The 72,089-nt window shown below is 37.7% G+C and overlaps 1 protein-coding gene across 3 annotated transcripts; it reads right to left on the reverse strand.

Moving 5' to 3' along the window:
• Positions 1 to 5,982: 5,982 nt before the first annotated feature.
• XPO1 (exportin 1) lies at positions 5,983 to 50,604 on the reverse strand. Of its 3 annotated transcripts, none has more exons than XM_034659195.1 (25): positions 50,433 to 50,604; positions 47,073 to 47,204; positions 41,725 to 41,826; positions 38,193 to 38,265; positions 22,337 to 22,398; positions 22,083 to 22,127; positions 20,703 to 20,884; positions 19,456 to 19,504; positions 19,259 to 19,378; positions 18,103 to 18,231; positions 17,299 to 17,457; positions 15,954 to 16,151; positions 14,882 to 15,020; positions 14,519 to 14,700; positions 14,277 to 14,433; positions 14,017 to 14,180; positions 13,138 to 13,272; positions 12,674 to 12,857; positions 12,258 to 12,364; positions 10,406 to 10,600; positions 8,967 to 9,135; positions 8,170 to 8,304; positions 7,928 to 8,087; positions 7,752 to 7,848; positions 5,983 to 7,052 (listed from the first exon to the last, which is right to left on the reverse strand). In XM_034659195.1, exons 2-25 carry the CDS (start codon positions 47,196 to 47,198, stop codon positions 6,906 to 6,908), a joined length of 3,216 nt encoding a protein of 1,071 aa, XP_034515086.1. In that variant the 5' UTR covers positions 47,199 to 47,204; positions 50,433 to 50,604; the 3' UTR covers positions 5,983 to 6,905. The 3 variants fall into 3 exon arrangements, with proteins under 3 accessions (XP_034515086.1, XP_002928451.1, XP_034515087.1); XM_002928405.4 differs by lacking the exon at positions 50,433 to 50,604 and adding an exon at positions 49,614 to 49,990; XM_034659196.1 differs by lacking the exons at positions 47,073 to 47,204; positions 50,433 to 50,604 and adding an exon at positions 40,549 to 40,612.
• Positions 50,605 to 72,089: the final 21,485 nt, after the last annotated feature.

A 72,089-nucleotide genomic window follows, 5' to 3' on the forward strand; every position in this document is an offset into this window, starting at 1 on the left:
TTGGAATCTTAGATACCCATTTTTCCAAAAGGCCTTTTTATTTTTTTGCAATGGAAATGAAAGATTTCCCGTCTAAACTTTCCCAACTCTTAGGCACGACTCTTTCCCCTCAATTTCTGTAATTCCTCCTCTCCTTTAGGATGCTTTAAAGTTTTCATTTGCAACAACAGGATATAAGTTTTAGTAGTCTCCTTGTACTTATCTTGAAAATTGGACACAGCAATTAGTAACAAAGACAAGTAAAGGGTCTTGTCTGCCACCCTATATAGACAGATTTTTTTTTTTTTTTCCAAATTGTGGTCAGTGAATGACAAAGGCAGTTGTCACGGCCACAGGAGCTATTTCATTGGCATTATCAGTACTTGAGTGCTGGGAAGATTTTGATTTTCCCACGAAGTCAACTGCCTTTTGTCCTTTATTTTCACTTAAGACTTTTTAAGCTTGTGGTAGAGGCTGTTAGTTCAGTTTATTCTCCCCCTTATTCTTAAATAGGCCAATTTTATTCACCACACCAATGCACCCAGTGTCAAGATTGTGTATCTGAGCTTCTCCTACTGGGTGGGGTATGGAGACATACTTGAAAGTGTTCTATGAATTTCTGAGACTTTCAATTCTTACAAGGGAAAGCTTTCTTCCTCCCTGCTATCTAGAATGCAGATACAGTACTTCAAATTCCTGCAGCTGTATTTGAAGTTGGGGTTAATCCAGGTGCCAGGGATACAAAAAAAATTCCTAAATTGTCAGAAGCCTAGTGATACCATAAAGCCGAGCTTCACAAGATGGTTAATTCTGGACTTCACTGATGCAAGTGCAAAATAAACACTGTCATTCTTACTACCTTTTTTGTTACATGGAGCAAAACAAAAAACATGTTAAAATGTTTATAACATAGGGATGCCTGGGTGGCTCAGTCGGTTAAGCATCTGCCTTCGGCTCAGGTCATGATCTCAGGGTCTTGTAATGGAACTGGGCTCCCTGCTTAGCAGAGAGCCTGCTTCTCTCTCTGCTCCTCCCCCCCGCCCCGCTCCCCCACCACTCTTGCTAGCTAATAAATACAATCTTTAAAAAAAGGTTTAGGGGCACGTGGATGGCACAGTTTAGCGTCTGCCTTTGGCTCAGGTCATAGTCCCAGGGTCCTAAGATGGAGCCCCCACATCGGTCTCCTTGCTCAGCAGGGAGCCTGCTTCTCCCTCTCCCTCTACCGCTCTGCCTACTTGTGCTCTCGGTCAACTAAATAAATTAAATCTTTCAAAAAATGTTTATAACAATGTTCTCTTAAATACACAGTAGTACCATCATATCTGTGGGGGAATATGTTCCAAGACTCCCAGGGGATGCCTGAAACTGCAGACAGTACTGAATCTATATATACTGTTTTCTCCCCTACCCACATACCTATGATAGAGTTCAATTTCTAAGTTAGGCACAGGAAGCGATTAACAATAATAAAGTGGAACAATTATAAACTTATACTATAATAAAATAAATGTGGTCTCTCTCAAATTTTCTTATACAGTACTCACCCTTCCTGTGATATTGTGATGTCAAAATGCTTATGTGATGAGATGACAGGAAGAAAACGACACAGGCATTGTGACGTAGCACTAGGCTACTACTGACCTTCCGACGACTGGTCAGAAGGATCACCTGCGTCTGGACTGCAGTTGACCTCCGATAACTGAAACCACAGAAAGTGAAACCCAGATAAAGGAAGACTACTGTAAAACCACTTTGCAAGCTAGTGTTTTTTCCTTAGGGCCAACAGAATTAAATTTTAAAGGTTACCAGTGGGGAGGTAGGGCAGGGGGGCTTTTTGTCAATCCAAGTAATGGACGCTATAAAATACAAAATATGCTATTAATACGTGTGAAAAATGAGAAGACACTATTTTAAAAAATAGATTGAAGAAATAACCAAATATAAATTTTAATTAAGAAATTATCACAAATTAAAAACTCAGTAACAATACAATGCAAAAGGCATGAACCTAAATTGGACTCCTATTTGGAAAAACACAAGCCATGACAGACATTTTCAGAACTTTTGGGGAAACCAGAACATGGACTAGATATTATGGAATTATTTTCCAAATTTACTCAGAACGTCTCACAGAGATGGAAAGCACAAAAAATGGTAAGGGAAACTTTGTAACAGTACTTATCAAAAGTACTACTTATAGGGGAGCCTGGCTGACTCAGCTGGTGGAGCCTGTGACTCCTCATGTCAGGGCTATAAGTTCAAGCCCCATGTTGAGTGTAGAGATTACTTAAAAAATCTTTAAAAAGTACTATTTATAATTAGTAATCTAATTAGTAATTATATACACTTCATTTGCTTTTACTTTTTCAAAAAAAGATCTTATTTTAGAGAGATGACAAGTGAAGGGGCGAAGGAGCAGAGGGGGAGGGAGAGGGAGGGGAAAGAATCTTAAGTAAGCAGACTCAGACTGGAGCCCAACTGGGGTTCCATCTCACAACCCTGAGCCACAAGCAAGAGTCCCAGTGCTTAACTGACTGGGCCACCCAGGCATCCCTATTCTTACTTTTTTAAAAAAGTAAGCCTTATGCCCAACGTGGGTCTTAAACTCAGGACCCTGAAGTCAAGAGTTGTGGCTCAACCGACTGAAGTCAGCCAGGAGTACCGTGACTGTTAGATGAATCTCTTTTCCATGAAGATTTACCTTCGCACTGTTACAGAATTAATTATGCTGGTAACTTTCTCAGAGGAATCCCAACACGTACACTACCAAATCAGACCAATTATGTCCTCTATGTATTCTAGTTTTTATTTTTCAAAGTCCATCCTTGCCAATCTCTGTTGGGATCAAACATGAGAGGTCTGTACCGTAGGAAAGCCTAACAAATTAACTGGAATCCAAGCGGGGTAAGGAAAAACCTGTTAAGATTGAATTCATACTTGGGTTACTGCTTTATTTCAAATCTAAGAGGACATCTATTTCAAGATGTACCAAGAACAACAAAACACTGCCAATTCTGACAATGTACTTGACAATCCTGCAAAATGCATGAATTGGTTATAGCAGTTTTTTTGAAATTTCATCAATCTGTTCACACTTCCCATGAATGAAACTGCATTGCTTGTAATTTGGTAGACAATTCCTTGCATTATAGCCTCTGGGCAGCTCCCCTGCGTAGGTCCCAAGACCCAACTTAGTTGCCACTTTGCAAATACGGAATTGTGGTTATCCTTCCAACAAGTAAGATTTCCTTAAGATAAAGTTTATGTCCTGCTGCTTCTGTGTGCCTCTTTTTGTACACAGAAGTAACATTTTGATGAACTATCCTTTCAAAAAGACACTTAGCAATTAGACTAATGCACACCAACAGCTATGATCAAGTTCACATGTGGACAGGCAAAGACATGTCAGTTGCATTGCAGGGCCACCAGAAACTATAAGATGCCATGGATTGTTAAGATACACTCCCAATTTCAGAAGAGCTAAAATGTGAAGGAAAAAAAAAGCACCCTGGAGTTAGGTATGGTGTCAGGCATATTGTCGTATTTATACCTAAATCCTCACAACCATCAGGGGGACTTAGCTTTGCGATCCCATTTTTCAAATAAGATCAAATGACTTAACCAAGATTCCCCATTGAATGAGTGCTTACAACAGGATTCAGACCCACTTAACTATGCAAGATAATTCCAGTTCTCCTCCCAACTTGTTAACCACTTAGAGACTGACTTATTACCAAGAGTTAAAAAGCACTATGCCCAACATCTGAAATGGTCACAGTGTGCTCTGCTGTGAAATACCTTGAGGGTGACCCAAATATGATCAATGTACACTTAAGCAAGAAATGCCCACCCTAAATTTAATTTGCTATCACTATTGTTTTTTCTGGTTTTCGTCCCATCTCCTCTTTGCTCAAGTCCCACAAGCTTCACACAAGGGATTGAACTGTGGGATAAAACGTACCTCTGATGAGAACTTTGTGTAAAGAAAACCTGAGTTTGAGGCTTCTAATTCAGTTGATTTATATATTTTCCTTGAATTAAGTGTTTAGCTTAAACACTTAATTCTTAAGCTATAGCTGTGATTATTCAAGGTGTGTATTTATGAAGTTCAAAACTTGTACAATTGTATAATAATATAACAAATTGTATAATTCATTAAAGTACAAGACAGTAACAAAAGTGAGAAGAGGAAATGGGAGGTAAGGTGTTCTAATCCATTATCTTTCATTTCACTAAGATCTCTAGCTCTTACCATCATATCCGCGTCCCTTTCCTTTAAAGGTGTTTTTCAGAAGTTTATAATCACTTCTGCTTTCATTCCAGTCACAAGACTTCAACCTGGTTGCAAGGGAGGTTGGGAAATGTGTCAGCTAGGAGGCTTAAGTACTCAGTTAAAAAACAGGAATTCAGGGGCGCCTGGGTAGTGCAGTCGTTAAGCGTCTGCCTTCCGCTCAGGGCGTGATCCCGGCGTTCAGGATCGAATCCCACATCGGGCTCCTCCGCTGGGAGCCTGCTTCTTCCTCTCCCACTCCCCTGCTGTGTACCCTCTCTCGCTGGCTGTCTCTATGTCACATAAATAAAATAAAATCTAAAAAAACAAAACCAAAAAACCACAGGAATTCAATTACTAAACCAAATGAATAATACATATTGAGGGACAATTATCAGTTTTTGTGACATTGTCTTGAGGCCTGTACACAACGTAAAAAGGGAAAAAAAGGTAAGTTTATACTTGTTAGTGGCTGAATCCTAGTTGCCAATCATTTCTAAATTCAAAGCGGACTATCCTGGTTTCCAAGCCAAGACTTGTTTTCTTGCAACATCTAGAACATTCCAAGAAAGCAAGGCGTAGAGAGAGTGGATGTGCTCTAAGGTAAGAAAACTGTGTGCATCATTGACAGAAATGGTGACAGATAACTCAAAACTAACAACATGCATTTCATAGCTAAGTCAAAACAGACCAATCAATCTGAACCTAAACTTTTGGCTATCTAAGAAAACCTCTTAAAGGGGGTTTTTAGGCCAAAACCAGTAATCAGTAACACCAAATCAAAGATTTTAACAAAGCTGAAATTTAAAGTTCTCCAATGTTCTTTTAATACATTCAAACTCTTACCATTTACTGTTCTAGAAAAAAGTTTTATGCAGGCTTATATTCTACTGAAATAATAGTTTTTGCCAAAGCCTATAAAGTTAGAAAAGTACAGCAATTACACAAAATTGCTGACTCTGCATGAACACGAAGCACTTCAAATGCTTAGGTTTTAGTCTTGGTTTATAGAAGGTTAGATTCAATCCTCTGGAAACGGGTTGACCCAAGCTAGTTTCCTTTTTCTATTCCCTTAGTTCTACTGCCTTTCATGTTTTATAGGACATCTATACATTTTCCCCCTTCCTCCTACCTTTCCTAAAGGGATAAGGCAACTTTCTAAGGGTCGTACCTGACAAAAATACAATTAATCAAGAATATCTGCAGTAGGGGCGCCTGGGTGGCACAGCGGTTAAGCGTCTGCCTTCGGCTCAGGGCGTGATCCCGGCATTATGGGATCGACCCACATCAGGCTCCTCTGCTGTGAGCCTGCTTCTTCCTCTCCCACTCCCCCTGCTTGTGTTCCCTCTCTCGCTGGCTGTCTCTATCTCTGTCGAATAAATAAATAAAATCTTAAAAAAAAAAAAAAAAGAATATCTGCAGTAGTTTCTTATACCTGGGTTCTCATTCTGTTTAATCTGTTACACGTAACTCCTAACGAGGAACCAAAAGATGTTGTTTAATTGCAAATAAAGATAAAAGCATGTTAAGCTGTCACGTAAGGGATTTGTTTCTTGGGGACAAAAGGTAATGTCTGGAGCATGTCTGATTAACCCAACTGTGCCTTTACTTTCAATAACCCCACAGATCATAAATCAACAGTGTCCAACTTCACTTAAAAATGTTACCTAATACTTAAAACACATATAATCACTTTCATTAATGTAGGAATAATTTTGAGCCAAAAAAGGAAAATAAATGTAAACCAAGTTTATTTTGCTTTTTAAGTAGTGTTCTTAAAGCACTACAGCTTGGTAAACAATGTAAATTAGTATAAGTCATCTCAAAAGCCAGAGTTTTGTTTTGTTTGTTTTTTAATGAGTTGTTAAAAAGATGCAGCCTATTCTAACAGGATAAATATTTTTAACCATTTCACTTCGAGTTAATGAAGGCTCACAAATGAGCAACACTCCTCATTGAGGAAAACAAAAAGCTGTTGTCGACAAGCGACAGCACACACACACAAAAACAAAAAGAACTGTGTAAAAATAACTAACTGTGTTCCCATATTTTTTGAAGTCGCTTTACAATGGGATGATATGCACATGATCTTGCTGCAAACCTGCCATACAGACTCGTAATACATGTAGTCTAGACAAACGATTCAGTCCAAGAGGTGCTAACTTCAGACAATGCAGCACTAGAATCCTCTTAACAACGCAATTTGTTTTACTCATTATCTTTTCTTCTAGACTGAAATACAGGCTAGAAAGAAAATGCTCCCTAATTAAAAATTGGTATTGTTTACAGGAAAGTTGTGTAATTTTGCATTAGAATTTACAAGTATATGTTCAAATTGAATTTGCCTCCTCCCCCCATCCCAGCCACAAAATGGGCATGAAGTAAAATTTTTAAAAATGCCTTAATTTTTAACTTCATGCAAACTAAATAAAGATGACCAAAACAAAAGCTTAAACAATGGAAGGATATTTCACAGAAAATTTCTTATACAAAAAACACATAAGAAAAAGGGCCACTAGGTGACATTTTAATTTACAAATTGGCATCATTTTGGTCGACAAATATCCAGATGCTGTTTTCTTCTGCTAACAAGAGTTGCAGAGGGGGGGGGGAACCCAACAACAACAACAAAAAAAAATCAGCATGACTTCCGATTTTAATCACACATTTCTTCTGGAATTTCATGTGGATTAAGGATGCCAGGGACAGACATTTGAAGTTTATGTTTCTCTTCCTGAGCCTGTCGAAGGGCTGTTTCTCTTTCTTCCAAAAACAGATCAGATGTATCTTCACCTGCAAACTCCTGTGAAAACAAGATAGATGAAGTGTTAACATAATAAATTTCAATTTTGGAAAAGGACGTTTTTGGGGAGATGCCTTTTTTTTTAAAGAGGCTTTTCTTTATAAAAGATTTTATTTATTTATTTGAAAGAGAGAGAGAGAGAGAGAACACAAGCAGAGGGAGGTGGAAAGAAGACTCCCCACTGAGCAGGAAGCCCGATGTGAGACTTGATCCCAGGGCCCTGAGATCATGACCTGAGCCAAACACAGATGCTTAACCAACTGAGTCACCCAGGCGACCTCTTCCCATAAATTCAAATGAAGCATTGTGTAACAGCAGTAACAGTTTGATTATCTGCTAATTTGTCTTAATTCCCTAAAATGGATTCCTCACTAACAAAATGGGTATGAAATCCCCAAAGTGTCTACCAGTGTTTCTTTCCCCATATTTCACAATTTATAAATCAGCTGCAGGATGTAATTAAACATTCCAAGACAATTATATCATCTAAAATGAATTATATTAATAACAAGTTTCCAAAAACATTTCAAACCCATCCTGTTCTCAACTGTGATTTATAGTTTTTCACTCTGAATCAGTCTAGGACTAGTAAGGCTAAGTATCATTCATTTTGCTTTACCAAGAATGTGGTTAATCACACAATGCAACAACTAAATCATATTTATTCTTAGTATTTCTCCAAGCAAACAAAACACATACCTTTATTTGTACTAGGAAATCCCTAAGGTGTTCCTTGAAAGCAGGAATATCCTGATTTAAGCTGAAAAGCCCTGTCACAAAGAGCTTTACTTGGGCACTGCAAATCAAAATACGACAATTAAATAATCACTATTTTTTTAACCGAAAAATGTATGTGTACTAAAAAGCATATTTACTCTTGAAGATGAGGGAATGCTGATTTAAGGAGATTTGCCACATATTCCTGAATGAACATTTGGTTGTTAACTGGATTTCCAGGATTTAACGGTGTACTTATTTTTCCTTCTTCAACCAAATTAAACATATATGCAAGTATCGACGCATGCATTGTCAAACCTGTTGATATAAAGAACATTATTAACTCCAGCAGGTAATAACAACTGGAACACTTATCATTTTCACAGTTATAAATTCTTACCAGCAGTATGTGAGGTGTCTGTCACAACAGAAAAGATATGCTGGAGAATATCGCAAAAATAAGTCTGATAGAAACTCTGAGCTGCAGCTTCTTCTTGTGCAACATTTTGTAAGAGTGTAAAAAGTATCTGTAAGCCTAAAATGTACAGAACCCCGACAACGTTATTACAGACTAGTAACACTCACATAGAATTTCCGGATTCTGATTCAGGGCCATCCTTAAACCCCCTTTTCGCTAACGACTAGCAATTATTTGCTTAAGTTATCTTGAATAATGGGAGTTCAATTAGCATCAATGCCTGCTTAATTACAGACTACAAGTAATAACTATTAGTAACTCTCCACTATTTCTGAAGGTTTAGTCGATTCTCTCCAAATCAACTCTAAAAACAGCATTACCAAGTACACACCGATTACACAAACCAATTTCTATTTAAAAATAACAAATTAAATAAAAACCTCTCCTGCTAAAGATACTGTGTTTTATTCTTATTTCGCCCCTTAGTGGCACCAAGGAAAAGCAGACGGGGAAAAGGACACACTGGTGAGGATGTGGAGAAGTGATGTTGCTCTACTTTGAATTTTATGTCTATCTCTCTATAACTCAATCCTGCCTCTGCACTCAACTATGGAAGAGAGGATTCACCTGCTTTTAGGATTTACTTAGACCTACATATGCAAGTGATGCACTCCAACAAAACCTTGATAACAAGTGTCATCTACCCAACCATACCTACAGATCTATTTCTAAGAGCCTGTGGACTGATAGGGCAAGTGAATAAAAGGATGTGTATTTACCTGTATCTGCAACGTTCCTCATAGTATGTTTGAAAGCCCAAATAATGGAATCCAAAACAAGTTTAAATTGTGCAGGTGGTATAGCCAGGAATGCTGGGAAACAATGAGAATTGACAGCCTGAAGTAGTAAGAAAAAGTTTGTTCTGTGTTCAGGATATTCTTCAAAGTCCTAAAAACAAATGGCGAGAGCAAAATAACGTTTCAATGCCTTAATTATGTTAAATAAGAGAAAAAAAGTAAACCCTAATTTAGTATAAATGTTTGGACTTTTTAGTGGGCCCCATAAGGCATATGGCCTCCTGACTGGAAACCTGAAGACATTATAATTTGCCTCCCATGGAAGATGAAATCACCATGTATTACACTAATGAATTACTAAAATGAAGGAACACAAGGTCACATTATAAAAATTACTCAAAACCCAAAGAACATCACATTTTCTAGTTACTCTCAGACTACCTACTACCATGTTATGAAAGTGACCTCAAGATCATGAATACAGATCTAAAAATTATTTCTGAAAATTGTTTTAGCTACTGTGTAGATTTGTAACTCTTATCTACATTTTCCCTTCTCGAGTAATGTATTTTCCTAGTGTATATATATGTGTGTGTATATATACTTTAAAGTAATCTCTACACCCAACGTTGGGCTCCACCTTACAACCCTGAGACCAAGAGTCACATGCTACACCAACTGAGCCAGCCATGCACCCCCTGTAATAGACTTTTATAACTGAAAATGCACACCTGCCTTTTCATTTAAAGAATTAGTATAATTTTTTTAAAAGATTCTTTATGTATTTGACACGGAGAGAAGCACAAGCAGTGGGAACGGCAGAGGGAGAAGGCGGCTCCCTGTGAATGCTGTTATCTGAATGTTACAATCTACCAAATTTACTTTGTTAAGATATTTTTATTTTTTTAAAAGATTTATTTAGTCCAGGGGGGAGTGCGCATTAACGGGGGGGGGCGCCAGAGGGAGAGAATCTTCAAGCAGACTCCCCACTGAGCGCAGAGCTGGGGCTTTATCTCATAACCCGGAGATCAAGACCCAAGCCACCGAGTCAGAAGCTCAATTGACTGAACCACCCAGGTACCCCAAGATCTTTTAAACTGTAAAATTTTTAAAAAGCCTGGTTGGCTCAGTCAGTTTAGTGTCTGCCTTTGGCTCAGGTCATGATCCCCACTTTTGGCTCCCTGCTCAGCGGGGAGTCTGTTTCTCCCTCTCCCCCTCACCCAACTCATGCCTGTGCGCTCTCTCTGAAATAAATAAATAAAATCTTATAAGAAAGGTAAATATTTCTCTGGTCTAGAAGTTCAAATACTTAAACTCCAGAGCTTAAAACTTATACTAATCTCATGGCTACAACTTATGCTTTTAAGACTTAAAGGATATATATGGCAGAATTTCCCATAACTGAAATGTAAACCACATACCTTATTTATCATATTCAATGTGCATTCAAAAACAGCATCAAATATTTGAGGTATTTCAGCTGTTATATGTCCTCCTAACTTGTTGACAATAATAGCCATAGTACTAAGCACTTCTGGTTCTCTAGCAGCTGGGACATTTCTCTGATAATCAATGAGAACTGCATCCAAGAGAGGAGGAACAAAATTTTCAGCTACCTATTAAAAAAAAAAAAAAACTTTCAAGTTTTATTCTATGCACCTGCTAAACCATTATAAACAGCTAGATTGGTGTTGTATTGAGATTTAAGTTGAGTATCTGGAAAATATTGTTTTTTAATTCAGTTTTGACAGTAAAACTTTTTACCAAAGAAACTAAGAAATCCTAATAATTGGCTGGGAAGAGCCACAGACATATTCAGAGTTCAAATCTGTATTATTAAGGTAACAGGCCCAAAATCAAGTGACTGGATCCAAGTTACTATGGCAGGGCCAGGATTCTAGGGTTACTGTACGTGGGATAACTTACCTAAAGGAATGAAACCAATACTATATCAATTTTGTCAATGAATAATATCTATAAAAACCAACCAGCTCATATCTAACATAAAGTACATACCCATTCAATTATTTTTTTTAACTTTGTGAATGCTACCTGTAAACACTTAATAAACACAAATAAAAACCACTTACTCTTGTAAAAGGAATTGGAACTGTACCAGAGTTTCCATGAGTCTCAATAAACAAGGTCATATTAAAGTGTGACTTACATGCTTTTAATAGGTTCTTCATTAAGACATGGACAATTACAAATGTTTCTTGCAACTGAAGGTTACCAGTGTTAGTAGTGTCCTACTATACAAAATAGGCCTAGTAAAAATTTTAAGGATAAGCACATTATTTTTCAGATAACCCAACTGTTCTGTTAGACCAGAACTGGTTCTCATTTTACTTGTAACACTGCAGTAATTCTTACCCCACAAACTGGATCATAAGTGTGTTTTTGAGTTATTTTTTTAAATTCACTGTCCCAACCCACAATACAAATCTTGATTGTAAAATGATACCCGCTCCTTATTATCACTGATACTCCTAAAATTTGCCCAAGCTATTGTAAATTTTGAACTTCACAATTCCTTTAATTCATTTTATCTTCTCCTTTCCAATTTTCAATACAGTTCTGATCTCATAATACACATGTTCAAAACCTTTCAATATTTGGTACGTTGATAATTCCATCATCTGTAGGAACAATACTGAAATTTCAAAATTATGAAAGTAAACAGCACACTTGTCAACCACTATTTGCATACAGCAAAAATTAACACGACAGGATTCTTTGTAATATTCCAAGGATCAAGAGAAAGAAATGGTAGAATAAATTAAAAATACACACTTAAAAAAAAATACTAATACACATTTTCCCAAGTTGAGGCATATTATGGAGCCTGGTTTAGTTTCTGAAAATCATTTTCCTTTATGGAAAATGATTTAAAACTAAAAGAAGAGTGAAAGAGACTTTTAAAACTTCCACTGAGAAAGCCATTACTTTCACTGCAGAGGCAAACTAATGACGGCTTTGTAAATTGCTCCAAAGAATCATGAAGAAACACAAAAAATTTCATCGGAACATCTATTTATAAGGGGATAGAAGTGACTCAAGCTACCTTGTTACGTATCATCACTGTCCCCACTAACAGCAATTTCTTAGGAAGATGGTATATATAATATTTTTAAGTATTCAAGGACTCTAAAAAAAAAAATCAGACACTGTAAAATAATCCCAAACATACCCATTGAAATTACCTTTAAATGAGCTATATGCATATTATCAGAGAATACAGCATCAACTTAAAAGCATTAACATTTCACATACCATCTGTGGATCATTGGACCGGCTCACCCAACCAGATATTAACTTTAAAGTTTCCCTTTTTACTGTTCGCATACTTCTAATCAACGGTTGCTTTGTAACCATCTCACCTAAAAAATACAATGCAATGAAATCCAACTTCACAACTAAAATCTACATTGGTAGTTAAATGTACTTCAGATCTAATAGCTCTCATTTACCACTCAAAAACATAAAGACAACGGCACATAGATGAATGTACAAACTAAGACTAACTTTACAAGGAAAAGGTGTATGCAACTCATAAAAAATGATTGTCTAGGGTCATTTGGGACACTGGGAGGGTTAACTCAAATCTGAGAAATGAATGCTTACAGTAACACTGTGAACGTGGAACTGATTTACTATTCACCATTCCACAAAAATTCAGAATCACTTACCATTAGCTTGGATAGCTGCTGAAATATTTTCACTGAGGCACTTGTATACATTAAGCATATCTAAATAAATTCTCCCAAGCTGAATTACAAAGGGATGTCCGACAGCTTTGCAGGCTCTAACATTTGTTTTCAATATGCTACCAAGCTGCTTAACTGTTTCAGGATCTTTAAGTATATCCACATTCTGTGAAAGACAAATAACAGATTTATCACATGAAAATTATCTTTGTAATTACTAAAGTGAGAAACACTACCCACACCTTACTCCAAACCACCATCACATTTATAATCCAAAACAGTAAAACAAAGAAACTTTATTACCTACAGGTACAACTAAGAATAGAGTAACAGTCCCAGTATACAAGCAAACGGAGCAAAATTACAGTGTAATTTTCACTACTTTTGTAAACAACACTGTCTTCTTGAATTCCATTAGAACTTTGAGAAAAAGTAGTAAAACTTACTTTGGTTGCCTGCTGGATTATGCTATCCCAAACCTGATTAGGGAGTAGCATATATTTTTCTATCAAATGTTCTTGTACAGTTTGATCTGTTTGTGCACCAATCATGTACCCCACAGCTTCATAAAATGTATGGACCTATGTAAAAAGGCAGACATTTGATGCATCATAAGGAAAACTACACACAAGCAATTCACATATGTAGTAGAACTTGTTTTGTGAGTCTGAGAAATAACTTACATTAAGTAGGAAAATAGCCTATCAAACTTCTGCCTAAATTTTGGCCACTATGAAAATTTAACCACTCCAGCAGAGAGGTGGGTAGGTGGGAGATAAAATAGTGTTGGGGACTGAGGAGTGCACTGGGTGATGTATGGAACTGCTGAATCACTATATTATACACCCAAAACTTATTTAACACTGTATGTTAACTATACAAAAAAAAAAAAAAAAATTCAGCCACAGAGACACGTGAACGGAGTCCAATGGTGTCACTCTTTCTATTGCCATTAATGAATTCTGAGTAAAACAGTAGTCATGGGGCACCTGAGTCTCTAAGTATATGATTCTTGGTTTCAGCTTAGGTCATTCATTGTCTCACGGTCCTGAGATCAAGCCCTCCTGCGCCCCCATATGCACTCTGTCAAATAAACATTAAAAAAAAAAGTAATCTTTTTTTTTTTGGCCGGGGGGGGGGTGGAGAGGAGTGGAGGGAGAGAGAGAATCTTCAGCAGGCTCCATGCCCAGTGCAGAGCTGGATCTTATGACCCAGGGAGCATGACCCTGGGCCAAAATCAAAAGTTGGATGCTCAACTGACTGAGCTACTCAGGAGCCCAGTACTATTCACTTTCTAAGAAAAATACGCCCAGTGCCATACGTACCTGTTGAGGCTGAAGATCACAAATTATAGTGTTGATATTGTTCAAAATTTCATCAATAAATGGCATTACTTCTCCAACCTGAACCTGAACAAAATGCCTGCGGCATTTCTGAGCGATTTTAATGAAAGTATCACAAGCCATGTCTTGAACTCCATCATGGGTCTCTAACGAAACAAGATTTTTCAAAAAATTTTCAAGAAAAATTTTGGGTTTTTTTGTTCAATAAATATAAATGACTAAATAATATAAAGAGGATTTACCATGCATGAATTCAAACAACTTGTTAACTACAGTCTTCAAAAACTTCCAGTGAGCTCTTAAAAACCTTGGATATTGACCTACTATGTACATGATATTTGATGCAATAATAGCTTTATTATCTTTGCCTCTTTTCTGTTCACATAATCCTAATAGATCCTGTAAAATGAGAGCAATTTCAGTCATTTATAATAATACAATACAGTTACTTAACAGTTCCAGTTCGTATGTATCACTTGAGTACCTTTATAACAGTAACAAGGAAGCGTTTTTCATCCTCTTCATGCATTGCTCCACTAATGGAGCCTATTGCCCAACACAATGTATTCAAATTTTTCCATGACCACTCTGTACCATTCACTTGATTGTGAAGCTTCTCAGTCATTATTCTTTCTGTATCTACATAATCCAGATGAGTAAGATAAACTAGAAAGGAAGGGAAAAGTTCCAAATGTTCAAATGCAACTCTATGATCAAAACAATTTAATAATAGCACATTAATGAAAATGGTTATTAACAGATTCAGAAAAGTGTATTTCTTTAGAAAGTATTTCCACCCCAGAAGAGAATTACAAAAATAAAGATTAAATTGGCAGTATTGACTCACCTAATGTTTCTCTCATATTCTTATACAAATTAATGGAATCTGTATCCTTCATGAATTCTCTTACTACTTCTCCCTGATCATTTTCTACAACCAATACTTCCTCTGGTTTAGCCATACGACTCACCATCAATAAACGGACCTGCTCAACAATAAACAAGAAAAACCTATTACATCTTTGAAATCAGTCACAGCCAATGTAGGAAAAAAAATTAAGATTAAGCACTTCGCACTTTAGACAAACATACCCCCAAAATGGTTCTCACAATATAAAAAAATATAAACATTTTAAAAACGTATGTCTAGGGGTGCCTGGCTGGCTCAGTCTGTTAAGTGTCTGCCTTCAGCTCAGGTCTTAATCCTAGGGTTCCATGACTGATGAGCCTGCATCAGGCTCCCTGTTCAGCAGAGTCTCTCCTCTTCTTCCTCTGCCCCTCCCCACCACTTGTGCTCAAATAAATAAAATTAAAAAAAAAAAAAAGTAATTCTACAACAATGGTTTTCAAATGTTATTTATCATGAATAAACATATACTATTAAATTTTCTGTGTCTCATCCAGAGACTGAGTCAGTAGATTGGCAGGTGATCTCTTGATCTGCATTTCTAACAAACTCACTGGTAGTGCTGATGCAGTCTACTTCTATGACACAATTTTGAGAACCATAATTCATTTTTAAAAAGATTTTATTTATTTATTTGTTAGAGAGCATGCACAAGCAGGGGGAGTGGCAGCCAGAGGGAGAAGCAGACTCCCCTGCCAAGCAAGTAGCCTGATGCAGGACTGATGCGGGACTTGATCCAAAAACCCTGGGATCACAACCTGAGCCAAAGGCAGACACTTCACAGACTGAACCACCCAGGCATCCTGAGAACCATAACTCTTCAATCAATCCCTTTCAATCTTCGAGCTTTGAACATGAATGGAGACGTTGTTGGATTCTCTTTTTGTAGCTCTTTTATTTGGACAGATTATAAAAGCCAAAAGAAAATAAATATAAAACCCACTACTTGTTTAGTTTTCAAAAATCACAGCAAGGAACAGGCAAAGCACTCAATAACCCACTTCATTACTACCTTGGATAACACGGGCAAATACAGCTGTCTCCTGGGAGGAACATCAAAATGCTGACTTCCAGATAGCAATGGAGAAGCAGATGTAGAGAATGGGCTCTCTCTATAGAGTTCAGCTGCCAAATGATTCCAGTACTCAAGACAAATCTTAAAGATTTCAGTTTCCTCCACTTCTGATACCAACAACATATAATGAAGGGCCTACAAAGACGACCAACAGTATTAAAATAATCCTTAGACATCATTATCCTACCACAGATTGCCTTCCACTTGTTACATTAACAGAATAAAGATTAATGTTTCATTTTACACAACTCTGATGAACTCATTGTTCATCGAATAGACTAGAAATTCTCAGGGAGCAAATTGTGCTTTCTTCAAACATGTCCTAGAACACTTTAAAAACTTTATGTAGTTGTTGGCCAGTATGTACGTTAAGTTCCCTAAAAAGATATGGACATTAAACGACATTTGGTACCAATACTCAAAAGGTGTAAATAATCCAAATGTCCATCAACTCACGACTGGGCATACAATATATAACCATTCAGCTATAAAAAGATGAAATGGTACATGCTGCAACATGAAAGAACCCCAAAAACACACTAAGTGAAAAACGCTAATTACAAAAGACCATATACTAGGAGTCTATTTATATGATTATATAAAGGTTCAGAATAGATAAAATCCACAGAGAGCAAATTAGAAGTTGGCTAGAGGCTGGAGAAGAGCAGAATGAGGGACTATTTTAATAGTTACATTATTCTTTGCAGGTTAATGAAAATGTTTTAGAATAGGTGACAGTTGACAACACTGTGAATGTCACTGAAATTGTATACTTTAAGATAGACAGCTTTATGTTATATGCATTATACCTCAGTTTTTAAACATATTTAAACTTTTCATCTCAGAAATGTCTGAATACCCTTTAGGAATTTAATTTTTATTATCAATTATTGATCTTATATTATGCAGAACACACAATCAACAAATTCAACTTGTAATTCAGAACTAACATTTTTATGCACTGACAATAGGTAAGAAGATATGTCAAAGGCACAGACATTTTATTTTTCTTTTTAAAAACTTTATTTATTTCAGAGTGCGCGTGCGTGCGCAAGCATAAGGGGGGGGGAAGACGGAGAAGCAGACTCCCCGATGGAGCGGGCAGACCAAGGGACACAACCAGGACATGAGCGTAAGACAGACACTTAAAGGACTGAGCCACCCAGGTGCCCCAAAGGTACAGACATTTAAAGAAAGGTAGACATTTTAGAACAAAGGCATTTTTTAAAGAGCTTTCATCATATAAAAGAATTTCAGAAGCCAAAGGGTCCAAAAAGCCTACCTCCATGAGTGTTTCCCTGAGATTTAACCTTTTCTCTATAAGTTGACCATGTTCCTTAAGAAAGGTGCAGAGAAACAAACTGAGATTTTGAATAAAGTTCTGTTCATCATCTTTTCCATTTGAGTATGCAAGTCGAATATTGGTATTTAAAGGAAGCATCTACAAGTTTAAATATGGACCATTAGTTTGCATTCTAAAACCAACAAAAAATATACCTTTAAATACTAACATTTCATCACCTTGTTACTAATATAAACCAGATTATTCTTCACTAGAAATCCTTGGTCTGTTATAGTATTTTTGTACTCTAGCTTTTGATTTTTTAAAATGTTACAAATAGTAAGATTTCCACAAATTACCTTCTCAATTTTTCCCTCTATCAGACTTTTCCTTTCTTTAGTGTTATTAAAAACAAAAATATTTAAGTAATTCATTGGAACACACATTACTGTATTATCGTTAATATTCTAAATAATCTCATATATACCTTATTAAGATTACAAATGGACAATCTCTTCATTTCAGAGGCAAAGCCAGAAGCAGAGCTAATTTAATTAAAACCCCAGGTTTCCAAGCTTCTAACTTCTACGTAAATAAATTACTATGATACTCCCAGAATCTTTATTTCAAGGAATTTTCAAAATGTTCACTAAAATTTCTACCTGATCTTATTTTATGTAATGAATATATAATCACATTAAAGCTGATCTGTTATAATTAGTTTTAACAAAACGGTTCAACTCCAACCCAACGTTTTCTAAGGCACTAAAATTGTTTAGTCAGTTGTTAAGAGTGTTGTATTACCTGTTTTAGCTGCATCATTGTCAGTGTAAATAGCGTTACAAATTGTTCCTCATATTGGCTTACACTTACACCAGCAATCTCAGTGAGGCACTTCAGAGAGACATTTCGAAACATTGGAACATTCAGGAACTATTTTAAAATAATAAAAAAAAGGAAGCATAAAGTTAAATGGCATGTAATACTCTATTTAACAAGAAAAATAAAGGTTTAACAATATGGAATATAAGAGGGAAAACACCAGATAAATAGATGGATATTTTGTTTTTCACACAAATTTTGAGGAAATTTCCTTATCCACTCAACAGACAGTAAATGTTTTAGGAATAAACTGTGCTTTTTCTGATGTGTCTTCAGATATCTAAACACAAAGTCACTTAATAACTTTCCCAGGAACGATTATATGACTTTTAAGAACATCATATTTTATGTATAGTCTAAAAAAAGACCCAAGATTTAAAATTGCTTAGGATTTTAGATGATGGGCAATACGTTCACAAACGTATGGTAAAACTGACTCACTTTCTTTGTTGAGAAGGTATACAAATGGCATACCATTTGTGGATGGCAATTTGGTTAAGCATCAAAAACCTTAAAATGGATATGCCCATTGGCCTGATACTTACTTATGTGTATTAAAGTTGTATTACTTAATAACAATGTTTCCTTTGCAGTACCACCGAGAACAGCGAACAGTTTTATAAACTGTCTACCAATAAAATATCTCCAATATTGTAAATTCATATTTTAGAATAGAGTATTACCTCATCAAGCCCTGAACTACAAAATCTCAAATGTTAAGTTATGATGAGGTCTCAATTAAGCATACAAATTTATTCCTTCTATAAGACAAGAAAGCATCTGGAAAGATAATACAACCAACTGGTAGGCAGTCATCTCTGGAAAAACCAAGACCTTCCACTTTACAGAAATATTCCTAAAATCAAATCCCTTAACAGTTGTTCACATGGGATTCCTGAAATTTTTGACAACATTTCAAAGAATTATTAGCTGAAAGTTCTTCTGAGCAGTTTCTCGTCTTAGAAACAACACTGGTTACACCTACAAACGCATAATGGTTTTCCTATAGCAAAGAACATTACAAATTAATAATATATGCAACTATCCAGTGGTAAGAGCTGAGATGTATTCACTATACCTTATAAATTAATGTGCTGATTAACTTGGTCTCAAAAATATATCCCAGTGGAATCCAATTAAGAAATCTGAGCAATGTTTCCAAAGTTGCATGTACAAGTGGAGCATTTTGGGAATTTTCCTATAACAAAAACACACCTGTCAATAATCCTCTTCCTATAATTAGTACCTAAAAGAAATGAAATCAAAAGCACTTACCATCACAAACTGACACAGCTGAAAAATTTGTGAGAATTCATTGCACATGCTAAAAAAAAAGTGAGAAGTTTAGAAGACACACAGAAATACTATAATTATTCACACACTAACAAGATTACAAAAAATTTCACCAATGTAGTCATTAAGAACTTTAGTCACTTCTATTTAAACACAAATATCAGTAATGTCATCAAAAGCTATCAAGTTGCTAAAGCTATATGTAATATCACTCCTTCAAAAGCTTATCATAAAAAGTTCTATAAAGAGCATGTAATTCCATTCTGAGGATTCTGCCATCTTCACTCTAATTTGAAATCATTTAATCAATCTTTTAAAGAAAGATTTTATTTTTTTAAGTAATCTCCACTCATAAAGTGGGGCTTGAACTCATGACCCCAAGATCAAGAGTCACATGCTCTACTGACTGAGCCAGGCAGGTAGCTTCAATCACTTTGGTCTTTCAAATCAAGATAGTTGAAACATAACTCTCCAAATTAAGAGAGTAAGAGAGGAGGCATTTTATATATATATATATCCCAAATCCTACAATGTGCTTACACACCAAAACAGAGGCGAAATTGTAAATTCTCAAGTTAGTCTGAATACTAAGGTGAAATACTGCTGTGCCCTAATGACTGGAACAAATTTTTATTACTAAAGTCAAAGAAAATGAAGTGGCAAAATCCCACGATGCAGGACTGGTAACAATTCAGCTGACATTTGGACCCAAGTCATTTCCTTCACTTACATTTAACTTATATATATATATATATATATATATATATATATTTATATATATATATATATATTTATATTTATATTCAAGTATCACCATATAAAAACAGATCCCAAAGGTTTCTGGGAACTCCTGACCNAGATGGGATATATATATATATATATATATTTATATATATATATATATTTATATTTATATTCAAGTATCACCATATAAAAACAGATCCCAAAGGTTTCTGGGAACTCCTGACCTATATTCCTTTTGCATGAGATGTATAGAGTTATTTTGCTGTGACAATGAGGTATGACAAACTATATCGCCACACATACTTTTCAAGTCTCCAGATTTAGAATATTAGGTCCACTCTCTAGGACTATTTAAATTTGTACTAAAAAACAAAAGTAATTTGGTATATTAACAATCACAGTTTCTCAAAAAATAACCAACCTCCAAATTTCTTTAAATCTTCTCAGAAATAACTTAAAAATTCTGAAGCAAAATAATTACTTGCCTGTCTTTTAAATGCTTAGCTTTCACTTGAGTTATCTGTCCACTAGAGAAATCAAATACTTCTTCACTCAAGAGTTTAAGAATCACCATATTATTCTGACAGAGACTTTCACTGGTCCTACTTGCTCCAACAATGTCACTGATAAAAGTCGGCCAGTGTTTTGGCCATTCTTGTTTTAGTATCTAAAATAAGATTAAGAAATGTTAATTTAATTTCACTTCCCAATGGCAAAACAAACTTTAAAGAAGTTGTGTGATATTACAACAGAAGCAAACAACCACTTTTCATTCTCTCCCCCTTGATTAAAGAGAAGAAATGTGCCATCCTATACAGAATACACTAGGTAAAGTATAACACAGATGAAGTTTTTGGCCTCAAATGCCTAGGACTCTTCTCAGTTATCCCAGCTGATCGATCTAGTCTGGTTTTTTTCTTTTTTCATTGAAGATTTTATCTTAAGTAATCTCTACACCTAATGTGGGTCTTCAACTCACACTCCTGAGATCAAGAGCCAGCCATGCACCTTGGTCTAGGCTGTTCCAATGTGCACGCATCTCAATATCAGCCAGATACAGAGGTTTAAATTATCCTAAGTGACTCAAAGATAAAACTCTAATAAATAAAAAGGTGATGGGCAGGCAGGGAGAGGCATTTTCTTTGGGTGGAAGCTGAGCCCTGAACTATAACAGCATTTGTTCGTATAAATTTGGGAGAGAGACAGCATTACAGTTGGGGATGGAACCATCTTTAACCAAAATCTAATAGACTGTATCAGACTTTCAAGTCTGTACTGTATATTTTGTACACCAGTGATTTTCCTAACCAGATTATTCCCTAACTGCTCCTGTTAATAAGCGGTAACTAGTTTCTTTGTACTCCTCCCGCATCCCAAAGATAGGCTAACAACAAACGTCCTCAGTATAAAAGCCAGTGTAACTTAGTGAAAACCCAAATGTTTTTGTAACTTATTAAATAGAAAAATCTATTTGTTCTCACATACCAATTAATGTTCTCAGGACAATTTTTTCTCATATTAAAAAAATATGTAAATATAAAAATTTGAAGCTGAGACTATTTAGAAAGTTTGAAAAACAGACTAAGTATAGAGATCAATTTAAGGAATGGTGGATTCAAAGGAATAATTTATGAATTAAAATGCAGATGACATGGAAAGGAAATATGCAATCAATGGGCAAATGAGAAAACTGTAACATGTCTGATCCATATCAGAGCCACAGAAGTGACAGGTTTACAGCATCTGATGTTTCCTACCATAGGAAATTTACAATTTCAAATGTTAAAATAGTAGCTTAACTGTAATCAGCCTAACTGAAGCATTTAATTCTTTTAAGGAGAACAATGAATCAAGTACAAGCTTACCTGAACAAGAATCATATTTAATTTCCCAATATACACCTTTTCCTTCTAAGAAAAGAAAAAAATTTAGATTAAAACACAGTCTAAAATAGGTGTAAGAAGAATATAAGCAAAGAAATTCCTCTAAGAAAAATTACAGATCTACTATAAATGATTGTTCTTATGCCTGCATGTCTGTGATATAAGCATATTTAAGTTGAAGATTCAATATTTAAATGATTTTACATTCTCGCACTAATCTCCAAAATTGGTCTTACCTCTACACAAGTTGGGTCGGATGACGTCTTGATAATGAGTCCAACAACGTATTTTTTAATTCCTATTAAAAAAAATTATTCAACACTTTTATAGCATGTCAATAAATCTTCATTAAGAAAAAATGGGGGAGGCGAAGGTGAAAGTAAAGTCAGATAACAAACCCCAATCCCATTGGCAATATTGGCATTTTTTTGAATGATGCCAATCATTTTTGTGTACTACTCCTTTAAACTTCAATTTTTGTTTACAAAGTACAGGTTTAACAATTACAAATTATCTTTTAAGATGTTCTTCAATGCTATACTAGTTAGGTACACCAACATGTAATTTTTTAAATTAAAAAAAAAAACACATTAAGGACTAATATGTTGTTCATTTAACTAAATACGCACATAAACTTATTTTTATGGGTTAAAACTACAAAACCCCTGAAGATGTAATTTTGTAATAAGCATTATGAAGTTTATGTAAAGTATCACTAAATCAAGATCCTTTTCCAATTTAACTGTAACATTAACGTAATCCTAAAAATAGGATTTTAACTTGTCCCCCGCTACAATATAGAATAACAGTTAAGGAGAAAGTTTGGTTTCTAATGTTTTTAAAGGATATCTTAATAGTACAAGCTATTCTTAACTTATTCAACACAGTGGGGAGGGAACTCAGGCACGTGCCAGAAGGAGAGGAAGAGAGAGAGACTTTTTTTTTTTAATTTTAAGATTTTACTTATTGTCAGAGAGAGAAGGAGAAAGAGAGAGCAAGCATAAACAGAGAGCAAGCATAAGCAGGGGGAGCGGAAGGCAGAGGGTAAGCAGGCTCCCCGCAGAGCAAGGAGCCCAATGCAGGGACTGGATCCCAGGACCCTGGGATCATGACCTGAGCTGAAGGCAGACACTTAACCGAGTGGGCTGCCCAGGCGTCCCGAAGAGAGAAAATCTAAAGCAAGCTCCAAGTCCGGAGTCAGGATCCAGGGTTACAGCGGAAGTCTGCTTCAGATTCTCTCCCCCCCCTCCCTCTTCCACTCGTGTTTGAGTGCACGGGTACGCTTTCTCTCTCTCATAAATGAATAAATCTCTTATAATAAGAGCCAGGTGCTTAACCAACTAAGCCACCCTGGCACCCTGGTCCCCTTAAGTTTTAAAGTTAAATGGTACACATACTTTAACATACCCAATGAGTTTGGGAAGTAAAATCCCTAAATAAACAAAATTATCATTTCCTACTATATGGAATAAAGACTACTCTCACATTTGTTTAATTTAGGCTTTCCTACCAAATGATCTATGAAGATCTTCTTTCACAGCTATCTGACCTCTGGAAATATAGGTAAGACTTACTGGAACAATGTCCTCTAAGCCTTAGCTAACAAATCTGGAACTCTGGACTCAAGCTTTCATGGAGAAGGGATTTGCCAAGAAATTTACCCATAATAATAAGCAGGAAATATAGCCAACATGAAAGCAATATAATACTGACTTGATTGTAAAACTACCTTAATAATCTTCATGAGCTGAAGTATTAAATTTATTCCCCCATTCATTTGCATTTCAAGTAATATTTATTATGGCACAAATGCCCATTTCCTTTCATATTCCAAATAACAACTAAACACTTAAAAATGCTAATTATGAAAATAATTTCCTTAGTGTGGAAAAACTTTATCAGCACAATAAAGTCACATAATGAGGGTTATTTATCAACTGAAAATGTGATGTCAAATAGTATCAATACTCAGTTTAAGAGACATTAAAAAAAACTGTTAGGTGACAAAAATTTAACTATTACATACCATCTAATGTAACTATGTCATTTACATTTTTAAAAAGTTAGTTCTACGAGGCAAAGTCCACAATACTAAATGTTGCAGACAAGATCCACCAATCAACGCTAGAAAGAATGGGCAGTCTTTCAGAAAAAATTAGACCACCAGTATAGTCTCAAGTTATCTTCCCAAGATCATTTGAGGAAAAAAAAAAACACAGTAATTTTATAAATAGAAAAGCAGCAGGAATCACCATAACCCACTAATAAACGTTAGTAATAAATGAATAATTAAAGGTACTGACATCATGTGCCCTATGCCTTGGTGGACTGAGGACACCACATCACTGTGGTATCTTGCCAAAAACATGGAATCTCAGCCTAATCATGAGAAAGCAGACAAACCTAAATTGAAATACACTCTACAAAATAATGACTGACCAGAACTCATCAAAAGTATCAAAGACCTATCAAGTAGGGATTAAGAGCTGTCATAGGGGCGCCTGGGTGGCACAGCGGTTAAGCGTCTGCCTTCAGCTCAGGGCGTGATCCCGGCGTTATGGGATCGAGCCCCACATCAGGCTCCTCTGCTATGAGCCTGCTTCTTCCTCTCCCACTCCCCCTGCTTGTGTTCTCTCTCTCGCTGGCTGTCTCTATCTCTCTGTCGAATAAATAAATAAAATCTTTAAAAAAAAAAAAAAAAAAAAAAAAAAAGAGCTGTCATAGATTAGGGGACTAAGAAGACCCAACTAACTAAACTGTGGAACAGAAAAAGGACTTTAGAGAGAAAACTTCTGAAATCTGAATTAATGCCCATAGTTAATAGTACTGACCAATGTTCATTTTATGGCTTTGATAACTTTATTATGGTTGTAGAAGTTGTTAATATTAGAATAAGGTAAAAGATGGTAAGTGCATTCTGTATTTTTTGGGCAACATTTTTACCATCTCAAAATAATAAAGAGCCTTTATGGATACAAAATCAGGTCTAATTTGTGCCTTTTTCAATTAGGAGAATCAAATTTATTTTAAAAAGAGTGCCCCTATACACTTAAAATTAATGACAACTACGCATCAATTTTAAAATACAAGCCAAATTATACCAATTATTTAGGGTAACCCAAAAAACAATCCCACGTGTCCTCAATATCCAGAAAACGTAACCAAAACATAGTTCTACCACTGCTGGCCCTTTGGTTCTTTACACATAAATTACTATCACTGAGGCCTCTTTAAGAAGTTGAGGAAATGGCAGTTCTAAAAAAATATAAAGACTAATAGGCATCCTTCTGGAACCTCTTAATACAGGACACAGCCTAAAAACAGAAACAAAAATACTGACTTCTCAGACTGAATGAATGACAATACCATATAATGAGAGATTAAGTAGTTTTCTTCTTAATCTGTAATAAGGAATGAGGCCAATGTCTAAAACTACTATTGCTGCTTCTAGCTGGAAATATATTTGGAGGCTTTTTTCAGCCTCAGAGAATAGGAAAATAGGATCAAACAGATCCTTCAACTCTTCTGTTACCAATTAAATCAATTAAGTATCTTCTCCCTCTTTTCAGAGGCTTCTGAAGTTCACCTGTAGATGGAGCAAAGGGTAAAAGATGAAAACAGGAAAAAAGCGAAATAATAAAAAAGGAAGTTTCCCACAGCCAATACAATCTCAATTTAATGTCACTCTACAATGATCATACTTCAAATCCCTTCAGAACACTGGAACAAAATCTTTTCTTTCTTTTGAAGATTTTATTTATTTATTTGACAGAGAGAAAGTACAAGCAGGGGGAGTGCCAGGGAGATGGAGAAGCAGGCTCCCTGCTCAACAGGGAGTCTGAGGCAGGGTCTGGGATCCCAACCCGAGAAGGCAGATGCTTAACCCACCCACCCAGGAGGCCCAGAGAACACCACTTTTTTTTTTTTTTTAAGATTTTATTCATTTATTTGACAGAGATAGAGACAGCGAGAGAGGGAACACAAGCGGGGGGAGTGGGAGAGGAAGAAGCAGGCTCATAGCAGAGGAGCCTGATGTGGGGCTCGATCCCATCAGGCGGGGATCACGCCCTGAGCCGAAGGCAGACGCCCAACCGCTGTGCCACCCAGGCGCCCCGGAACAACACTTTTCTGATCAAGTAGTGCTGCACATAAAATTGTCTGTCTAGAATCTCCTACTGCTAGGTACCAAGGTTATTTCATTAAGTACTGTAACTTCTTTCCCAAATCTGTTTCAACCGAGCCACCCAGGCACCCCAGTATCTTTTATCTGTAACTCCTCATCCTATTCTTCTCAATTTGAACAAAAATTCACCTCAAAAGTTTAAATTAACCTTCAAATTATTGAAAAGTGCTATTTAAAAAAGAGACCAGCATGGGGCACCTGGGTGGCTCAGTCAGCTGAGCATCTAACTTTATTTGGGCTCAGGCCATGATCTCATAGCCATGGGATGGAGCCCTGACTAGGGCTCCCTGCTCAGCAGGGAGTCTGCTTGTCTCTCTCCCTCTAGCCCCTGCCCCAGCTCCTGTGTGGAAGGGTGCTCTCTCAAATAAATCAATCAAATCTAAAAAAATAAAAAATATTAAAACAAAACAAACATCACCCCCCCAGCCATGTACAATTTCATTAAAACAAGATATACCAGTATATTTATAAAAAAAAAAAAAAAGAAGTCTAAGTAGTCCGGGAAGGCACATCATGACGTAATTTTTCCAAATCCCACAGGTTATGCATTCATCTTTATAATCTATTTTCTCAAGGCCAAGAAAAATGTCTTTGACAGTCCCACTTAAAAAGAGCAATATCAAACAATCAACATAAACTTAGGAAGTGGATAGTGTCAACTTCAGCTAGCTAAAAAGGTTTTAAATAAGTTTAAAATAAGCCCCAAATAAATAAAACTCCATCCTTAGAAGTTACACATCACCTTGCAAGTTATTTACACAATACTAATAATCTTATCACCTAGGAACATATTTTTTTTTTAAAAGATTTTATTTATTTATTTGACAGAGACAGAAACAGCCAGCGAGAGAGGGAACACAAGCAGGGGGAGTGGGAGAGGAAGAAGCAGGCTCCCAGTGGAGGAGCCTGATGTGGGGCTCGATCCCATAACGCCGGGATCACGCCCTGGGCCGAAGGCAGAAGCTTAACCGCTGTGCCACCCAGGAGCCCCTAGGAACATCTTTTAAAAAGGGGTCCTTAATGACAAGGGTAAAAGAAATGCCGTTATCAAATCTGATTTTCATAGAGGATTCACTATAAACCTTTACAAATGGTTTCCCCCACCCCCCACTTTTTAAGTAGGCTCCTGCCTAGCATGAAGTCCAATACGGCGCTTGAATTCACCACTCTGAGATCAAGGCCTGAGCTGAGATCAAGAGTTGGACTCTTAAGTGACTGAGCCACCAGGCGCCCCCTCACTAAAACCCTTTAAAATATGACAACTTACTGACTACAAAAACTTACTGATGGTGTCATATTCCCATGGAAGCAAAAGCCCTACATTTTTAAAAAATATATTTTATTAAAGTTTTATTTTTATTTTAGAGAGAGAACGGGAGGAAGAGCAGAGGGAGAGGGATGAGCAGACTCCGTGCTGAGTACGGAGCCCAATGCCCCCCACATGGGGCTCAATCCCACGACCCTGAGATCATAACCAGAGCTGAAATCAGACACTTAACCAAACGAGCCACTCAGGTGCCCCAAAAGCCCTACTTTTCAAAATTTAAATCATAAAGTTGTACCTTACCATCCTATATGGTCGTGGTAAGATTGCCATTAAGTAACTTCAAACAAAATACATGATTCTACCTACTAAAAAAATTGCATTCCTAGACAAATTATAAAGTATGTTGAATAAAAAAGTTACACATTGATTTCTCTTTCGCAGTGGCTGATTTTCATATATTAGAGAAAATGAGAAGTCTTAACACACTATTATAAAAGTAAAACTTTTATAAAACAGACAAAACCGAGTTCACTCCAGTTCCAACTACTGTGCGATACTTAAGAGTATCCAATCCTACTTTATTTTTTAAAGTTAATTTATTTTTAGTAATCTCAACACCTAATGTGGGGCTCAAACTCACAACCTGAGATCAAGAGTCACATGCTCTTCCAACTGAGCCAGCCAGGTGTCCCTATTTATTATTTTTTTAAAGTAAACTCTACCCACATTGTGGGCCTCAAGCTCACAACCCTCAGATCAAGTGTCATATGCTCTGATTGAGCCTGCCAGGGGTCCCTCCAATTCAACAAATATTTGTTTACTCTCTAACCTCTCACACAATGCAAATTTGGTACATTCCTCTGTCAATGCCATTTTAATCAAAGTAAGGTTCTTTTACCTTGCCAAACGTTTATTACAAGTATCTGTCCATTTAAACCACCAACACTGTTCAACAGAAGAACAGATACTAAAATATACTTATCTATCCTCTTTATACCTTCTGGTCCAGATGAATCCTGAGTACGGTTCCTACTCCTTACTCAATGAAATACTTGAGAGAACAAACAGCAAAATGAGAGACAAATAGCTAAAATCAATTCAAAAGCAGGAATTCTTAACCTAGGGCTCATACAAATAGGCTAGAACCACACTGTAACTTATTACCTACATGTTAATCATTTTAAGAAGAATGAGCTATAAGAACATCGATCATCGATTTTTAAAGATTTATTTGAGAGAGAGAGGGTGTGTGCGCGCGCTCGAGCACAAGCAGGGGGAAGGGGTTGAGGGAGAAGCAGATTCCCCGCTGAGCAGGGAGCCTGATGGCGGGGCTTGAGCCCAGGCACTGGGATCATGACCTGAGCCAAAGGCAGATGTTTAACTGACTGAGCCACCCAGGCACCCCCATCAATCACTCTTGAAACGGTTATGGCCTCAGATATCAAACAAGTATAAAAGATATAGGAATTATTAAGTTTATAGCATCACTATCCACCTACAGACAAATCAGTCAACACAATGTGGAATACAATGCAATATCCAGCCATTTACAAAAATGAAATTCAGGGGCGCCTGGGTGGCTCAGTCGTTAACCGTCTGCCTTCGGCTCAGGTCATGATCCCAGCATTCTGGGGATCAAGCCCTGCATTGGGCTCCCTGCTCAGCAGGAAGCGTGCTTCTCCCTCTCCCCCTCCCCCTGCTTGTGTTCCCTCTCTCGCTGTGTCTCTGTCAAATAAATAAAAATCTTAAAAAAAAAAAATGAAATTCAGATACTGTTGAAGACTGCAACATGGATGAACTTTGGAAACATATGCTAAGTGAAATTAGCCAGACAGAAAACAAATACTGTTGAGAATGCCCCTGTATGGGGCGCCTGGATGGCTTAGTGGGTTAAGAGTCTGGCCTTTGGCTCAGGTCATAATCCCAGGGTCCTAGGATCAAGCCTGCTCAGTGGGGGGTCTGCTTCTCCCTCTCCTCCCTGCTCACGCTGTTGCTCTCTCTCAAATAAACAAGTAAAATCTTAAAGACTGCACCTACAGGAGTTACTTAGAAAGGCAAATTCATAGAGACACAAAGGGTGATTGTCGTAATGGTTAAGAGAGACTGGGGAGTCAGTATAATGGGACAGTTAATGTTTAATAGGTACAATTTCAATTTGGGATGATGAAAAAATTTTAGAGATAGCGATAATGGTACAATACTGTGAATGTACTTATGTGATACCGAACCATACACTTCAAATGGTAAATATCGTTATGTACATTTCATCACAAAACAACCTTTATTAAAGATTCAATAATTACAGCTGACACTTGAACAACAAAGGTCCACTTATTTGTGTTTTTTTTAAACAAACACAGTACAGTACTGTAAATGTTATTTCCTTATGATTTTCTGAACATTTTCTCTTGTCTAACTTACTTTAGTCTAAGAGTATTAACACATGTAACATACAAAAATAAGTGTTCATTGACTATTATTAGTGAGACTTCCAGTTATCAGTAGGCTATTAATGATTAAATTTGGGGGGAGTCAAAAGTTTTACATGGATTTACGATCTCCAGGGGGTCAGTTCCCCTAACCCCTCACACATTGTTCTCAAGTCAACTGTACTGCTAGTGAAAATGTGAAACGACACAACCATTTTAGAAAATAGTTTGGCAGTTAAACACACGCCTACCATATGATCCAGCCATTCTACTCTAGCTAATCAAATGAGTGACAGAAAGACTGGGGAGGAGGAAAGGTAAAAGAGAAAGAAGGCAATCACAAAGGTGAAGATCTTGATTATAGTGGTGGTTTCATGGGTATATAGTTAAGTCAAAACTTATCAAATTGTACACTTAAACAGCTTCTAGGTTCTGGCAACCATCTCTTTCCTTTGGTTCCCCCATTCCCAAGGTTAGTAGCTGTCTCCTGTGTTTACTAACATCTAGGTTACCTGAATGGCCCTCTCTTGGCCTTACCAAACCTGTCAATTCCTTGCATTAAAACCCCTTGTCTGAAAACAAAAACAAAAACAAACCATGCTAAATTATTTGTGGTAAAAAGTAGATATTAAGGACCCCAGTTAGGAAGCTACTACAAAAATTTCAAGGTGATCTGAGACTAATATATGGTTATTTGGTGAAATGAAGATATTTTTGTGGAAAAAGACTGGCAACATGCATGCTGTGTTTATTCATACTTAGCACTCAGAAGTGCACAAAGCTTTGTACACATTACCTCTTCTATCATATCCCAATAAGGTTGGAAGGCAGTCAAGATTCAGAGAAGTAAAGTATCTTATGCAAGATCATACTAACAAGGCACTGAGTAAAACCTTATGGGTAATCTATTGGTTTAGCAACTTTCCAAATTAAAACAAAGGCATATATAACTCAAACTTTAACTGCCCAGGTACCTTTAAGCACCCAAACTTGCAAAATGTCCAATTATGACTTTATTACTTTGGACTAATGATAAATTCACCATTCCTCTTTTCAGTATCAGCAAGTTCTCATCTATCTCATGAAATGAAATGATCTGTAAACCATACACCTCAACAGAATAAATCATCTTTTGGTTTAAAAAACAAAACAAAATGCTACCCTTTACACAAATTTTTTTCCGGGGGGGTGGGGGGGTCAAGGGGGTTTCCCCCTTCTTTAGCATTTGAATTTTTCTAATCCAAACACAAAAATGTTTAAAAAGTGAGGTGGATTACCTGGATAATGAAAGCTGATGGGCAGCCAAGATAGAGAAGCAACATCACTGACAGTTCTGGTATACCTTTAATCACCTCAGGAACTAGCAACCAGTCTCTATTACTCTATTTCACATATTAAAATTTCCCCTTCAACATAGATCAATGGAACAGAATAGAGAGCCCAAAAATAAACCCATGCTTATTTGGTCAATTTATCTATGACAAAAGAGGCAAGAATATACAATGGGGAAACACAAAATCTCTTTAATAAACGGTGCTGGGAAAAATGGACACCTACATGTAGAAGAATGAAATTGGACCACTTTCTTACACCACACAAAAATAAACTCAAAATAGGTTAAAAACCTAAGTATGAAACTTGAATCTGTAAAACTCCTACAAGAAAACATAGGCAAGTAATCTCTCAGATCTTGGCATTAGCAACATTTTCTAGATGTGTCTCATCAGGCAAAGGAAACAAAAGCAAAAATAAACTACCGGGACTACACCAAAACAAAAGGCTTTTACATAGCAAAGGAAAACATCAACAAAACAAGGCAACCTATTGAATGGGAAAAGATATTTGCAAATGATATATCCAACAAGGAATTAATACCAAAAATGCATAAAAAACATACAACTCAACATCACCCCCCCAATCTGATTAGAAACGGGCAGGGGACTTTAGAATAGATATTTTCTAAGTTTTCTAAAGAAGACATACAGTTGGCAAACAGACACATGAAAAGATACTCAACATCACAAATCATCAGGGAAATACAGACCAAGACCTTCCATCTGTCAGAATGGCTAGAATCAGACAAGAAATAATGAGTGCTGGTGAGGATATGGAGGAAAAGGAACCTAATGCACTGCTGGTGGGAATGTAAATTGGTGCAGCCACTGCGAAAAACAGTATGGAGGTTCATCAAAAAATTACAAATACAACCACCATATGATCCAGTTATTTCACCACTGGGTATTTACCCAAATAAAATGAAAACACAATTCACAAAGATAAATGCACCCCTCTGTTTACTGCAGCATTATTTACAATAGCCAAGATATGGAAGCAACCTAAATGTCCACTGATGGATGAACGGATAAAGAAGATGTGGGCTGGACACACGCACACACACCGGAATAGTACCAAAAAAAAAAAAAAAGAGTTCTTGAAGGTATAATGCTAAGTGAATAAAGTCAGAGAAAGACAAAATACCATATCATTTTACTTGTAAGTGGAATCTAAAAAACGGAAACAAAAAAAAAAAAGAAACAGACCCATAAATACAGAGAAAACTAGTGGTTACTAGAGGGGAGATGTTTAGGGGGATAGGCAAAAGGGATGAAGGGTACTGGATTGTACAGGCTTCCAGTACAGAATGAATAAATCACAGGAATAAAAGGTACAGCACAGAAAACACAGCCAATAATATTATAATAGCATTGTATGGTGACAAATGGTAGCTACACCTGTGGTGAGCATAGCATTATGCTGTACACCTGAAACTAATAAAACATCGTATGTAAGCTATACTTTAAAAATTTTTTTAGTTGAAACAAAAATTCTCCCTTCATTTTTTCTCAAAAATTCAGTCTCTGACCTACATAACTCATTATGCAAATATTCACTTTGAAGCTTCAAAAATACTATATAAACAATTATAATATATATAATATACATATATGTATACACACACATAATATACGTACGTTAACAATTAAAATACATAAACAATTTACAAATATGTGCGAGCAAAAATATTGGGGAACTCATTAGGCCCTTAAAGTAGAGGAATGAAGTAAACTGGAGAAACACTAAAAACAATAATTTGCTAATTTAGTAATTACATACCAAGCATAAGAATGCAATCAACAGGGGTGCCTGGGTGGATCAGTCAGCTAAGTGTCTGCCTTTGGCTTAGGTTACGGTCACCGTCACCGTCCCAGGTGTTGGGAAAGAGCACTGCACTGGGCTCCCTGCTCAGCAGGAGCCTGCTTCTTCCTCTCCCTCAGCCCTTCCCACCACCTCCCCCCATCCTACTTGCGCTTGCTCTCTTTCTCAAATAAATAGATGAAGATGAATAAAATCTTTAAAAAAAAGAAAAAGAAAGAATGCATAACATTCTTGGATCCTTAACATCATTAAACTTATACTTGGGGGGACAGGAGATGGAAATATTTTTCTGGATTAAAGCAAAATGATAAAAACCAGAGAAATGTAGTAAATTTTTAAGTCTAAATTTGTTAAAATGTTCTACTATGAAACAGATCTCCCTTTTAAAAAATTATAATCTTCTAATTTAATGTTTTTGAAACACTTTTACTTGGCTAATTGTTATCTGTTGTGTATTTTCTTTTTTTTTTTTTTTAAGATTTTATTTATTTATTTGACAGAGACAGAGACAGCCAACGAGAGAGGGAACACAAGCAGGGGAAGTGGGAGAGGAAGAAGCAGGCTCATAGCAGAGGAGCCTGATGTGGGGCTCGATCCCATAACGCCAGGATCACGCCCTGAGCCGAAGGCAGACGCTTAACCTCTGTGCCACCCAGGCGCCCCTGTTGTGTATTTTCTTTTTGAAATTTTGTTCATTTGTGGTCCACCGGAACAGGATACACTTAAGGGAATACAGCAAGAGACATCTAACGTAGTCTAGAATGGTCAGGGATTTTCCTGGCAAAGTGCTTTAGACAAAAGGGCTAAAATGAAAATGTCATTACCCTTAAAAAAAGAAAGGAAAAGAAAAGAAAAAAGAAAATCAACATATACTTATGGACAAAAACCTGAAAGCAGATTAAAAAATAAGTTATTTTGGCTTGCTGTCTGTGTGGTCAAACCTATTCTTCCTTTAAAATGTATCTAGCACTGCCATTTGCGTGAAGGAGCTCGTTTAAGGGCCCAACCTGATCATCACTGCCCTCTTTTAAGCAAGAGTAGCACTCATTATATTTACCTAATTTATCTTTTTCTCTACGTCCATGTGTATCTTCCCACCTATAACACTTTGATATAGGAATATATTTACAGTCTTAATACCTACTAGTGCTTTGTACAAAGCAGATACACAATATATGTACCAGATAAATAAATATATATGCTAAGTTGGAGAAGGAATACCTAACAAGTGGAGACAACAGTTTTAAAACATTTATAAGAGTTACAGCAAAAATATACACTATTAGTGGGTTATACAAAACTTTTCCCAATACTTATGTTACTTAAAGATGAAGGAAAAGTAACTTTCAGAAATGTTTTTTTTTTTTTAAAGATTTTATTTATTTATTTGACAGAGAGAGAGAGACAGCCAGCGAGAGAGGGAACACAAACAGGGAGTGGGAGAGGAAGAAGCAGGCTCCCAGCGAAAGAGCCTGATGTGGGGCTCAATCCCAGGACTCTGGGATCACGCCCTGAGCCGAAGGCAGAGCTTAATGACTGAGCCACCCAGGCGCCCCAGAAATGTTAATGTATTTTGTGAGATACAAAATCTTAAGATTGGAGAAGCCTCTCAGGATTGACAACGTTGAAAATAATTATAAGTTAATACAGTACTGCATTTATTTTCCAATGTTTTACCTTAAAAAAAACCAAATCACTAAATTCATCGTGCAAAGCTGTTGTCTATCTAAATCTAGAGTTCACAAACATTCTCTTGGGAGGTTATTTTACATGTTCTTTTAAAAAAAAGATTTATTCAGGGGCGCCTAGGTGGCACAGCGGTTAAGCGTCTGCCTTCGGCTCAGGGCGTGACCCCGGCGTTATGGGATCAAGCCCCACATCAGGCTCCTCCGCTATGAGCCTGCTTCTTCCTCTCGCTCCCCCTGCTTGTGTTCCCTCTCTCGCTGGCTGTCTCTATCTCTGTCGAATAAATAAATAAAATCTTTTAATAAATAAATAAATAAATAATAAAAAAAGATTTATTCAGAATGAAACATGAGAGACTATGGACTCTGAGAAACCAACTGAGGGCTTCAGAGGGGAGGGGGGTGGGGGAAGGGGATAGGGCTGGTGATGGGTAGTAAGGAGGGCACATATTGCATGGTGCACTGGGTGTTATATGCAACTAATGAATCATCAAAAAGAATAAAAATTAAAAAATAAATAAAAAATTAAAAAAAAAAAGATTTATTCATTGGGGGGGGGAAGCAAGACAGCATACATGCAAAAGAGGGGGGGAGTACAGGGAGAGGGACAAGCAGACCCCACAGTGTGTGTGGAGCCCAATGCTGTGCTCCATCCCATGACCTCAAGATCATGACCTGAGCTAAAATCAAGAGTCAGACACTTAACCGACTGAGCCACCCAGGCGCCCTTTACATGCTCTGCTAATAAGCTTGTGTAAGATTCCTTTTTTTTTTTTTTAAAGATTTTATTTATTCATTTGAGACAGATACAGAGGGAGAGCATGAGTAGGGGAGAAACAGAGGGGGAGGGAGAAGCAGACTCCCTGCTGAGTCAGGAGAGAAAGAATTAGTGAAGGTAAAATAAAAACTTTTTTTCCTTATTCTTAATTGAGCTGTTAATAGTTGTTCAAAATAATAACAGAAACAATGCATTTGATGATTACATTAATTTGAATGACAACAATAATGTAAGGGACAGGAGGAAGGAATAAGGAAACTGTTCCCAACGTGGGGCTTGATCCTAGTACGCGGAGATCCTGGCCTGAGCTGAAGGCAGATGCTTAACCACCTGAGTCACCCAGGCGCCCCCCTGTGTAACATTCTAGAGTTATAGCACACTTTTTCCTCCAAATAATGACCTCACTAACAATGGCAACCATTATGTGAGCAGTGGAGTATCTTCAGCTGCCTCATCTTATTACTAGTCTTGAGCAGAAAAACCCAGGGAAAGGTGATTCTGATACATCTTTTTTATAGATACAGCTGATCCTTGAACATGGGCTTGAAATGGACAGGTCCAATCATATGTGCATTAAAAAATACATATACAGTACAGTACTGTAAATGCATATTCTCCTTGATTTTCTTAATAACGTTCTTTTCCCCAGAAATGTTACATTACATAAAAGTACAGTATAGAATATAAATTATATACAAAATAGGTGTTCATCAACTTTGTTATTGGCGAGGCTTCCAGTCAACAGTAGGCCATCAGTAGTTGTGTTTTGTAGAGTCCAAAGTTATACATGGATTTTCAATTGCATGGGGGTGGTGGTGGTGTTGTTACCCCTAAACCCTATGCTATTCAGGGGCCAACTGTATTATTTGTAGAGAAACAAAGAAGTATCTCACAACACAGAACAGAACACATGAATAAAACAGAACTCTTTTAAGTCAAGCAGAAGCACTACCAGTTCTCTCCAGTTTTTTCCAACATGACAGATTTTCAAAAGTAAACAGTCTTATGCACCCTGGAATATGTGTACATTTGATACTTATACATAAATATGACAGCTACTGTGACTTCAGGATAAAAACCAAAACATACATACTACTTCCATTCACGTAGAAAGCTAAAAATGCCAAATCCTCAGGGAGATCGTTAGTTCTAATTTTTTCAGTAACAAACAGAACCATGACTTTGATAAACCAGTATCATTTTCAATCATTTAATTTTAAAGCTGGAAAAAATGTTGAAGATCATCTAGTACAATCCTTATGTGGTAAGGGGTGTAAGTCTAGGTGTTTAGAAAAAGAAGAGGGGCTTAACCAATGGCAGCCAAAGAACAAGAACTACACCTAAGATTCCTAAAAGCAGTGACAAAGTATGGAGATCTGTGTGGGCCACACAGCCAAACAATACTCATAACTTGAGGAGGTCACACATCATCATATAAAACGGCTGCAACCCCAAATAAAACATTTAAACAGGAACCTCTTTTGGAGGTACTATTCCCCCGCCCCCCCCGGTTTATGGGACAGTAAGGATACTGCCATTAACAACTATCTTATTCACCTCTAAATACACTAAAAAGATACCAGCTTTCTACAGAAAGACTAGATGCATAAATCCAGGACTCTTTCCCACCATAAAGAGGACATGAGAAAGCAAGTGAAAGACATATTAAAGATCAACAAAGAAAGGAGACCATAATTTAATAGGGGGAAAAAAATGCCACCAGTAGTAGCATACTCTCCATTGTAAAGTCGAGGCTTATATTTATGTATTCCTCAGAGATTAAACGAACAAGTGATATAAAGCAGGTGATAAGAGGCAGTATATGAAAACTGGAAGTAATTTTATCAATATATCCAAGAGACCAAGCTTGCTCCAAGTTTCTCAAACTAGGACTACCTTTACTGACTTAGCGTAAGGGCAAAAGTTAAGTATCTATGGCAGGCATCATCACACCTTCATTTTCTTTTCCCTAATTTAGAAGCTGACCTTTTCTAAAGTAGGCCCAGAAATTTCCTAAGGTAAAGCTTTGTGATTTTTTAAATTTTAAGTAGGCTCCATGCCCTGCGCCAACACGAGGCTTGAACTCATGACCCTAAGATCAAGATCTCAGGGGAGATCAAGAGTTGGACACTTAACCGACAGAGCCACCCAGGTGCCCCAATCTTTTTTTATTTTTAGAACTTCGTTTTTCCTTTGTTTTGTTAAATTTATGTACTATTTAACGTGCTACAATACTTATTACTCATCAGTTACTGTTTGGCAAACAAAAACATGTATAAGAACACATATTCAACTTCATTCACTTTAGTCATGGTCCTGATTAACTCTACACGCTGATATATATTTTTTCACCACATCATTTATTGTGAACAGTTTGACCACCTTGGTCTCCTCTTTCCCCCAAAGAGTAAGCTTTCTCTTCCCGTGCCCCCAAATATAGAGAACCTGCTTGCCACATATGAAAGCAGTAATCTCCATCAGAGCTGAACTACTGAAGATTTAACACCACTGCCCCCCGCCCAATATTCAACTATAATAAAAATAACAAAAATAATACAATTCTGAATTTATAATTCTTTAAAATATTTTCCTACCTTCACACTGGTTCCTTGGAAGAATCTTCCACCTTGTTTTTATCACATTTTCCAAAATTTGTAGTCCATAATACTGAAAATTGGAGAATAGAAACATGTGAATATATTGTTGTAATACTGGCAACTTTCAGGATTCACAAATGGACAGACATTCACACATTTACATCTAAAGTTTCAAAAACATTATGCTACCAAGTTTAATTACATATATTAAACAAGAATCTATTCACCCATATACTGAGTTTTCATGCATTTTCCTCATTGTATTGTTTACTACTCTATTTAACGTCCTGCTGTTTATACATGCTCACACCAGGAGGAAGAACCAAATAAAAAGCCCTTTAGCAGCCAAATGGGCTTATCTGTAGAAGGAAAAGTAGCAGCCAGATATGAATTCACAGCATAAATGACTGCTCATAGGCTCACGTACTTTAACACGACCAGGCTCCTAAGAATTTAGCAGCTTGGATGCTCTCAAGCTTCCTACCATCCTCTAGGAGTTGTAAGCTCTTGGCCAAGTATTAAAGTATTGTCACAGATACTTTCTATAGAAAGTGTTTATAAAACATCTCTGGTGTGTTACTTAAGGAGCAGCAAGACAACCCACGGGTTTAATTTTAAAATTTTAACCCCACCCTTACATTTGCTATTTCTACTAATTTAAAGATAAACTTTTGTGCACAGTCAAAAATAATACACAAACGCATGTTGCAATCTGTTTTTACCTTTCAGGTATTCCTTCCTAAATATAAAAGTCTTAACTAAAAATATAAGAAAATTAATAAACAGATACCACTTTCAAGCCATTTTGTCCCTCCTGCTGATTACTCACTCTAAATAGTCAACAACATTCACAACAATTTATACTACCCAAAATTATTACCATGACCAATTAGTGTGGATAGACAGGAGGAAGAAAAGGGACAAAATTGTTGTGGTATGTATGTTTCAACTGTCTGAAGTAGGGAAGAATGAACTATAATACCTGAAAGGTAAACTCATTCATATATAGACATAGAACCTCAGATTGCAAGTTTTGGCTGAGAATAAGAGTTCATCTTTAAAATGGTTAGTCATCACACAATAAAATAGGAGCATTAGTATTTCAACCAAAGGGATCATGTGAATGCTCATTTTATCCAAAGCACAATATAGACTGTCCCAAACTACATTGTGCTCAAATAGTTAAATGTTTTTGCTGTTTTCTTTCATTTTAACATTTCATACTTTTCAAGAAAATTTTGTCATTTCAACTAAAATCCTACATTTGCAGAACATTCCTTAAAAAGACTTCCAAAATAAAAACAAGGCCAAAGCAAAATTCTGAAATTACAAAGTTGATACCATCAAAGGGTTTCATAATCAGCAGTAAATACTGAAACTTTCTAACCTGCTCATTTACAATCCCTTTACAGGTCTAGGTCTCAAAAAAATATAGATAGGCAAAGGTTTCTGATTGACTGAAATTTTAAATTAACTTTTGAGAACACACTAACCTAAAAACTTTTAATTTTATAGATATGAAATGACACTGTCAAAGTTTTACTAAGTCAAAACAATGCACTTCTTACTACATGGAATATATCCTCTTGTTAATTCTGAACCAATTAAAAAGATCTTTAAAAAACTAAAAATCCACCATAAATATACTAGTAAGAAGCAATAATCTCAATGATAACTTCACCCTATTTGGCCAATGTTTTTCAGCTTATGCTATTACCCTGCTTCCTTTATGTTTGATACTTTGATACTTTGTTACCTAAATTACCTATTTAATAACTTCTACTCCTTTCTCCAACTGTAAAAAAGTACCATTAGCTTGCTGAAGATACAATTCATATTTTTCTCCTTCTGCCAACCCCGCTGAGGCACTAAGCCCAATAAAAGCTTTTTGAGTTAAGTCAAAGGAATACAAAGATCACCATCATAATATCCTAAAACCCAACCTCACCTAAAGATTAAGACTCCACATATGAAGAGAATTCACATTTTTCGAAATACAGTATTCTGATTAAAAAAAATCTTAACTCTAGCCAAATCTAAGGCCCAATGATAAATGACTATTTTGGAAATATCCATAAATTATCCAAAATATCATTCTAAAGAATTAATTACATTTCTGCTTTGTATCTCAGGACTTGAGAAATCCACTGCTGAGTTATGAAGATGAGGGACAGATAACAGCAAAGACTAAATGAAAAAATAAATGCATGAAATGATCCCTATGGTAGAAATTTCTACTGAGCCCTTAGAAATACTTATTTTATGCATTGAATTCCCCTTTCCCCCCCCACCGCCCATGAAACAAAAACAATTGATGAACAGAATTCAGTTAAAGGGAATCAAAAGGGTAGACCTTGTGGAGGCCTGCCGTCAAAGCCTAGCTGTGTCAGTTGCACAGGAAGACACCCCTTTTCTTCCTATTACAAGCAATCAACATAATGGAACATTATGATTAATATCAGGTAGTGTTAACATCTTTAAAGAAAAAAAAATGATTGCATAAAAGCCAAATGTAATAGTGCATAAATTTAGCACCAAATCATTTGTAATTTATGTAAATTGAAGAATTCTTTACCTGTTGCTTTCTTTCTGTTCCTCTAATCATCTCATTTTTCACAAGACAAATTTGAGTTTTTAAAAATACTGTTGATAAATCAACTTAAACATTAGTAATGTCTGTCAGTATAAAAAGCAAAATTTACCAGGCAAGCAAACAGGCAAACACTATTATGTTACTTAAGGTTAGCACTTTGAGGAAGTTCTGGACTGTATTTTTGCCCTAAAATTTACAAGATGTCAAAACTAATTAATATTTTAAAACTGTTAATTAATACAGTCTGATTTCAGAAACAAATGTGAAAATGGCTATTTTCTGTTTTAACACAATGTATACCAAGTGGAAATCTTGTGTGTATTAAACAGAATGCCATGCATGGTATTTTATTACTTTAAGGCAGTTTAAAGAGAAGTGTGAATCATCAAGCCTAAAACAGTCAAAACACATTTTGATCAACCCTTCTGTTCAAACTAGGAAAAAAGGACCCAAATTATAACATTTTTCAATTGCAAATAAAAACTGAGTGCTGTCCCATTAAAAGCATTGGTACCATGGAGCAGGGTTTTATGCTGCCCATACAACTTGGTGTTGGAGGTGCCTAGCCTGTATTATTATATTGATTACTTGCCCAAAATAATTCCTCTGATGTTATGTTTCATCTCTGAATAACATTCAGAATTTATGCTACTTAAATCTGTATACATATTCTAAAAAGAAAAACAAAAACAAAACCAAAAAAGCAACCAAAAAAAGCCACCTTGCATACTAGTCCCAATTACAAAACTTCATTCATAATTCTTAGGACTATTTGCAAGAATTAATTCTATGTTTAAGACTAAATTTTGAAATAAGTTAACAATATTAAATAATTTGAGATAACAAATGCTAATACTAAGAATGAGATACCTTCCTCAAAGTTTATGACTGGAAGAAAAGAAGAAATAATGGGTTTTAAAACCACCACTTGCTTACTTTCGTGTTCATATTCTGTGAAAATTCCAAAATTGTGTCGACTCTTGTCCACGCATCAGGATGCTCCTTTAAATGTGTCAGTACTTCTTGAGCCATTCTTTGCTAAAATATTACATGAAAATAATTTTAAGCTCACTTGTTCTTTTTAATCATTCATTAAAGGTATTGAGCAAGGCACAAATCCTAATAGGACAGCGATTCTATTAACTTTCTGAAACACTCAAGAAATTAATTAGTCCATAGAAATAAAAATGTATCCATTACCACTCTTAAACTTCAATTTAAAATGGGGATATATATCCCTTTGAAACAGGTTTTTTTTTTTTTTTGCAATCTACTTTATTTGGTATTCTCAAAATGGAACTTAAATTCAACCAATGCTAACAAAGATTTCTCTAACATGAAGGAACCTCTCAGCACTTAACAATCAACTGAAAGCAACATACAAAAATTCACATATACTTAGATAAATTATGTAATGGTACTGCCTGCCTTACAAGTTACCAAGATTATCTCCAATGAACTTTACCTATAAAAATATATTTCGTGCAGAAAAAAAATGTTTTTTTCCTTGAGAAAACTGATAAAAACTAGGTCTAAGTAAGGCCACAAACATCAAATACCCATATCTATCTATATATACCCAATCATATATAGAAAACACGAAGACCCTGAAACCCTTTAAAAAGTCTCTTAAATTTATTATAAATACACTTTTCGTTCTCTAAAAGTCTTCTAAATTTCATATAAATTCCTAGCTTATTATAAAAACTTTTTGTTTTCATATCTTTAAGATCTTATTTATTTGAGAGGGAGCGCAGGCGTGCAGAGTGGGGGGGCTTGGGCAGAGGGAGAGAATCACAAGCAGACTCTTCACTGAGCACAGAGCCTGATGGGAGTGGGTTCTATCTCAGGACCATGGATCATGACCTGAGCTGAAACCAAGAGTCAGACTTTTGACCTACTGAGCCACCCAGGCACCCCTGCTTTCATCTTTAAAATGCAAACCCAGAAATAATAAAAACCTATATAGCCATCACCTACAATTAACAAACATTAACACTTTTTTTTTTTTAAGATTTTATTTATTTGACAGAGAGAGACAGACAGCGAGAGAGGGAACACAAGCAAGGGGAGTGTGAGAGGGAGAAGCAGGCTCCCCGCTGAGCAGGGAGTTCGATGCAGGGCTTGATCCCAGGACCCCCAGAGCATGACCTAAGCCGAAGGCAGATGCTTAAGGGCTGAGCCACCCAGGCACCCCAAATGTTAACACTTTTACTTGTATTTGTTTTTCTTTTAAACATAAAAGATCTAAAACTTATGGAAATCACCTTAATACCTTTTCTCCAGTGCCATTTCCTTCCTTTGTTCCTTCTTTAGAAGTAATGACTTTCATGAATTTGGTGTCTTTTTCCTGTCCATATTTTCTCAGCATGTGCATAAATTTCACAAATGATATAGCTGTGTGGTCACTAAATTTTATATAAATAGTATACTATAAAAACATTACAATCTGCTCTTTTCAACTGACATATTCCCTTAGCTTTATCATACGGTATGTAAGACAACTGAGTTTTAGAGATCTAGCCATATTGACATTATGTATCTAGTCTCTTCATTTTAACCATTATAGTTTTTTCATGATATGAACATATTTTACCAAAGGCTGTTCATTCTATTATTTTTTTCAAGAAGAAAGAGCTTAATCTTTTCACCTTTAAAGGCAGTTTTGTAGCTCAACTGCATCCTCCCTTATTACCTTTTACCCATTTCTGTCACATGTAAGTAAAAAGTTTGATAATTTTAAAGTTTGTCAATTAGCTTTCTATTACACTGATTCACTCGATCAAGGGTTTAATTCTATGGGATATAAAGCAAGTATCAAAGAGGGAGAAAGAAGCATTCCAATTTGAACCACCTCTAACAGACACCTCAAAATCTTCTTTAACTTAGGTTTTATTCCCACTTACAAAAAAAAAAAAATCATGTTCCTTATTTTGGCTTTGATGTTAAGAACTATTTTCCTTAGGTAGCATATATATTGGTTTCCCCATCAACCAACTAGCAATATACACTGCTTATTGTTTACAAGAAAACTGAAAATACACACCCACTAAGTAGTAGTTTTGTACCTTGAGACCACCATCAGAACCACCATAGAACCTGGAAGAAAAACCAGTTGCCTGGGTTCCAACCTACAAGTATAGGGTTAGAGCTAGAGTATAAGCTCTTATAATTACATACTTTGATTAGATTTCATTAAGGGACTAATAGTTTTAAGGAGTTAGCATATAACTATGCTATATGACAAAAAGCAGAAAGAATAGTGATCTGAGTCATCTAGGGCCAAAGCACACTTTAGCAATGTTTTGATTCTCTCCCAGAGAGTATCTAACTAGATCCATTCATTTCTCACTAGTTATAATAGTCTTGCACATAAAATAATAACAAATACCAAGAGCATGAGGTCTATCAAAGATCCATGATGCCTAGTAAAAGTTATTTGGTCAAGATATTCTATCAGAGCTTCTGAAATGATGACCATTGTGCACGTAAGTTAATAGCCACCACACTATTATCGCTAATACTGCATAAATCATGTCCTTTCCTTTTAGCTGTCCTTTTACTCTTTAAAGTCACTTCTAGTGTTTGCATCTTAGTGTCTTTATTTTGTCCTAACCCCACTATCCTTACGTAATATTCTTTTATTAACTTAAAACTCCAGGAGGGGTTAAAAAAGACACAAAAGGAAACTAAAGGAGAAAATCTGGTATCTCCCTGTGTTACTTACTGAATGGTGAAAGTATTTTAGTTGCTAAGCAATAGATTAAGAGTTCAAGTCACTTAACACAGCACTGGAGAAAACACCAACTCTTCCATATATTTTTCCTGTTGGCTGCCTAACTTGGCTAAAAATAGAAAAATACTTAGAAGAGAATATAGTCCTAATGTTAGTGTTAAATATCCTTCTATATTGCCCATTTGGACATAAGCTCTGGGTACAGATTAAAAGGCACCATTCTAACAATTTCTTCCCCTCCAAAATTATGTAATCCTTTAAAAAAATATTAACTTTCTCTGAGTTTCAATGTTAGTATAATTTCTATAGTTGCCATTTTTAGCACATATTCTAAGAGACTGGGAAAAAATTAAGAAATCATACCACCTTTTAAAACGATGAGTTTACACCGTATGCTAAATCTTCTTCACCATACTTCCAAAAGTACCCTTCAAACAGAATGCCTTCTAAGTACGAGGCACTGTAACAGGTGCGTTTACAAACCCTACTGTCTTCCAGTCTCATGTAAGGTAGGTAACTTTGTAGCTGAAACTCTAGATCAAGGACTAGAAAATTTACTGGACTAAAACCAAGACATCCATCACTAAAAACATGTCTGCCACACAGCTTTTTTTCTTCTTTTTATTCATGATAAGACCCCCACAAAGAGGTGGCATATGAAAAATCCAATGAACTAGAAGTGTAAAGACACACTTTTAGAAAAAAAGTTTTTAGCTGACTTTAAGCCCTAAGCCTCCATTTCTTTATCTATTAACAATGACCAATATCAGTTTGTGACTATCTTTATGTAACGGATTTATCTAATGATATAACTAGATATAAAATTCTTACTTTTGGGAAAGTTTATATTTATATTGCCTTGATAAACAGAAAACTTTCCTAAGGCTACATTTTATTAAAAAGTCAAATTTAAAACAATCATTAAATATCAATAATGTGAAACATTACTAAAAGCAGCAGCAGCACCACCAATATATTAGCTTTTAAAGTCTTTTTTTTAAAGTAATCTCTAAACCCAACATGGGCCTTGAACTCACGTCTGTGAGACTGAGATGCTCTTCCAACTGAGCCCACCAGGAACCCCACCACCAATACATTCTTCATTATAATTACTACTACTTCTTAGTTATAAAGCCTAGAAGAACATTGGTCTCTTGTTTACCCATCATACTTTTAGATGTTGTGAGTCATGTTAAAAAAGAACAGCAGCAGTGGCAGCTAAGTGATGTGACAAAATTAAATGCCCATCTTCCTAATGGCTTCAAGACCTGTGCTTCCAATATATTCAAAGTTGAGCCCAACTTTACTTCTGTACTTCCAAAAGCAGCTTTCTATATACATGCATGTTAGAATGAAATGAAGCTGAAAGCTCCATGTTGAATGTACAGCACAAAGAAACAACTACATGGTATGTGTAATGCATGTGGGTGGAATAACTTTTCAGGAAGGCTTTTGGAGACAAGAACGAGGACCAAAAGCCCCTAGGAGTTATAAAACTGGACCAAGCTTACAAAATCCAGAATAATTTTTGCCACTCATACAACTTTCATGGCCCCCTTCAAGTTTTCTCTTTGTTATATATATAGTAAAACCAATAATGTTGGATTTCAGAGGGAATGGAAATATTTATGCACATGCTAGTATTTACACATCATGCTTTTTGGACCATCTATAAAAGATACAATTTCTACCTTTCAGGTTTCTAAAAAGTATGATAGCACTCAGGGTTTGACTATGCAAATATAAACTAGTATCTTGAAGATATAAATAACTTCATATGTACCAACTAGACATCATCTATTAGGAATATAACATTTTGGCAACAAAATTTTACTGGTTTTTGTCACATCCACCTGAACAGCCTTTTAAATCCAACAGAAAATTTTACAATTTAAAACTCTTCATGTGATTAACTCCAAAGAGTGAAGATTCAAGATCGCCCAGTTTCTTGTAACATAAACTAAAAAATTTATGAACATTCCTTTCTCGTCTATCATTCAATTGGGTGTTTAAAAAAAATAAAAACCCAAAAACTTTAAACTGATCAAAACATGGATAATGTGTAAGATAACTGCCTACATTAATAGACCACTTTTACAAGTCTCAAATTCAAATAATTTAAGATGCTTGGTATTGCTGGACTTTTAAAATAACTCTTACCAGTGAAGTACTTCTGTAATTCAAATGTTTCAAAAATACAAGAATCTTTTAACTCCAAATATGTTACATACATAAAAGATATACAACCGTTAGCATCTATAAAACATTTAACACATTAGGCTCTTTCACTAAATTGGCTAAAGGTTTCTTAAAGACAGAACAAGTAATAAGAATAATACCCCAAAACATCTCATTCTAACCAGGTCAAAATATAATACATATAATAATGCAATTTCTCTAGACCGCTTCTCATTGGTTAATATGTAGTTCCAATTTAATACAAACGATGGAACACTTTTTAAAAAGGTGATAATTTAAAATCTTATTCTAAACCGAGTAACTTCAATACACTGCAATAATGTTAAAAAGTTTTGCTCAGCTACTTTACCTGGGCTCCTTCTCCATGGTATAAGCAATTCACCACATTGTCTAGGAGGTTGATATCCAGTTTTTGGCTGAAATCGAGCAGCTGACGAGCTGCATGGTCTGCTAACATTGTCATAATTGCTGGCATAGATTACTGTAAATAAAGAAAAAAATTTAAGGTGCCTATGAAATTTTGGTATTACCAATCAGAAACCTTCTACTCAAATTATTTTACTTCAACCATGTTCTTACAAGTATTTTAGAGACTACCTAAGTAACAGTAAAAGCAACTAAATGCTAAGATACTTAGCTACTCCGTAACTGCTTTAGTTAAGGCCCATTCAACTTTTCTAGTGCCTATTTTAAGTTCCCAGAAAAATCTTACTGTTCTACTAATATTCAAAGAAATTACTCCTAACCTGTTTTAATGAAACCAGTATTAGGAATTTATGGCCCTAAAAACTGATACAGTTCAAAGTCTTGATCTCAAATTTTTATGTACAGATGAAGTTTAAGTGGATATCCCCCCTTCCTAAGTAGAGTCTTCTATTTGAGTAAAAGCTCCCTTCCCTGTATGCTACCTTAATTTTTAAGATATGCTGAAAAAGCAAGATGCTGAAAGTTAAATGTGGTATCCCAAGTTTTCTGGTTGTCTATACCAATGATTAGCAGAACTTAAAATTTTTATATTCAAACCACCTATTTGCTTCTTTCAACCCTCAATAAATTTGGAGTTTAAAATTCCTGGAACATATGACTAGAAAAACACTTTACGGTAATATGTCAAACTTTTTTTTTTTAACTTCCAGGTATTCACTGGCAAGGTAAGTAACTGTAAAAGCTCGCCAACTATTTTCCAAATAAAAACAAATTCTATGATAACAGAGAAACAACTTCTTCACCTCACATAATGCAATGGGCTAAAACCTACCAGTTCATATGCAATGTTATCCTTTTAAGAGGATTCCAATCCAAGATGCTGGCACACATTCACATTTTTGTTGCCCAGCATTATAAAAATCTTTGCTTTTTCTTCAAAGCCAGTGCCACTCAAGTCTGACTGGCTAAATCAGTACTCCTTAACCTTTTTGGGTCAAGATGCCTTACAATCAGAAGAACACGATAGCTCCTGTCAAATTTTAAAAACTCACAATTTTCTATATAATTATAGAAAATCCAGGACACCTTGAAAGCCATGCATGAACCCTCAGGTTAAGAACCCCTGGTTGACTGTAGTTAGACCCAACAAGGTCAGCTGGTCATCTCACTTCTCCCCCTCTTAAAAACCTTCCAGGTTCAGGAAGTGGGTGGGATTTGATTACATTATGTTTGATAGGAAAAAGACGTTACTTCTTGGCTATTTGAGAGCAGTTAAAAAAAGTTCTTAACAATGGCAGCAATTTCAAACTTAATGCCAATGCTTTACTTAATGATAATGCCAATTACAAAAAATTTAAGTGTAAATGATGCCAGTAAGTTAGAGATAATGTAAAAATCGAGAAATGAAGAGTTCAAGGATTTTTATTCCTCTGATATCTTTCAGCCCATTACTGACAGAAATCTCAAAAAAATTTATAGCAGTTATTAATACGTTTTTAATACCAAAATACCTGACATGCAACAAAATCATTCATCTACATATGGATATAAAAATAGAAATATATATATTCAACCAACAAATGGGTAAATTTCCTCGCATCGAATACCATAAAATTTTAAATATCAGAACAGTCTTAAAAATTGAGGTTGAACAACAATGCCCACAAAGCACCAAGATGTACATATCAAAAGTTTTCAATTTTCGGTTAAAAACTCAACGAACTTTTCTCCTATGTAGTCCTATCATAATTTAAAAACCCAAACAAAATACACAATTGGACGCTAAAAAGTTTCATTTTCAAGTACAATGTCCTTACACAGTTCTTCGAGCTAAATTCTTATGAAAAATCAGGTTTAGAACAGAAGCTCGTATTAAATACAGTAGTTTGCCATCCTTAGAACTAGCGGCTCTCTTCGAAATGACCTACCTACTCTTGAACTGTACAGAAATGGCGGCTTTCTGGTCAATGCCAAGCACATTTAGTCCCCCAAATCAGAGAGCTTCCAAAACATTCTTTCCACTAACAGCAGTGTCCCACACGCTTAAGATACACAATCAGGGAGATAGCAAACAGCCATCGCGGGAGAGCGTGAAACCACAATCGCTTTTTCTTCTTGGGACACTCAATCCTAAAATCCACTCACTGGATAGCGTATACAAGGGATTATCCAGCAATGTGACTCTACAAGTGACTACCAAAATACCTTCACTGCCACTTCAGACTGAATAAGCAAGCAGCTACACACTGCCAGTTCCCATCCAAACCATAACCGTTGCTTTATGATTACTAAGTAGTAGGTCAAAAAACAAGTCGCTACAAGGAAAGACTGCTACTTAGACGTGTGGGCAACTGCCTGCTTCATTCAGTAGAAACACACCTCACTAAGGCCCGCCCTCCCCTCGCTTCCCACCCGAACCGATTTGCAGCAGTTCTAACTATAGCATACCGGAGCACGCACTCACCCCGCCCATACTCGGAGGAGGCATTTAGACCAGGCGCCTGAAGTTCACCGCCCCATTCTCAATGCAGCATGGCCTCTGCGTGATCAGAAGAGGTCCGGGCTGGGCAAATCTTTAAAGCTTCTCTAGTACACCACTTCTTCCCACCCATCCCAAACTCGGAGACATCGGAATGAAGGAGAATCAGGGCATCATCCACAGTACAATGCCAGCGGTAAACGATTCGGTCACTTAATGCACTCCGTACCCCCAAACTACAGCCCAGAATCCCATTTACAGAACCTTAAACAATGAACTAACCTTTCCTACTTCTAATGCTACTCTGCAAAAAACCAGAAAGATTTCTAGTTTCCTTGCAGGAGGAGGAGGGACTCGGCAGCCCCTCCCTCCCCCGATCCCAAGCTCTCCACCGAGGGGCCACGTGATGCAGGCGGACGTTTCAATGCTGCTGCACTAAATATTTCTGGAAACTTCCACTCCTAATAATTTACAAAGATGTTCCTGAAATCACCCCAACTTCTCCCCAGCCCCCTGGGCTGGGGAAGCCCTTCTACCCCCACACCGGCCCCACTTCACTATCACGCTCCTCGCTTCCTCCACCGCCACCCGCACACGCGAATAACCCAGCAAGCGCTACCCTCTCGCGGCCGCCTCCCCGCCTCCATCCCCCAGCGGCAGAAGCGGCTCCATTCAATCGCAGGCTCTGCTGTGGGCCCGCCGCCGCCTCCCGGGCTCGCCTCCCGCGGCCGGCGCCGCGCCCCACGCCGGCCTCCTCCCGCCGCCGCCGCCCGACCCTCGGCCCCGAAGACACAGTCGACTTACCCAGAGATTGAACCAACTGCTGCTTCTTTCCTTGTCGGGAGATTAGGGCGAGGGAAGGTGGGGAGGGGGGAGAGGGGAGGAAATCAAGGTGGGTTTCACAGTTTTCCCACCTTAAAAAAGGAAATTAAAAAAAACGAAGATGAGGGCAAAAAAAGCTCAACAGTATTTACTATTTTATTTTTTTTTTTTTTTTTTTTTTTTTTTTTTTCCAAAAAAAGGAAGGGGAATTAATCCGTGGAATAAATGCTCCCGCCTGGCTGGGGAGTGAGGGAAGGGGGAGGGGAAAGGGGTCACGTCCCAAAGATTCAGCCCCAGGGGGACCCTCCAGCCACAGGCGGCAGCAGAAGCGGCAGGAGTAGGGGGTATAGAGTCCACAAGGTCGGGGGACGCTCTGCTGCCAGTTGCAGTCCGACTCCCCCCTACCAAAATACGGCTCCCTCTCTCACGCGGCTCCGGCGCTGGGCCCCCCCACCCAGGCTCGCCTAAACTTTCCCCCCTTCTCCTGCTCCTCAGCGACTGGTGGTTCCCCCCTCCCCCTCTGGGTGGTTGCACGGACTGCAGCAGCAAAGACTGGAACAGGCACCGCCGCCGGGGCTGTAGCTACTGTTGCTCTTGCTGATGCTGTAGCTCCCGCTGCTCCTGCCGCGGCCGCTGCAGCCGCTTCTCCCCCTCCTCCTAGTGCCTCAAACTCGGAACCGGTTGAAACCGGTTCAGACTGGGAGATTCCATCTCGGTTGAGTTTTCAGCCCATGGCGCCGCGGAGCGTTTGGAACCTGGGCCTCCGCCCCCAGCCCGCCTGCCCATTGGCCCGTTCCAGCCACAGCCGCGCCATCAGCCTACCTCTTATTGGCCAGGTTGCCCGTCAATCCCACCTCAAGTCTCCACACGAGCCCGCCGCTTCGGCCCCCGCCTCTTTCCAGCAGCGATTTGCCCGCAGAGTGGGGGAGGGGAAGTGGGGCGGGTCGAAAAGGAGCAAGGAGGGGGGTGGAGGAGGAGGAGGTGGGACGAAGAGCTGAGCCCAGCTGAAAAGAGAGCGAAGACAAGTCGCGCGGAGGATTGGTGCGAGCGGCCTGTCAATCAAGTGCCGCCCGCCCTCGACTTCCCGTCCCCCTCTCACTGCTCCCCCTCCCAATGCTTAGCCCGCAGGCCCGGCCTTTTCGACCCGCTCATTGGCTGGGCGCCTTTGGTGACGGAGAGGGTGGGGCGCCGCTCGTGAGCTGGTGGCGGCGCGAGTTTGAGCGCAGCGCGCGGCCGCGCTCGCTCGGCTTTCCGCCGGATCCGCTCCGGCCCGCCCCCGCCTGCTCCCGCCAACCTGCGGGACTTGAGCCCGCCGTGATCAGGACCCGCCCCCTCGGAAGGGAGCCCCGCTTTGAGAAGGGAGGGCACACCCAGTTGTTTTTTTAATCCGGGAGGGGTGGAAAAAAAGGAGCGAAAAGAACCCGCCAGAGGCCAGTTGTAGGCCTCGGACCTCTCTGATCCATTTTAAAGGCCTGTGTTTGGGGACTGGAAGTTGAGGGTGAGAACAACCGTGAAAGAGGTTAAGGTGAGATGTAGGGGCATGCACTCTTGGCGCCTCGTGATCTCAAGAGTCCTGGAAAAAGAGGTACCTGAATGGATCTTGAGAAAGGCTCCTTCAAATTTTAACTCGGTGTCTCCCCGGAATTTGGCTGCTCCAATAACCAACCCTTCCTAGAAACGAAGACACTATAATCCCTGTAGTTGGTGTAACAGGTATTTTTGCTGGATTAGGGTGCATGCCAACAGCCTCCCACCAGGTGCCCTTGATCTGCCCCTACCCTTGACTTCTTTTCAGCATAGCTGCCCTTGACATTCTTCATCACCCCAAATAGTATTTTCTATGAAAGTCACATGCACATGGCCTTTCACGTGGTTGCCTCCCTTGTGTGTCCCCAAGTGCCCTCCAAATCAGCTTTACGGATTTTTCTTTGCTTAAACAGCAAGTAGCCCACCAAGATTTTCTAGGCCCATTGTGCCACCAAGAGGTTAATCAATGATTTATTAAATTGCAGTTTCAACAGCAGATCTTTTCTCCAAACGAACAATGGCTAACACCAAAGCTACTTAAGAATAACTCCCTCTCATGGCACTCGGTGGCTCTGTTTGATTAAGCTTTTGGCTCAGGTCATGATATTAGGATTGTGAGATCTGACTCCATGTAGCCGCTCACTCTGCTTGCTTGTTCTCTCTCTCTCTCTAATGAAATAAATGTTAATACATATATAAATAAATAAATAAATAAATAAATAAATAAATAAATAAATAAATCCCTCATCCTCCAATAAAGAAAAACTATAACTCAACTTTTGGATTTACCAAAATAGTATTTATTGGATGACTTTCAGGCCTAAGATTTTTATTCATTGCCTAACTGAATAATATCAAACCATAACACATAACATACCTGCTATACACTGGTCATTTGGAATGTTTATATATAAATTTTTTTAAGATTTTATTTATTTATTCGACAGAGATAGAGACAGCCAGCGAGAGAGGGAACACAAGCAGGGGGAGTGGGAACACAAGCAGGGGGAGTGGGAGAGGAAGAAGCAGGCTCATAGCGGAGAAGGCTGATGTGGGGCTCAATCCCATAACGCCCTGAGCCGAAGGCAGACACTTAACTGCTGTGCCACCCAGGCGCCCCCTATATTCTATTATCAAAAAAAACTGCAGCTGTCCTGTTTTTTAAAAAAAAAAGTTTTGCCCTGCACATTTTCAGCTCTTGGACCAGGCCACTGATTTTTTTTTTTTTTAATGGCAGAATAATAGCAGTAAAAACTGACTAGGTGTAAGACCTGGCTTTGCTCAGTGTGTGCCCTTGGTCAAGTCATTTCACCGCTTTGGGCCTCGGTTTCCTTCTCACCTGTATCACCCATTCAATGAGACTGACATCATCAATGCCTGTCTCATCCATGAAGGATCAAATGGGTGTGAAGGAACAGTGTGACCCATAAAGCACTGTGTGGATTGTAAAGTTCAAATAGTCTCAGTTTCTGTCCCTTTGTCTCTTTTCATCCCATCTTTAAATCATAACCCCCTAGGAGGTCATCTCTGTCTGACTATCGTGAATCAGATGTAAATATTTAGCCCATCATTTTTGCCCAGAATTAGCAAAAATGAAGTGTTCAGTATCAGCTTGTTATTACCAAGTGTAAAAAGAAGTGATGGGAACAGATGTTTGATCACTGGATTTTCAAGCTCAAATTCAAAACACAGTTCTAGTGGGTCTAATATTTTTTTCATTACCTTCATTTACTGGAATCAAACAGATTTCAAACCTTGGAGTGGGATATGGATAAAGAAATGTAAGTAAACTGTATTGAGTGCCTGCCAGCTGTCCAGCAGGCTGAGACTTTTTTGTACGATATTTTACTGAATTCTCATAGTAATCCTGTCAGAAAGTTATTATTTTGCAGTTTCATTCTTGATTCCCCCTCTTCAAACACACATATATACACACATAGGTACACACCACCTCACAGTAGTTGAGTCAACATTAGAACCTATGTGTTCTTTCTACTAGTTCACATTGTCTTACAAAACAACATTCATTGGAAATACGAGAAACAGAAACTCATAAATTCCTTTTAGCACTCACTACTTATTTCTATTTTAAAAAATTTTTTTAAGATTTTTTTTTAAGTAATGTCTACACCCAATGTGGGGCTCAAACTCACAACCCCAAAATCAAGACTCACATGCTCCACCAATGAGCCAGCCAGGTGCCACTATATTTTAAAATTATTTTTAATTTAGAAATTAATACATGATCATGGCTAGCAATTCAAAAATAGAGAAAGAAGTATCTACAGTAAAAAGTAAAATTCCCTTCTGTATTCCCCCCAGTTATTTTTCCTGCCCAGAAATAATCATTGTTAAGTGTGTGGTATGTATGCTTTGAGGTATTTTCTATGCATTTACAAATATATTTGCTTTGTGTTTTGTTAAATATATAAGACATCATACCATACATATTTGTCAGTGACTTGCTTTTTGCTTAAAAGATTAGTATATATAAATCCACTTCATCCTTGTTAATGGTCCCATAGCATTCCACATCTTCTCAGTACAATAAATGATTCAACCATTCCCCTACTGAGGACAATAGGCTATTTCTGGTTTTCCCTCTTAGAAATAATGCTGCCGTGAATATCCCTGTACATTTATCTTTGGGCACAAATGTGAATATATCTCTAAGTTAACATCCTAAAAGTGGAACAACAGTGTGAAAGACATATTTGTTATTGTGATATGTACTACCAAGGTATCCCCTACAAAGGTTATATCAGTTTACATACCCATCACAATATGTGAATATTACCCGTTTATTCCCTATCAAAGCCATAAATATTTGCAACTACAATCACATCAGAGTCAAATAAGCATTTTAATTTAATCCTTTGGCCCTGAAGACAATCTCCTCTGACTGTGAGCTCTTCAAGGAATGCATAAATAAGATTAAATGTCCATATAATATAGCAAAAAAAAGTTAAAAGTAAGAATATGCAGTAAATCTATTATCTTAATGGAATTGGTCATTTCACCCTTTTTGAGAAACTTGATACCACTTTGTTCTCAAAGATACAGCACTGACCTTCCAACATGTACTTCTTCCTACCAGTCATAAAAAAATGGGCATTGGACTGAACATGAGTGTGACTCACTGGGTGTATTCATGTATTGAGCACAAATTCACAATTCCATGGCCTTTTTCTTCCAATGAATTTCTATGGCATGATTGTAACTTTGTAAGTCCTGAAAGGAAACACTGGGAGAAATATTTCTTTGTGAATATCTTACAAGGCAACTGTTTTTCTATTTGCTCTTAAAAATACTTCATAAAACAGTACATCACATCACAACCATAGATTTAAAAAGCATTACCAATATAATTTGGATAACAGCATAATTGTGTATGGTGCTTAGACATGGAGGCGAGAGAGAAGAGATACCCTTTTCAAGAAAAAATTAACCTGGGAAAGCATAGTCCTATTCCTATCAACCTCGATTTACAATGTCGAAAATGTTTATGGAAAATTATGAATAATCCAATTGTGGAGCTAAATTCCCTTACATGTCCAAGACCTCAGGAAATAATCTATATGCAGTCTCAAACCTCAAATCAATCAGGAGCAGAATCAGCAACTGTCTGCAAGTAAGTTGCTGCCTTTTTGAGAACATAGCAAAAAAGCATCTGACAAGGCTGCCAAGTCTCAGAGTTATAGTCTGACAGTCAGAAATTTATACGGTTCTATGAGGTGACATTCAACAATAGGTCCCAGACTCTCTTACTCATGGAGAAATGAGAAATGAAATATCATTTAACTAGGATCATTTTCAAGCAGGTTAGGGGAAACCACAGAGCTGTATTTCTAAGTCAAAAGTAAAAATATGTAAGAAGTAAAACCAAATGGAGGACACTGGAAGTAAATAGCAAACAAGTCAGAGAAATGATGTGTTATATGGTGATAAGTGCTAAGGTTAAAAACGAATCAAGGTATTGAAGTAAGAAGTTGGGGGTGGGAGCATTTTCGTAGCCTGATGTTGGCCATAGTAGGAGTACTTATACTATAGAAGTCAGATAAAATTCAGGACTTTTTCTCCTCAGAGCTTGTCGTTAAATCTTTACCATCAAGGAGGCCAGAGTTGTGATCAGAGCTGACTGAGCAAGAGGGAAATGAAGTCATAGCAATAAAGGGGCCAGGTAAGGGGTGCAGATGATGTAGGGCCTTACTGTAGGCCACTGTAAATGCATTGGCTTGTTTTATCAGTGAGACTGGGAACGACCCAAGTGACTGAACAGAGACATGATGACTTGACCTGACTTCAAATCTTACAGGATCACTCTAGATGCTGTGATGAGAATAGCCTGGGAGCAAGGGTAGAACTAGGGAGACCACTTAGGAGACCCCACATTCATGCACAGATTGAATGTGGCTTGGACCAGAGTGGTAGTCATGGAAGTACTCAAATTCCAAATGTTTTGAAAGTAGAGTCAAAGGACTTTATATAGGATTGGTTTGGGATGTGTGAGAAAGAGAGGATTCAAGGATGACTAAGGATTCTGGCCTGAGTGACTGGAAGGGTGGAGTTACTGTTTTTCTGAGATTGGCTGCAGGAGCAACAGTTTGGGGGGAGTGTGGCAAATTAGGATCTTAATTTTCCATCACCCATAAATTCTTTGAAGGCAGGGGCTTTGTGCCAACTTCTTAGTTGTACTTAATAAATATTTGTTGAATTCACAAATTAATCTTTTTTTGGCTTTTGTAATCAAATGAAGTCCTGGAAACTAATGTTGATGAGATGTTACCAGATATGAAATTCTCTAGCTCTGTAACTCTAAACAAAACGAGAGAAGATGGGATGCCTGGGTGGCTCAGTTTGTTAAGCATCTGCCTTCGGCTCAGGCTATGATCCCGGAGTCCTGGGATTGAGTCCTGTATTGTGCTCCTTGCTCTGTGGGGAGCCTGCTTCTCCCTCTGCCTGCTGCTCCCCCTGCTTGTGCTCTCTCTCTCTCTCTCTCTGACGAATAAATAAATAAAATCTTAATAAAAAAGAGAGAGAGAAGCTACTAGATGCCACTCCAGGGAAGGCCAATTTTACTTCCTTTAATTCTCACACTTAGTAGATCTGACTCATTTATCTCATCACAAGAAGTTCAGATATTATCGCCATTCACAGAAAACTTGAAAAGCAGACAAGAATAGTAATATCAAGTTTTCATAATACCTTATCAAAATTATGTTTCAAAGCCTTCTTCTCATGTAATAAACTGAAAATAGATTCCAACAACAATAGAAAATGTTCTATCACGTGCTCTGACTTTAGAAGAAATGAAGAACCTGGCAAAATTAGTGGATCTATTTCAGTGATTCTCTACAGGGGCAATTTTGCTCCCAAGGAGACACTTAGCAATCAAACTTTGCCTCACAAAACAACATTGTTAGCCAATGTCAGAATCAAACACAGCACGTTATAAGCCTAGATAGATCAGAAGGTGAAGGCCATAATAAACACCAGTATACTGATGACTAATACAAAGACACTGTTGGTGGTTGCAAGTAGTCAGGGATAGGATGCTGCTGGCATCTAGTGAGTTGCTGCCAGGGAGGCTGCTACATATCCTGTATGCATAGGACAGGACCCCCACAACAAAGAATTATTCAGCCCCAAATATCAATAGTACAGTGTGGTATGGACAGATGGTAGCTACACTTGTGGTGAGCAGAGCATAATGTATAGAGTTGTGGAATCACTATGTTGTGAAACACCTGAAACTAATGTAACATTGTGTGTCAACTATACTTCCAAAAAAAAAAAAAAAAAAGGAACCCATAGTGCAGAGGTTGAGGAATCCTTATCCTGGCTCACTGGAGGAGAAAAAAAGCGGAACCTCAACTAGATCAGTGTTTCTCAAACTTTATCGTATCTGTGAATTGCCTGGGGAGCCTATTGAAATGCAGATTATGTTTCAGTAGGTTTGGGGAAAGGCCTGAAATTCTGCATTTCCAACAAACTCCCAGGAAATGCTAATACTAATCCTGATAGTCTGCGGACCACACTTTGAGTAACAAAGCACTAGATTATGCCACTGTGATGTCTGCTGGGGTGGGATGGGGACAGGGATTCCTTAAGAATTTGTCCTGAGGTTCCCCCCAAATAATGTTTGGAGCATGGTATGTGCATTTTGTACTGGGCTCATTAAAAAATACATTATTTTGGGGGCGCCTGGCTGGCTCAGTCGGTGGAACATGCAACTCTCGATCTCAGGGTTGTGAGTTCGAGGCCCACATTGGGTGTAGAGATTACTTAAAAATAAAATGAAAAAAATACATTATTTTGGGGTATTCTGTATTGTGCAATTCTTTGCTGTTGGGAGAAGTTTTAAAACATGTTTCCAGAGGCGAAGGAATTCCTCTCTGAAGAGATCAAATAAGCATCATAAATATTAGTAGAAGAATCTCAGCACCTCACCCTGTCTTCAGGGTACTAGGCTTGAACAATTTCAAACTGATTTCAACGTACTTATTGATAATGTTAGAATTAAACAGCAGCCAGATCATAAACCCAGAGAGATCAGAAGGTGAAGGTAGTATAAAAACAGCGAGTATGATAATGGCTAACATTTACTGAGCACTTAATATGTGTCAGAGACTTTTCTAAGCACTTTATGATGTGTATTCACTTAATTTTCATGATAACCCAACGAGGTAGTAACTATTACTATTGCCATTTTAAGATGGGAAAATAAACACAGAAAGTTAAGGCATTTGAAAATAAAGGGAAAGTATGTCAGGATACCTTGATACAAGGTAAATGAATGAATAAAGCATGAAGAAGTTTGCTAGAAGGAACAAACTCTTTTCTGTTCTTATTCCATTTGAATGTAAATTCCAAAACATTGAAAGAAAGAAAAGATAGTAAAAGAGTATCACCTGGAGGGACTGCAACGTAGAGTGTAATGGGGTCTTTTTTTTTTTTTTAAGAGCTTCATTCTAATTTAGCTAAATTAGAAATTTTCAAGTTTTCATAAAATTTATTTCAGAACTATGGTTAAAATCCAGAAGAAAAAGAATATAAACCCTAGAAGTTGTTTGTTTCATATTAATTTAAGCATTCAATTATCTTTACCTTAAGAAATGTTATAAAAACAAAAGATTTATTTCAATAATGGGTAGCTTTCATAGGCATTTTGAAAATTGCCACAATTAATGGAATATTTTCTTAAGACTGGTCTGGCATGTTACTAAAATAAATTAAGAAAGTTTAAAAAAAAATGAGGGGGGTCGCCTGGCTGGCTCAGTCAGAGGAACGTGCAACTCTTGATCTCAGGGTTGGAAGTTTGAGCCCCAGGATGGGTGTAGAGATTACTAAAAAAAAAAATAAGCTTAAAAAAAAAAAAAGGAATGGTCTGGCATGACTTGCTTATACAACTTTTTATTTGTAATGTAATGAAGATTTTCAGATGAATAATATTTAATATTTAATAATATTTTCACATGAAAAGAGAAGTGAAAAAACGTTACATAACAATATGGGCTATTATAGTCATATTCAATAATTCTAATCCTCTGTAGATGAGACTGGATGCCATTTACCTATGAAATGCAGAAAATGATATATACATGTAAGCATGAGATCATAATATCCTCTACAAATTCCTTTTATTACAGTTGTTCAATTGCACAGAAGTATAAAAAAAATCTTTGTACATGCATACATTCATTCTTCCTCACCATCTTTCTTCACACTTTCAGAAACTGGAAAGAAAAAGGGGGCGGTGCTCATGGAATTCAAGAAATCTGATGAAAATTCTCTTCTCACTCAACATTTTCCAACAACAATAAAAAATCTCCATGATACACTTGGAGGTTGCAAAATGGTTTCTTTAACAAGGCTCTGAATCTTGGACACTTACTGTTTTTCTAGTTGGATAAAGTCATCTGCTGGAAATCAAATAATAATTGTAAGAAAATTGGTAAATTTACCATTTATCAGTATCTACTATTTGCCAGATGTTTTATATATGTAAACAGTTTTAAATGAGTCCAGAAATAAGGCCAGAGGTAATTCAAATTTCTAAATGTTTGAATGTTTAATAAAATAAAAAGCAAGATTAAAAAAATCCGGGGCACCTGGGTGTCTCAGTTAGTTGAACATCTGCCTTCAGCTCAGGTCATGATCCTGGGTTCCTGGGATTGAGTCCTGCATCAGGCTCCCTGCTCAGTGGGGAGCCTGCTTCTCCCTCTCCCTCCGCAGCTCCCCCTGCTTGTGCTTTCTCACTCTCTCTCAAATAAATAAATAAATAAATAAAATCTTAAAAAAAAAAAAGATTAAGAAAATCTTTATATACAGGGAAATTTGGGTTGTGCCATAATGCCATGAACATAGAAAATGTATGACAGTATAAATTCAAACTAAAATGATTTCTTCTCGATTTATCCAGATAATTATTTCATGACACTTTTCTTTCCCTGTAGAGGTCCACCCTATTGAACAGATTTTGTAAAAGAGAATTTCAATGTGTTTTCATGTTTGAAAATGTTTAAACTATGCTGAGATCCATGAAAGCTGAAGTATTTGAAAATATTTCTGAAGTCTTTCCTACATAAGTCAAATTACACCAAAGGACACATTGAAATAGTTTGCCTAGGGGCGCCTGGGTGCCTCAGTCAGTTAAGCATGGTCATGATCTCAGGGTCCTGACTGGAACCCTTCCTCGTTGTCCTCCTCCGGGTTCTGTGCTCAGTGGGGAGTTGGCTTGAGGATCCACTCTTCTTCTCCCTCTGCCCCTTCCCCTGCTCATTCTCTCTCTCTCAAATAAATAATCTTTAAAAAAAGAAAGTATTTTGCCTGATAATTCAACTATATGTTTTTTGCAGAACATAATTTAGTCACTAATGTACTACACAGCCTTTTCTTTTGAGATTGTGTTTACACCATGACAAGCAGCACTTCTCTCTTTATTGGGTAACAACAAGATTCCCCAATAAGGGTTTTGCAGTGAATTCAGGAAGAGGAGAGCACAGAGTGAGCAAATAAAATGGGCAAGGTTGCGTGAAACTGAGACCAAAGCAGAGGGACCACTCAGCAACAGGACACGGCCATGGCTGGCGGGCTAGCTGAGGGTATGCAGTCACAGACTGGGTGTGCGCGTGGCAGGAACCACATGCTATCCAGGAGGCTGAGTCAAAACAAGCCCACCGGCTCACTAGACTGAGAAAATAAGAAAACAGTGTTGGGTTGGCCTTCAGGGACGATGAGACGGGAAACAACAAAGATCCCAGAATTAATTACCTAGGGGGCAATTTGCACTTTTCTAGGCAGAGCATCATCTTTATGATAAACCAAGAGACTCAACCCAGGGAAGCCATGGAGAAGGAAGAAGGGGGTCTTATGAATGACGCGGGTGGAAACAGTTCCAGCGTCTTCCTACCGCGCCATGATACACATCTCTTTAATTTGTACGAAAGTTTCAGTTTTCTTTTTTCTTTTTTTTTTTTAAAGATTTTATTTATTTATTATTATCACAGCCAGCAAGAGAGGGAACACAGGCAGGGGGAGTGGGAGAGGAAGAAGCAGTTTCCTAGTGGAGGAGCCTGATGTAGGGCTCGATCCCAGAACGCTGGGATCACGCCCTGAGCCAAAGACAGACACTTAACGACTGCGCCACCCAGGCACCCCAAAAGTTTGTTTTCTAACTAGAAAGAGAGTGGGCCAGGAGACCAAGAAATCCATGCTACAAAGGTTTTAGTCAAGGGTTTTAGAGAGCCCCAAAGCCCTGCACCTATTACAGCATTTTCCACATCAAGGGTGGTCCAAAAGAGCCTCAGTTTTCTGAGGAGTTCAGGCTTTCAGAGCTACAGCTAGAAAAGACTAGAGGTAAGTCAGTAGAATTTGTCATTCAGTTGCGCCAAAAGAATTTGTCCAGTCTTGTTTTATAGTAGCATCAGCTCTGATGCTAGAGAAAGATAAAAAATTCAAAACCTGGTACTTGAAGTAAGACAAGCAAGGGACAGCTGGAATGTCACACAGCTCCTGTTCTGTTTCCATTAGTGGTTCATTTCTCCCAAACACCTCATTGAAAAGGTAGGCTGCAGCCTGTTTGGGCTTCTAGCTTCCTATTATTCTGGTTAGGAAGTTCGGCAAGGCCATCTGGACCCTCTGGCTGAACCCCCAAGGCAGGAGATATAATTGCCCTTCCAAAGACTGCGACTAAGAAGAGAAGAGCAGGTCTTCCCTTCCCTCTCCCCCAGAGAGGACCCAAAGGCAACCCTAATACCCTCAGGGGCAGTCCTAGAAGAACTGTCTGCTAGGCTCTGTCTCTGGAGATGCAGGTCTAGGGACCGGGCAACTGTTACTCCTCCCTTCTAGTTTTTCTCACCAATGGTGTGGGTGGGGAGAATGGTTTTAGGCATTCAAGCTTTAGCGGGTATGAGAGCTCTGCCAGCCCTTTTTTTTCTTTGAGAGAGAGAGTGCACATGCATGTGTGGGGGGAGGGGCAGAGGGAGAGGGCAAGAGAGAATCTCAAGCAGACTCCACGGCCAGTGAGGAGCCTCACGCGGGGCTTGATCTCACAACACAGAGATCACAACCTGAGCGGAAATCAAGAGTCGGTTGCTTAACCAACTGAGCCACCCAGGTGCCCCTGCCAGCATATTTTTTTATGAGGTCAGTGTGACTAAGGGAACAAAAGAGTACCAGTGAGGGAGGACAGAGTAAGTGGGGGTTCAAAGACAAACTCTGCCTGTCCTGAAATCCGGAAAGTAGAATCACGTGCATATCTGAGAAGGCAACTGGCAGAATGTCATAATGAAGTTCTTGGTAGGAGAGCATGAGAGAATTTGCTTTTATTGGCCCCAGTGAACATGAAATCCCCAAGGTCTTGTGTCCAACATTAACTTCATTGGTTGCTGAAGACTTTAGCCAAACAACTTATTCTGGCAGAAATAACTGGCATACAGAAAAACATACAAAGTTTACTTGAGGAATAAAAGCACCTTCATTTATGAATTCCACATCTGTATTCCAAATTCTGCTCTTACAGGAGATACAAAGCTCCGTAGTAATTCTGCATGGAAAGAGACAGGTTTGAGCTGTACCAAAAAAAACAAAAAACAAAAAAAAAAAAACAACCCGTGAGTTTCACAGGATCACACAATATTTTTAGAAATATTTCCACTATAAAATTAATTAATTAATTAAATTAGAGTTGCAAAATGGGACAATGAAAAATGTCTAGAATCCAGAGATCTAGATTCCTCTAGTTCTGCCCTTAATAGGCAGACAGAGCTCTTGACCATTAGTGAAGTGATCAAACTGCTAAAAGATCCCTAAGTTCCCTCCTGGCTCAATGACACCCCTTAGCTTAGATCCTTTCTTCTTGAAGATTACAGCAGATAAAGAAAGATGCAGACATTTTTTTTTTTAAAGATTTTATTTATTTATTTGACAGAGATAGAGACAGCTAGCGAGAGAGGGAACACAAGCAGGGGGAATGGGAGAGGAAGAAGCAGGCTCATAGCAGAGGAGCCTGATGTGGGGCTCGTACCCGTAACGCCAGGATTACGCCCTGAGCCGAAGGCAGACACTTAACCGCTGTGCCACCCAGGCGCCCCGCAGACATGTTTTTTTAAATCAGGGATTTAGTGGGGCACCTGGGTGGCTCAGGTCATGATCCCAGGGTTCTGGGATTGAGCCCCATGTCGGGCTCCCCACTCCTCTCCTTGGAGAACCTGCTTCACTCTCTCCCACTGCCTGCCACTCACTCCCCCCACCCCCGCTTGTGCTCTCTTGCTGTCAAATAAATAAATAAAATTAAATTAAAAAATTAGGGATTTAGTGAATGTGTGTGCCTTACAGAGGCATTCTCTGTACTTATTCACCCATTCATTCATCTATTATTTTGAGTTCTTCCATGTCTCATGGACTTGCTATGGCTGAGGATGTGAGGATGAGAAAGACCTTTTATTCTCTAAACAGAAAAAGACCAAATGATAACCATATTTTCTTCAGATGTGATTTCTCCTATAAGTGGATCTATAGTAGTTTCTAAGTAATCACACCTAGTTTCATAAATTTAAACATGTTATCCTTAACAAGTGGGGGTTAATGTAGTTGCATTGTTGCCTTTTTTTTTTAATATCAGGGAGTTATTTTCATTGAACAATCTTGAAAGAAGTCAGTCTTTTCAGACATTTCAAAGTCGCTTGGTTAAAAACATTTATGGATACATATGCTGAATTTTGTTGCGGGTGATAAGGATGTGATAGGCAACAAGTCAGGCAGAAGTTCTGTCATCAAAAACTCATACTCTTGGGTCTATTAAAACATGGGAAATTTAAACTAGCATGTTATGTAATTTAATCTTCTTTAGTATGCAAATCAATTGCTCCAGCTTCATAAGGTGTCCATGAAATTTTTCAGGTAACTTTTTTCAATTCAAGACTGTTTGCTTATTGAAGCAACTTGTGACAAATTGCCACTTTTTCTAGTAATGTTGCTAGAGTGTTGATTTTAAAAAATAAATAAAACTTCTACTTTTAGAAAACCCTTCTGTGGCTACCCAATACCGCACAAGAAAAGAAACCCCAACTTCTTAATACATCGGGCAAAGCCCTTGGCGACTGGGCCCTGCCTGCTCCAGTTTTGTACATTCTCTGATGGTCTGCACACTGTCCATTCAGGCCATGCTGATTGCCATTTCGCACAGTAACAGTCTCTTAGCCTTCACGTGCGCTACTTCCTCAATCCAGACTGTTCTTCACCCCTTTCCTCCTTCCAGAGCCTTCACTGATTGCCTGGACTTGGGTTCATCCATGACTCCCACAGTTCCTGTACCTACATCCATCCTGGGTCTTGTCTACTGCAGTAAAACAGCTGCTTACGCATCCATCTCCTGACTACAGTGGGAAATTTCAGGATGGTGCACAGGGCTGGACATGTAGACACCCTTAATAAAAGATGTTCTGAGTGAATAAATGAGTTAATGAGCACAGATATCAACAGATGACATTCCAAGCAGGGAGAACAATATGAGGGAAGAGAAGCATGGTGAATTAGGGCCCCTGAAAGGAATTTAGAATGGCCGGAGAACGTATATGAAGAAGGCGAATAGTTAGAAATGGGATAAAAGAGAGAAGCAGGAACAGATCGAGTGAGTTTGACAATTTCGACACTATCCTGAGGACAAGAGTGAATCATTAGTGGGTTTTAGCAAAGGGAGTAATTAGATTAGCATTTTAGGAAGAGCATTGTAAAGAATAGATTGGAAGTAAACAAGGCTAGGGACAAAGAAATATGTTAGAGTGAAAGTTCCAGAAAACCAAGGAAAAGCCGGCCATGGCCTGAACTGATGATGTAGCACCCTCTAGGGAAGGCAGGAAATGGGAAGATTGAAGAAATGTTAAGGAGATAGAATGGTCAGGGGCGCCTGGGTGGCACAGCGGTTAAGCGTCTGCCTTCGGCTCAGGGCGTGATTCTGGCGTTATGGGATCGAGCGAGATAGAATGGTCAGCACTTGGTGTTGGCTATACATCTTCTCTCCCCAGCTGAGTGATAAACTTCTGAAGAGCAGATGTCTCTATCTCTGTCAAATAAATAAATAAAAATCTTTAAAAAAAAAAAAAAAAAGGAGATAGAATGGTCAGCACTTGGTGTTGGCTATACATCTTCTCTCCCCAGCTGAGTGATAAACTTCTGAAGAGCAGAAATACTGCGGTGTATGTCTTCATATTCTGCTAAGTTGCCTACGGTGCCTACCCCTATTATTAAGTGTCCAATAAATATTTGTTGAATTAATAGATGAATGAATGAATGAAACTTTATAGCTACCCAGGTTGAGCTAATAAATGCTTTCTCTTAAAAAACAAACAAACAGGGGCGCCTGGGTGGTGCAGTCATTAAGCGTCTGCCTTCGGCTCAGGGCGTGATCCCAGCGTTCTGGGATCGAGCCCCACATCAGGCTCCTCCACTGGGAGCCTGCTTCTTCCTCTCCCGCTCCCCCTGCTTGTGTTCCCTCTCTCGCTGGCTGTCTCTGTCAAATAAATAAATAAAATCTTTAAAAAACATATAATTCAACTTAGATTTAGAAAAGACTCAAAACAGTGTTTATCAAGGTAGTCACGTTAGGCATGGAGGAGAACAGAAAAGGCTAGCTAGTGGGATGTTCTTGTCAAAAAAGCAAATATAATCTATGTATAAAATTCCCTATTACTCCTTGGAAGGAAGGAGACTCTTATTAAAATTTTTTAAAGTTTTTATTTATTTTTTTAAGAAATCTCTACCCCCAGCGTGGGACTCAAACTCACGACCTTGAGATCAAGAGTTGCATACTGTACCATTTGAGCCAGCCAGGTGTCCTTGGAGACTCTCATGGTAAACAAATGCTTAAAAGGATCTCATTTTACACAATTTGTACCAAGAGAAAAGACTGTGCAACCAGCCACACAGAATCCTATTAGGTAGAGAACCCCTGTCCAAAGCAATATCAAAGTATACTGTATGCTATTATGTGCTGTATCTGTTTGGAGAAATCTTGTCACTTAGATATGTCAGAAATGTCAGAAATGATGTCCCGTGCTTTCCACAGAGAAAAATCCTGTATACTTTTCAGATTCCCTCTGGAAATCTTCTTGTAACTCATAAAATATTAAACTATGATTCCTGAAGTTACAGGGCAAACCAAACCAAAAGGAGATGTATCAGAGGTGATGGAGGAGGTCATTATAGTTAATCAATAATCCGCTATTGGAAATCAGCAATAATCTTAGCAATTAACATAATAAAACACATTTAGCCTATGTAATGAAAGCTTTGATTCATTCTTCACCTTTACTTAATCATTTCCACAATCAAAGAAGTGATGACAAAAGTTTAAATTTTGAAGCTCAAAATCCTGTCAAAAACATTTTCAAACAAGGTCATAATTAATCATACACACAAAGAAGTAACAAAGTCACAAATGCTAATTAATCTTTTATGATTCATCCATAAAATAATTTGCATCACATGAAAATTCATTCATTTGCATAGCTCTTGGTGATAAATTGAGAAAAGAGCATAGATTATTTTTTAAAACATGGAAACAATCGACCACACAGTATCGAACACAAAAGTACATTACAAAACCTTATTGTCACAGATCTGAACCTAACAGAATCAGTTTTCCAAAAAGGGAAATTACCTTATTTTACTTAAAAAATTAAACCTAAAAATGAATTACTCCAACTTTACTTGCTTGAAAATATTACAAAGCACAAAAAGGACCAAAAATGGGAACAGTTTGAACTATGATATTCAAATTTGTGTTTTAACTGAAAGATAAATGCTTCAACTATGAGCTCTCAATTATTAATCTTGTGGTCTTAAGTTTTTGTCTTCCTCTCCTTCTAGGGTTTTTTGTTTTTTTTTTTTTTGCTTTTTTACTTTAGTTGGTCAAGTTTTTAAATGATAGATAAAATTTAAATGATCTTTCTCAATTTTTTTTATTATTTAATTGTTTTGTAAAGAAAATTTAAGAGACTAGTCAATTAAATATTGTTGATTTGATAATTAAAAAAAATAACATCGACCATACTTGAAGTTAGTGGGCTTGCAAAGATTTTTTACTTCAACCCACAGTAAAAAAAAATACATTTTATGGGGTGCCTGGGTAGCGCAGTCGTTAAGCCTCTGCCTTTGGCTCAGGGCGTGATCCTGGCGTTCCGGGATCGAGTCCCACATTGAGTCCCACATCGAGTTCCACATCGAGTCCCACATCAAGTCCCACATCGGGCTCCTCCGCTGGGAGCCTGCTTCTTCCTCTCCCACTCCCCTGCTGTGTTCCCTCTCTCGCTGGCTGTCTCTCTGTCACATAAAAAAGTAAAATTAAAAAAAAACCACGTTTTACATTGTGACCCAATGCACATGTCTCCACATAAATGACTGACACAGGACAGTAATTCTATGAAACTCTGCTTACATTTATTGCAATATATACTCTGATATTTTCAGTTCTATTCCATTCAATTTAATTTTTAAAAGACGCACTAAAGTGATGGGCTATTGCCTGCTGCTTGAAAACCTCAACTTTAGTCATCCCACATTTAAGAAACAGCATAGTAATTAAAGACTGTAGGGACAGATGTCTGATTTTGTGTCCCAGCTTCACTACCTTCTAGCTCTGTGATTTTGTGCAAGCTGACCCAGCCTCCCCATCTGCAAAATGAGAACAATAGCAGGACCTACTTCATAAGGTCATTGTGAGAATTGGTAAATACATGTAATAATTTTTTGTTTTTTGTTTTTAAGATTTTATTTATTCATTTGTCAGGGAGAGAGCACAAGCAGGGGGCGTGGCAGGCAGAGGGAAAGGTCCTTGCTGTGCAAGGACTTGCTCCCAGGGATCTGGAATCATGACTTGAGCCGAAGGCAGACACCTAACCGAGTGAGCCATCAAGGCGCCCCAATGCTTGTAAGGTTTATATCAAAGTGCCTACAACTTGTGGGGCACCTGACTGGCTCAGCTGGAAGAATATGTGACTCTTGATCTTGGGGTTGTGGGTTTGAGCCCCACATTCAGTATAGAGATTATTTTTAAAAAATTGCAAAAAAAAAAAAGTGCCTATCACTTGTTAAACACTCAGTACATTTTATTATTATTATTATTTACCAGTCACCAGGTGGGAATAAACATTTCAAAAATTCTGGACACAGTCCATGGTACCAGGCACTCTCAGGCATTCCAAAGACACACTGCTCTCATCATTCATCTTTTATTCGTTGATAAATTATAACCATGACAAATTGGCTTTTATATAGTAGTAAGACGTAATGTTTGCCACTTCATCAAAATACAGTTTCCCTTGTTTTAAAAGCAAAAAAAATTCAACCTCTATGTAATTACTAAATAGCTACTCCTCAGAGTCAAAGAATAATTTTGTCACAGAGGGTGCTGATGGACCTCATCAAGTCACTCTGAAAGGAGATTCCCGTGTTCGAGATTCCTGTTCAGATGGTGTTTACAGTCTCTCCCTCGGGTGAAGAAATGTGTTTTAATAAGACATTTAAAATCTTGATCTTTGTCTTCAGAACTTTTACTCATTCAGATTTACACAGCTTGAAGTATCACATTTGATACTTGCAGCTCTAACTATATTATAAAACAATGCCTTTTCCCCTTTTTGAGAAAGTCACAGGAAAAAAAAAAGATTTTTCCCCTAAAGTCATAACCTTCTAAACAGACCTTTGACGTTATTAACTTAGTACCTATATCAGAGATACCGTCAAATTCTTTATAAAATGAAGAACAGAGTACTTTAAAAGTAATTCCAGAGCCTTACACTGTGCTTTAGTTTCTTTTTATTTTATTAAGACAAATGGAATCTGTTGTTACATCATTTTAATTCTATTAACTTTAGCCAAGTATACTAGACAGCTATTGTTAGAATAGAAACTCCCTAATGACATTACAATTCCAAGGGCACCACTTTCTGAACTGTTACTCAAATTGATTTTAGATGCTTAAGGCAGCGAAAAAGTTACTGTAAAAATCATACTAATTAAGATAGAAACTGGCTGTACTGATATTCCTCAGTTTCCACATTTGCTTTTCTCCTCTGCCAGAACCACACGCTTACTTACTTATTTTTCTTGCAAAGTCCTTCGAGGCTTCTCCGAGTAGAGTAACGATGCAGTGCTAGCAGGAAGGGATTGCGGCAGGTGCGGTAGGGTGGAATGAAGACATTGTGGGACCCACCAGTGCATGGACAGATGGAAAGATCTTTCAAGAGTTTCAAGATTTGATTACTCTTTGCAGTAAAACTGTATCAACAGGTAATAAGATCCTCTGTAGAGGTAACCACCCTAAAAATGGTTAGTAATCTGTAGCTTGAAGAGATCTGTGAATTCCTAGATCTAAAGTAAAGAGGATATGGTCTCAGTGAAATGTAAAAGAGCATGCAAACAAGTAAATTTGTATTATATTCCATATTTATTAATTGGTGATGAATTGTTGTTTGTGGTTCATCTGTTCATTCATTTAACACTTAGTTACCATCATTATCCTCAAGAATTATAAAAGCTTCCTAGGGGTGCCTGGGAGGCACAGACGGTTGAACATCTGACTCTTGGTTTCAGTTCAGGTTGTGATCTCAGGAGATGGACCTGCGACCAGCTGGCTCCATGCTCAGCAGGGAGTCTGCCTGAGATACTCTGTCTCCCTCTCACTCTGCCTCTCCTGCTTGTGCTCGCTCTCTCTCTCTCATAAATAAATAAATCTTTAAAAAAAAAAAAAAAGAAGAAGCTTCCTGGGGCTCCTGGGTAGCTCAGTCAGTTAAGCATCTGCCTTTGGGTCAGGTCATGATTTCATTTATTTATTTGAGAGAGAGAAAGAGAGATTGAGAGAGCGCACACAGGCCAAGTGGGGGGAGGGGCAGAGGGAGAAGCAGACTCCCTGCTGAGCGCAAAGCCTGACTTGGGGCTTGATCCCAGGATGCTGAGATCATGACCTGAGCTGAAGATAGATGCTTAACCAACTGAGCTACCCAGGTGCTCCTCAATAAATAAAATCTTAAAAAAAAAAAAAAAAGCCTCCTAAACTTTCTAGAGCAGCTAGAAAGATTTTGAGACGTGCAAATCTAATCCATTCTTTCTCAGGCCTAAAACTAATTGTTTTTAGTATCAAACACACCAGTGGTAACAAGTTTTACCAAAGCTACCTCCAGGGCCACTGCAGATGTTTCTTTCCTCCTCATTCCCGAAGGGTCAGGTGGCCTTTTTGTTCCCCAACGGCATAAAACTCCTCTCTTTGGGGAGGCAGTTCCATCTGCCTGCCAACAGTTCCTTCAAAATCTTAGTTGAAATAATTCAATTTATCTTCAGTTCTCACTTTAAAAGCCACTAAGGGAGACTCTCCCAGATAAGCCTCTTCCTGCAGGGTTTCATTGCACTTGAGACATTTTACTTCTCACTCAACCTACTGCAATCAGGTATGTGTTTAATGTCTGTTTCCGCTACTAGACTGTTGACAGGATCACATGTCTCTTCCATGCTCAGCAGCAAGCACAGTACCTGGCCAAACAGTAGGTATTCAGTGGACCTTTGTTGAATGAAGGCATACACATTTATTATACGCACACTGCAGTCTACAACATACAAGGCAATGCGTTGGGTACTTCAGGGACAGAGCTGAGTAAGACAGGGGGTCTGCCTTCAAGAGATCAGACTTGCAAGCTGCTTCCACAGAACATAAGTGCTTTGAAGGGAAGTGGGTGCCAGGTACCTTACAACTATCGGAAAATAGGAAATCACGCATTTTCACTTAGCATGTGCCAGGTTTTGCCCTAAAACCTATACATTTTCTCCCTCATTCAATCCTCATGACAACCCCATGTGGTGGTAAGGAACTTGCCCAAGGCCACAGCCAATATTCGAACTCAGCATATCCAGTCTTCTGGCTGCAAAGCAGAAAGCAACACAGAAACATAACTGTTGATACAGTGAGTCCCTGTCAATATGTCCAACTACTTCTCGGTGCCCTGCTAACTGTTTAAAAGGGGCTCATAACAGCCAATTTAAAAATTGATTTAAATTTTTAAATGTTGAATATGTAATGCTTTCATGTGTTTTTCCCCGCACGTTTTTTTGAATAGACAGTGCATTCTCATGGTTCAAGCATTTAAAAAAAAATAAGCAGGTTCAGTTGAAAGTTTCCTACTCCTCTCTCCCGTTGGCTTATACCCAGACTGCAGAAAGTAATGCCTCTTTTAAGTACTTTATGCATTAGTACAACATTTCTTTATGAATACACAAATAAAAAAAAATATATTCTTATTTGGTTCCTTTTTGTCCTCACGAAAGATAGAATACCATACATACTGTTTTGCACCTTGTTTTTTCAGTTAGTGATAGACATATATCTTGAAGATCTTCCTATTTAATTGATATGTCATTCTTTCTTGGTAGCATAGTATTCCATTTCATGGATACACTTCAATTTATTTAATCAGTTCTTTATTGATAGAACTTTAGATTTTTTACTGTTACAAACAATACTGTAATGAATAACTTTTTTTTTAAAAAGATTTTATTTATTTATGTGACAGAGAGACAGCCAACGAGAGAGGGAACACAGCCGGGCAGTGGGACAGGAAGAAG

Source organism: Ailuropoda melanoleuca, chromosome 4 (assembly GCF_002007445.2).
Source record: "Ailuropoda melanoleuca isolate Jingjing chromosome 4, ASM200744v2, whole genome shotgun sequence".
In the NCBI taxonomy this organism is placed as follows: Eukaryota; Metazoa; Chordata; class Mammalia; order Carnivora; family Ursidae; genus Ailuropoda; species Ailuropoda melanoleuca.

What these genes read in the sequence shown, in the direction of transcription:
- XPO1 (XM_034659195.1), bottom strand. Translation starts at nt 47,198, where the DNA reads ATGCCAGCAATTATGACAATGTTAGCAGACCATGCAGCTCGTCAGCTG. An exon ending in CCGACCCAACTTGTGTAGAG is followed by an intron (nt 22,128 to 22,336) that starts GTAAGACCAATT and finishes TTCTTTTCTTAG; the next exon opens with AAGGAAAAGGTGTATATTGG. An exon ending in CATTGAATATGATAAATAAG is followed by an intron (nt 9,136 to 10,405) that starts GTATGTGGTTTA and finishes ATTTGTTTTTAG; the next exon opens with GACTTTGAAGAATATCCTGA.